Raw genomic sequence first — 52,861 nt, forward strand, 5'->3', positions numbered from 1 at the left:
TTATTGATAAATAGAATAAAGATTTGAAAATAATATAAAATATTTAGTTGAGGGCTGTTTTGATATTTTAGATAGTTTTGAGGGAGAAAGTGAGATAAGATAAGTAATTAAGAAAAGATATAAATAGGGAAGACCTAATATTCTTAGAAAACTATTGTACGTGAAAACTTTTGGAAAAAGGGAGAAAAAGCCAAGTCTAGAGGAATCAAGGTAGAGTGTTGCGATTTTCTTCATTCAAGGTAAGGGTGAGACTAATAATTCAATAGCATTGATTGTTGTAATTCTGATGATTAAATGACAAAGTTAGGATTGATTTAGAAAAGTTTGGAAATTAGGTCAAAACCTTAAAAATTGATGATCAAACGGTAAAACTTGTTTAGATTGATGAAAGAACCGTCCTTTAACCTTAGAACATGTTTAGGATGGATTATGGAATCAAAATTTGGCTTTGAACCATGTTGTATGTCGGATTTTTGAGAAAAACCCTAGTCTGCCCGTGCTTCTGTTCATCGCTCGCCACGGCGAGTGATGATCCTCGCCTCGCGAGTGATGATCTTCATCGCTCGCCACGCGAGCCCTTCCTTTTCGCCTCGCGAGTTGTTTGGTTCAACTCGCCATGGTGAGCAACCCCTCCTCGCCTCGCGAGCTTAGGCAGAGTGCATGTCATATTTTGTGTTTCGACCTTTTTAGTTGGACCTTGGATGCCTATGAGTGCCTGAACATACCTAGTATTGATTAGGAATGAATGTAGGATCAGAGGGAACCCAGAACAAGCTTAGTTTGGGAGTTGAGTGGTACTCGCCATGGCGAGTAAGTACTCTCGCCTCGCGAGTACAACCAGAATGTAGTTGCTTGAGTGTTTGTGCGATCTGTGTCGCACGTGTTGACCAAGAGTGAACCCCTAATTGGTATTGAGACCTAGTGGTGACGTTTAATGCAGCCTGTAGAGTTGTCTAAGTTATATTAATATTGATTGAATAAGAACTATTGTATTGTATATTCATGCAAAATAAGAAGATGTGATAATGATGCAAATTATGTGCTTTGATATAATGATATCATCTTGTTATGTGACCTGTTTATGCTGCTTCCGTTATTTAACTAAGTGCATAAGTATATGATGAAGTTTAGCTCCAAATTATTGGATGCATGTTGATAAGTCGATTACGTTGTTTTGTTCATGTGTGTCCATGCATAGCATATCATTGAGCTTAGTCCTCACCACGAAAATTAGGAGCTTTGTCCTCCGCATGTTTTATAGGAGCCTTGTCCTCCGCACGATTAAAGTATATTAATACTTATGATGACGATTGGTACCACATGCATGTAAGGAGTCTAAGAGCATTGTCACATTGTCATGATTAAGATGCCTTGTTGATAATGATTGGTTATGTGATTACGTGATATGTGTTTATTGATTATGTTATGTTATCCCTAATGATTGGATATATGATTATGTGATAACTGTTTAGCATTATGCAAAGTTAATAATGGGATGAATATGATGTTAATTTATGATTCTCAATTACATTGATTAATGTTATTTTATTATGAAATCTCACCCCTTCTGCTTGGAAATGTTGCCCTTCGTATGGGTAACTTGCAGGTGATCGTGCTTAGTGTGCAGTTGCCGTCGTGAGTGGCCTTGCCTTCACTATGTCGTCTAGGTCGCTCTGATACGTAACGGGATGGGGTTTATGTTTATGCATGCTTCATTCTCTTACGTGACTAATATGTTATTTTTATAATGTTATGGATTATGATTATGAACTTTTGATGGGGCCTGCGTGCCAAAACGTTTTATGATTTTCCGCTGCAATGTTTAAGATATTGGTTAAATTATTATTTGACTGTTTTGGATTATGTCTTATGTGATATCCCGTTGTTTATGATGCTTACTCTGATAAATGTTTTTAAGAATTTTTATGTTGGGAAAACGGGGTGTTACACATTACTCGGAAACATGCATGATTGAAGGAATGTCGATGGCATCCCAATCTCTCGCAATGCCTCCTGGTATAACAAACACAGGCCTAGTACCAAATCCAGTTGCCTCTTCAGTAATTGCATTGACAAACCCAGCACTATGGAAAGTTCATGTGGAGACACCTGATGTTGGGGAAAACCCGAGACCTTCTTTGTGCTTATTCTCGCGGAGTTGTATTAACTTGCCCCAGCCGGCAGCCTGTCCTTCTTGGACAGCCTTCTGAGCGTCTTTTAAAGAAGCCACAGCAGCCCCAGCCTTCTTAGGCTCTGTACCTTCAATAGTCAAACCTTGAAAGGCAGTTCCTTCAGCAGATCCAGCTTCAATGCAAGAGAAAGATGACAGCTGGCTAACCAAATATGCCTCTTATCCATGGACTATAACAAGCTTCCCATTCTTTACAAACTTCAATTTCTGGTGCAGGGTAGAGGTTACTGCGCCAGCATCATGTATCCATGGTCTTCCCAGGATACAGCTATAAGAAGCATTGATGTCCATGACCTAGAATGTGATCATAAAATTTTCAGGACCGATAGTCATTGGCAGATCTATCTCCCCAAGAACATTCTTACGGGATCCGTCAACGGCTTTTACCAGAAAAGTACTTCTTCTCAGAGGAGTCTCTCGATAGCTTAACTGATCCAGAGTCGATTTAGGCATCACATTCAAGGATGAGCCAGTGTCCACCAACACGTTTGATAGCATGTCAGACTTGCAATTCACCGAGATATGTAAAGCCAGATTGTGATATTTTCCTGCTTCAGGCAGCTCATCCGCACTGAACCACAAGTTATTGCAAGCAGTAATGTTCCCTACTATGTCGCCGAATCGATCCACGGTGACCTCATGATCAACATAAGCTTGTTCCAACACTTTTAACAGAGTATTCCTATGGGCTTCGGAACTTAGGAGTAGTGACAGGACGGATATCTTTGACGGGGTTTGCAGCAGCTGATCTACAATCTTGTAGTCACTTTTCTTGATTATCCTCAAGATCTCATCCAGATTGGAATCCCCTATAGACTGGCTTGGTCGGCTCACATCCTTAGTAACAGGAGAAACATCGGTCAGAGTTGCTTTGTCAATGGGTGGGGTGGTAGGTGTAGCTGCTTTCTTTTGGAACAACAGTGGACGAACCCTTCCGCTTCTCAGCGCTGCTGTAATTCCTTCGGCGATGTTGCTCACCATGGCCAAGGATGCCAGAGGCACCTCTACTCCTCTCTTTCGAAAGCATGCTCTTAACGGGCGGATCATGAAAGACCAGCACAATCACACAGACATCGCTGACAGTCAAATAATTGTTGTTCATCAAGCTCTGGATGTCGTTTTGAACAACGTAGCAACCCAAAGGATTATGGAAGCATTCCGGGCAACTGGCATGATCATGGTCAAACAAAGAGGCTTGGCATAGCTTGATGTGTAGTGGCACCAGAGGAGTTGCAACGTTACGAACGTCAAGTCTGGGAGCTTCCTCATATACCTCAATCATGTTCACAGCAGTGTGATTCGGAAGAGGATTGTCAAGGACATGAGGGACGTTATTCTCAAAGGTCAATTTTCCTTGGTCTATGAGCTTTTTTACAATGTACTTCAAAGCGTAGCATCCTTCAACATCATGACCCAGAGCACCTTGATGGAAATCACACTTGAGGTCAGAACGGAACCTGGGAGGCAACGGATCAGGTGGAGGCTTGCCCTGTCTGGTTGTGCAGTGCCCTCTAAGAAGTAGAGTAGGGAGTAACTCGACATATATCATTGGTATCGGAGGAAAGGTAGGTCTAGCTTGTTGCTGCTGTTGTTGTTGAGCTGGTGGCTGTTGTTGCATTTGCTGAACGATGGCATTAACGGGTACCGGAGGTTGACCCGATGGTAGAGGATACTGATGATAGAACGGTGGAAAGAAGGGATGCTGAGAGTATTGTGCATACGGGTACGACGGAGGTAACTGGGCAGCATTAATAGGGGCAACAGTAGCCATGGATTGACCGGCTCCGGCAGATACCATCCCTACTTCTGTTTCTTCTTCTTATGATGACCGTTACCGTACCTCTTTGATGCATTTGCGGAGGATTCAACTTTCTCGAATACAATAATGCCTTCTCTGATAGCTTCTTCTAGGCGAGTCCCCATGGTGACCATCTCAAAGAAGTTATCTAGAGCAGCAATGATCATTCTTTCGACATAATCCTTTTTCAGAGTTTTCAGGAATGTCTGAGTCATCTCCTCTTCGTCAAGAGCGGGAATGATGCGGGCAGCTGCCCCCCTCCATCTCTGTGCATACTCGCGGAAGCTTTCATCTTTCTTTTGGGAGAGAGATCTGAGAAATTCCCTGTTTGGTTTCAACCTGGTATTAAACCAATAGTGGTTTTTGAAAGCAGCAGCCAATTCATCAAAAGTGTGAATGTCGTCTCGGCTCAAGCTGGTGTACCATTCTGCAGCGTCTTCCATTAAGCTATCTTGGAAGCAGTGAATCATGAGCGAATCATTGTCTGAGTAGTTACCCATCTTTCGGACATACTTGATAATGTGGTTCTAGGGACAAGTCAGCCCATTGTATCGGTCGAACTCTGGGACCTTGAACTTCTTGGGGATGTCCACCTTTGGTACCAAGCAGAGATCATGAGTCTTAACAGGGTCCCCGTTCCCTCAGTTAGCTTTGATTTCACGACGGAGTTCTTTAGCAAGTTCCTCCATCCTTTCTTCCATGGTTCTAATCACGGGGATGCTTCCGCGATGCGCGTTGATGTTAACACCTTGAGATATGGCATGCACAATGGGCTCAGTGACAGTGGCCGTTGTCTGAGGCAAGGTGGTATTGATAGAGACAGGGTTCGTCCCAGGAATCGGGTCACTATTAGCAGTACCAGAAGTGCCTGCTGCAGTATTAGGAGTGAAAAATGGTGGAAGTCCATAAGGAAACCCAGTTGGCATAGCGAAGCGAGCATCAGTAGATGCAGTTGGGATCACACTTGTAGTTACAGGGATAGCTGTGGCTGATTGTTCCTGGGCGGCTAGCAGAGCAGTCATAGTGTCATTGGCCTTATCAATTCTTCCCTCAGAGAAGCTAACTCGGTATGGAGCTGAGCATTTTCCTCTTCCATAGCTACCTTATTCTTCTTTCTGTATGATCTAGTCTGATGGATTCTGTCAGGTTCGTAGACTTTTCGAGCACGAGCCACCTTTCAAACTGTGGCAGAAGAACCAGGAGGCAATGAGCGCTTGGAAACCTTTTGTGACTGATGAATGATGCATATGATGCATGATAGGTACAAATGCAGATGCAAAATAAGCTTTTTGTCATCGAAGGGTTTTTAGACAAATTAGGAACTTTGTAAACAATCAAAACTAAACGGAATTTTTATAAGGTGAATCCCTTTGAAGTACTAAGCCAAGGGAAAACTTTGAAATTTTAACAGAACAGACAAATGAAATCCTCAAGCATAGAAAGAGGTGGGATGGTCCTCGGACTCGGACTCTGAATCTGAACCGCAGTATCTAGTGTAGAAATCATGTCGTCCTCTAGCTCTCTTGGAGTCCCGCATAAGCAACTCATCTTTTTCTTCAAGTTCCCTCCGGACCTTAGCCAACTCCTTCTTCAACATCAGGTTTTCATGAGTTTTTTTTTTTGCTCATCCTTACCATCCAAAGTCATGATTAGATTCTCAGCTTCATTGTATCGGGCTTTCCACATCTGTTTCTCACGATTCTCCATGGCTAGATGCTCCTGATACATCCCCTGAGTTGTGAGAGGTAGAGGTAAAGGTATAGATGGAGCAGATGCAGACACATATCTCATAGCAGGGTAGGGCATACCAATCTCTTCAGCTCGATCTATTACCCACTGAGTATAGGCCTCATGAACAATACCGGATCTCACACCCAAATGTTTCACATTCTTCCTACGAACTTTGGACCAAGCGTCTATGAAAGCCTCCCTTTGTCCGATGGGGGCATTCTAATAGTAGAAGAATTCTGGAGATGTAGCGAGATTAATGGGCTTTGCCTTCATTGGGAACCCAAAACTGTCTCATAGCAAGTTCAGGATTGTAGTTGATTCCCCCACGGGTACCAAGAAGAGGTACATTGAGAAAATCCCCACAACCGGTAATAATTTCCTTAACATGAGCGGCGGGAGTGAGCCAGACCACCTCATTAGGAGTGAGGGCCATAATCCGCTGTGAGTAAGACCAATTCTCCGAGTTGTCATGGAAAGAACCCGGAAGGTGAGAAATAAACCACCTATATAGGAGAGGTACGCAGCAAAGGATATACCCACGACCTTTGAGAGTTCGGTCGTGGATAGCATGGTATGTGTCAGCTAGCAAAGTGGGAACCGGATTCTTGGAATGGAAGATCTCACTAGCATTCATATCCACAAAGTTGTCGAGATTCGGAAAGAGAATGAGCCCATAGATAAGTAATGCAAGAATAGCCTCGAGTGTGTCTTGACAAGTGGTTTTGAGATTAGCCCGCTCAAGTAGATACTTTGAAGTGAACCCTCGGATATGAGACTTGGTAGTAAGATGATTGGAGACATCGGAAGTCTTGAGATAGAGGTCTTTAGCAATAACCAAAGGAGTAAGAGACGTACCGGGACCGATGAAAGGCGTATTCTCAGCTATAGGTGAATCTAACAAGTAGGAATAAGCCTCAAGAGTAGGGACTAACTGGAAATCCGGGAAAGTGAAGCAACGGAAACTCGGGTCATAGAATTGCACTAGAGTGTGCACTAGCTTCTCTTCAACATTGGTCCGGAGAATAGTAAGCAAACCACCATATCGGAGTCGGAAACCTGTTTGATTCTTAACCTTGAGTGCCAACTCTCTCAAACTACCCAAATCAACCTCCTTGAACTTGTAGGATTTAGTCTTCTTCATACCTGTAATGTTTACAAAGTTTTTAATTTGCCTAGTCCTTCGATGAATGCATGAAAAAAAATTATGCATGATTGTTTTTCAATTATGGGGAAAACAAGGTGGGTTGAGATTCAAGATCAAGGAGCCACGGGTGGGCACGGTGCCCAGTGAAACTAGGGCTTAGGATAATAGTAACCAAGGTTCTAATGAAGTTCCCAAACTGCAACCTCTCTTACGTATATCATGGTGGCACAGGACAACGTCCGTTCCATGATTATTCGCTAGAAGGTCTAGCTTGAGTGTAGTATCGCATGACGACTAAAACTTGAGACAACACTCACTTTAGCCACCGCACTACGTCCTAAAAAGGCCAAGGATGGGTTTGGTAACTACGGTCCATATCGTCGTTGAACAATTGAAAGCAAAGTGCCTAAGCATGACAACACACGCCGACAATATCACCTTCAAAATGCCTCAGCTATGTGAGATTGATCGCATAACCCAATACACGAGGCAACCCTCGGATCGAATTGTCGATTATATCTCTACCTATTCATAAGTTCACTCAACCCGAGTATAGGACTTTTGATATTCTCACCCCACACGTTACACGAAAATAAGCAAATATTCACATATGTAAGCAATAAAACAAAGCGTAAACATAAACTTAGAAAACTAGGTGTGACCCGCTTAAAGCATCCCCAGTGAAGTCGCCATTTCTGTTATCTCGATTTTGGGGTATCAAGTCATTAATTAGGCTTGAACCTTTCAATCTTTGATATTCTCTATTTTTTCTTGGGAAGGGTAAAATTGAGAAAAAACCCTTAGAAATTCTAAGTTCGGGGGTCGTTTTCGTTACGGGAAGGTATTAGGCACCCGTAACGACTATAGTATTCTATAGGAACCGCTTTCCTAGCTTTATGTCTACGCTTTACTTTTATGCTTATTTATTGAAAAATAGAGTTTATTTAGGTTAAGAATGGAGGGAGGAAATGTTTGAGATTTTATTTTATTGGACTTGGAGAGGTTTTGACCTCTTGCCTACATACCCTTTTAAGGGATCAAAATTCCATGTAGTTCTCTTCCAAAAAGTATTTTTTTGTGTGTTTCAACTGATTTTAGTTTTTGAAAATGGTTTTGAAGAAGAGAAAGAGGCCGTAATGGCATGAGAGAAAAAGATAGTGAATTGTTGGTTCAATTATTAACGAAAAAATGTCTAAGTAGAAATTAAGATTCATTTGAATTTGATTAAGAAAAATAAAGGAAAATACAATGGAGTTTTGACTCCAAGGTTTATTAGGAAAGATTTGAGTGATGGAATTAACTTGCTTTCAAAAGTGATGGAATTAACACAAGCATATGATCAGTAGCATATTCATCACAAGATTGCATATTAATCTCTCATACCATGGATCAAGATATGATGAACAAAAAGTGGCAAGAAATTGCACAAAATTCCACTAAAAAGAAGAAAACAATCAAGAAAATACACATATATTTTTATCAATTTTATAACATGTAAAACATCACAAAAAAGTCAAAAATGTATCAAGGAGCACATAGAAATTTTTTAGGAATTTTTACGAGAAAATTAGAATGAACAGTGGTTCAAACAGCAAGAAAGCATGGTGTGAATAGCAAGAAAATAGCAAAAACGCAGCAAAACCAAAAGGAAAAAGCCCAAGCCCAAGCCTAAGAGGTCCGGACGCACAGGAACCACAGGATTGATCCAAGGGATCAAACCCTAGATCAAACGGCCAGGAATGAAGGGAATTGGACCGGTCTTGGACCGGTCCGGTTCACTGGCCTATAAAAGGAGGGGAGCACCGGTTTTTTTCATTTTCACTTGTTCTTTCTCTCTCTAACTCTCCTCTTCTCTCATCTCTCTCTAACTCTCCGCCGGATTCATGGATGAACGGCCGGGGAAGATGAAGATCTGGCCGGAATCTTCATCTTCTCCGGTGAGATCTCCAGTTTCCGGTCAACCTCTAACCTCACCAGAAATTCAAAAATTTTACGTTTTCTTACTCGCCTTTAAACCCTAAACACGAATCTGACACTGATTTTCACAAACAAGGCTTGAAACAACGTAGATCTAGAATTTTCATACGGCTTTGAAAATTATTTAGGTTTTTTCAATTTTTGAATGAAACCGTTTCAAACTCTTACAGATCTACATTGTTTCGTCTTTGTTGCTGTTCTTGAGAAAGAAAGATGAAGTTTGAGTTTTACCTGAGTTTTTAATCGGAGATTTCACGAGATTCTTCGGAAAAACTTGATTCTTGACTCTGTCTTTGTTGATTTTGCTTGGGAACCGAAAATAAATCGGTGTCTTCACCGGTTTGAAACTCTTTTCCTTTTCTTCTTTGTGATCGGTGCTGGAGTTTCTCACCTCCGGTGAGGAATTCGCGCCTTGAATTGCAGAAACTTCAATTCAATGATGAAGATTCATCCATGAATCTCTGAGAATTGATGCAATTTCTGATGAAATTTGGTTCTAGAAAGTTAGGGTTTGTGAATTGTTCTTGGTGGATTTTCTGTTTTGATCCTAACTGCCAAGAGAGAGAATCTTCTCACGTGTTTGTGAGTTGGCACTGATTGAATGGGTCTGTGTGGATTTCTCTGCACTGTGCACTATTTATAAGCTGCCACTTGTACTTGAGATCCAATGAAATCGTGACACCTAGACTTGTATGGCTCGGCCTTGGACTTGTTGTGACCTAGGGACCTTTCTGCAAAAAAGTAAAATTGAGGACTAAACTGCAATTAATAATAATGGACTAAAATGCAATTTTAAAAAGTTTTGGACTAAAGTGCAATTCTGGAAACTTGCTTGAGGGACCAGAATGCAATTAAAAATAAAATGGAATTAAAATTGGTAAATTGGAAAAAAAAAAAGTAAAGTGAAACCTAAAATAAAATCAACAAAAGGACTAAAATGAACCAATTATAAAAATGAGGTATTTTAAAATACCTTTCTGTCGAAATTTTGATGAGAAAAGACCAAAATGCCCCTAGGGTTTAAACTGACTCAGATAGACTCAGACGCAATTTTGAAATGGTTTTTTAGACAAAGACTCAACAGTTATTTGTAAAACAAGTTGAAAAGACTCAGAGACAAACACAGGGACTAATGTAACACCCCGTTTTCCCAATATACAAATTTCTTAAACAATTATCAGAGTAAAAACCATAAACGGGATATCACATAGAAACGTAATCCAAAACAGTTAAATAATGATTTAACCTTCACAAATATCTTTAACATAGCAGCGGAAAATCATAAACATAAATCATAAACGTTTTCGGCACGCAGGCCCAATAAGTATCTCAAAAGAGTTTATCAAAACATAAGCAGTTCACGTAAAAGAATGAAGCATGTTATAGCATTAAACCCCATCCCGTTACGTATCAGAGCGACCTAGACGACACAGTGAAGGCAAGGCCAACTCACGAAGCAACTGCACACTAAGCACGATCACCTGCAAGTTACCCATACGAAGGGCAACATTTTCAAGCAGAAGGGGTGAGATTTCATAATAAAATAACATTAATCAATGTAATTGTGAATCATAAATTAACATCAATCATTCCATTATTAACTTTGCATAAATGCTAAACAGTTATCACGTAATCACATATCCAATCATTATAAACAACATAACATAATCAAATAACACTTATCACATAATCACATATCCATTCATTATCAACAAGGCATCTTAATCATGACAATGTGACAATGCTCCTAGACTCCTTATATGCATGTGGTACCAATCGTCATCATAAGTATTAATATACTTTAATCGTGCGGAGGACAAAGCTCCTATAAAACGTGCGGAGGACAAAGCTCCTAATTTTCGTGGTGAGGACTAAGCTCAATGATATGCTATGCATGGACACATATGAACAAAACATCATAATCATCGTAATCATGTGCATTCAATAACTTGATGCAAAACGTCATCATTTTCCTTATATTCATATATAAACATTGCATACTCAGTTAAATAACAGCAGCAGCATAGTCAAGTCGCATAACAGCAAGGAGATATCAATATATCAACAACAATTTACTAGAATCATAATCATTTCAATTATATCTTACATATTGCATAATACCTTAATCATGCTCAAATAATATCAACTTAACTCAATAGCTTTACAGACTGCATTAAACGTTATCATAAGGTTTCATTACCAATTAGGGGTTCACTCTGGACTAAAAAGTGCGACACAGATCGCACAAACACATAATCAAGTTCATCCTGGTTGTACTCGCGAGGCGAGAGTACTTACTCGCCATGGCGAGCACCACTCAACTCACAAACTAAGCTTGTTCTAGGTTCCCTCTGATCCTACATTCATTCCTAATCAATACTAGGTAAGTTCAGGTACTCAAAGGCATACAAGATTCAACTAAAAAGGTCGAAACACGAAATATGACATGCACTCTGCCTAAGCTCGCGAGGCGAGGAAGGTTGCTCGCCATGGCGAGTTGCACCAAACAACTCGCGAGGCGAAGGAAAGGGGCTCGCGTGGCGAGCGATGAAGTTCACCACTCGCGAGGCGAGGATCATCACTCGCCGTGGCGAGCGATGAACAGAAGCACGGGCAGACTAGGGTTTTTCTCAAAAATCCATCACACAACATGGTTCAAAGCCTAATTTTGATTCCAGAATTCATCCTAAACATATTCTAAGGTTATAGGACGGTTCTTACATCAATCTAAACAAGTTTTACCGTTTGATCATCAATTTTTAGGGTTTTAACCTAATTCCAAAACTTTTCTAAATCAATCCTAACTTTGTCAATTAATCATCAGAATTACAACAATCAATGCTATTGAATTACTAGTCTCACCCTTACCTGGTTATGAAGAAATCGCAGCACTCTACCTTGGTTCCTCTAGACTTGGCTTTTTCTCCCTTTTCCAAAAGTTTTCACGTACAATGAGTTTCTAAAATATTAGGTCTTCTCCTATTTATACCTCTTTCTAATAACTTATCTTATCTCACTTTCTCCCCCAAAACTATCTAAAATATCAAAACAGCCCTCAACTAAATATTTTTCAAATCTTTATTCTATTTATCAATAAAATAAATCTCATATCACAATCAAATCCTCCAAAACTCATAACTTATCAAAATCATGCATATATTATATAATTATAATATAATTGCCTAAACTCGATTAAATAACGATTAAACGAAAGTGGGCGTTACAACTCTCCCCCACTTAAAGGATTTTCGTCCTCGAAAATTTACCTCAAGCAAACAACTCTGGATAAGACTCCAGCATCTTACTCTCAAGCTCCCACGTCAAGCTTTCACCAGTCGCTCCCGACCAAACGACTCTCACGAGAGGTATCTCCTTGCCTCTCAACGTCTTCACTTTACGATCATCAATCCTTACCGGTAAAGTCTCTACCGTAAGGTTGTCTCTAACTTGCACATCGTCGCTTTGGATTACATGAGATGGATCCGGAACATACTTTCGAAGTTGCGACACATGGAAAACGTTGTGCAAATTCGAAAGATGTGGCGGTAAACCCACTCGGTAAGCCACCGTTCCAACTCTTTCCAATATCTGATACGGACCAATGAACTTCGGGGTCAACTTCTTTGACTTCAAAGCACGTCCTACACCGGTCATAGGAGTGACTCTCAAAAACACGTGGTCTCCTTCTTGGAACTCAAGATCTTTTCTACGCTTATCATGATAACTCTTTTGTCGACTCTGCGACGCCTTCATTTTCTCTTGGATCATCTGAACTTTCTCAGTAGTTTGCTGAACAATCTCTGGTCCTAAGACCACTCTTTCTCCTGATTCAAACCAACACAACGGAGTTCTGCATCTCCGACCATACAAAGCTTCGAACGGTGCCATTCCAATACTAGAATGATAACTATTATTATATGTGAACTCGATCAACGGAAGATGACTATCCCAAGTTCCTCCTTGCTCAAGAACACAAATTCTCAACAAATCCTCTAGCGACTGAATTGTCCTCTCCGACTGACCATCTGTCTGTGGATGATACGCCGAACTCAATCTCAACTTCGAACCCAAGGCCTCTTGCAAACTTTTCCAAAATCTAGAAGTAAATCTTGGATCTCTATCTGATACAATGCTCGAAGGAACACCATGCAACTTCACAATCTCTTTGATGTAAATCTCTGCCAACTGGGCAACAGGGAAACTAATATTAATAGGCAGGAAATGAGCTGACTTCGTCAACCTATCAACAATAACCCAAATTGCGTCGCTCCCTCTCGGAGTATTCGGCAAACTCGTCACAAAATCCATCGATATACTATCCCATTTCCATTCTGGCACGTCTAAAGGTACCATCATTCCAGCAGGTTTCTGATGCTCAACTTTCGACTTCTGACAAACTAAACAGGAATACACAAACTGTGCCACATCTCGTTTCAAACCAGACCACCAGAAAATCTTCTTTAGATCATGATACATCTTCGTAGCTCCCGGATGAATACTCAAGCTACTTCTATGACTCTCTTCAAGAATCATCTTCTTAATCTCTTCATTGTCTGGGATACAAATTCTTCCTCGGAATCTCAACACACCTTGATCATCGATTTTAAAATCACTGTCTTCAGTCTGATCTCTAGCAATCAACAAGTCCACAAACTTTACATCAACTTTCTGTGCTTCCTTGATACCTTTCAGAAATTCACTATCAATCTTCAGCATACCCAGTTTCACACTCTGAGGTGACCATTCGCAAACCAAACTCATATCTCTAAACTGTTCAAGCAATTCGAACTCTCTGACCATCATGGCGGACATATGCAATGTCTTCCTACTCAAGGCATCTGCAACAACATTAGCTTTACCTGGATGATAATTCAAACCAAAGTCATAATCCTTCAACAATTCGAGCCATCTTCGCTGTCTCATATTCAATTCCTTCTGATCGAACAAATACTTCAAACTCTTGTGATCACTAAACACCTCAAATCTCGAACCATACAAGTAATGTCTCCATATCTTCAATACAAAGACTACAGCCGCCAACTCGAGATCATGCGTAGGATAATTCTTCTCATGAACTCTCAACTGTCTTGAAGCATAAGCTACCACTTTACCTTCTTGCATAAGTACACCTCCTAAACCCAACTTGGACGCATCACAATATACCACAAAAGGTTCATCCGACTTCGGCAAAATTAACACTGGAGCAGTCGTCAACCGTTTCTTCAATTCACCGAAACTTTTCTCACAATGAACGTCCCACACAAAAGTTTTACCTTTACAAGTCAACTGCGTTAGCGGAAGAGCTAACTTAGAAAACCCTTCAATAAACCTTCTATAGTAACCAGCTAAACCCAAGAAACTTCTAATCTCAGTAACGGACTTTGGAGTCTCCCACCGTGATACCGCTTCAACTTTAGACGGATCCACTGCAATACCATCACCAGAAATAACATGGCCTAGAAAACTCACTTCTTTCAACCAGAATTCACACTTAGACAATTTAGCATAAAGCTTCTTCTCTTTCAACACTTGTAAGACAATCTTCAGATGCTCAGCATGTTCTTCTTCAGTCTTGGAGTAGATCAAAATATCGTCGATAAACACAACTACGAACCGATCCAAAAATGCATGGAAGATGCGATTCATATACTCCATAAACACTCCAGGTGCATTGGTCACACCGAAGGGCATAACTTTATATTCATAGTGACCATAACGCGTTCTGAAAGCCGTCTTCTGCATATCTTCGTCTTTTACTTTAATCTGGTGATAGCCTGATCTCAAATCAATCTTGCTGAAAACTCGTGCACCCACTAGCTGATCCATCAAATCATCAATTCTCGGAAGTGGATACCTATTCTTGATAGTTACCTTGTTCAACTGCCGATAATCAATACACAACCGCATACTACCATCTTTCTTCTTTACTAGCAAAACCGGCGCTCCCCAAGGTGAAACACTTGGTCTAACAAACTTCTTCTCAAGCAAGTCTTCCAACTGTTTCTTCAACTCAGATAACTCAGAAGCAGACATACGATAAGGTGCCATCGAGACCGGCTTCGTTCCAGGAACAAGATCAATAGAAAACTCAACTTCTCTCTCTGGAGGCACATCAGGAATCTCATCTGGAAAAACTTCAGGAAATTCACACACCACCGGTAACCTGTCAATCACTGCTTGATTCTCAATAGATATAGTAGCCATTAACGAAAACATCAAGATACCGTCGCGTTCCAGTTGCTTCAGCTGCTTAGTAGATAAAAACTCTGCACCACTTTCCTCTTCGACGGAAGAGAAATGCACTGACTTGCTAAAACAATTAATAAGAACGTGGTTGTACTCTAACCAGTTCATACCCAAAATCACATCCATACCACTCAAAGGTAGACAAACTAAATCCATTTCAAAATCACGACCAAACATAGACAAAGGACATTTCAAACATACGAGAGAAGTAGTCACCGAACCCTTAGCTGGAGTTTCGACAACCATCTCTCCATTCATATCAGACAAAACAAGACCCAAAGCAGAAACACAATCAAAAGCAATAAAGCAATGCGTAGCACCAGTATCAATAATAGCAACTAAAGGAGTATTATTAATATAGCAAGTACCTCTGATCAAACGATCCTCATTTTCTGTCTGAGTCCCAGTCAAAGCAAAGACTCTACCAGTAGTCGGCGCCCTCTTAGGCTGAGTACACTGTGAACTAATGTGACCTTCTCCGTTGCAATTAAAGCACACAATGTCCGTACGATTGCAATCAGCTACAACATGACCTTTCTTGCCACACCGGGCACACTTCTTGATTTCTTCAGGGCAGACGTTGCTCTTGTGGCCTTTCTCACCACAATTGAAACACACAATCTCTGCAGCATCCTTCTTCTTAGGCCGCCTAACATCGACCATCTTCTGTTTCCCTTTGTCAGCGGGGGCACTGTACGGCTTAGGACGACTCTGCTGTCCCTTGCCCTTCCTCTCATTCACTACCTTGTAGTGAGCCTTGGTATCCTCCTCATAGATCCTGCAGCTATTAACCAAGTCCTGAAAAACTCTCAGCTGTTGGTATCCAATCGCCCTCTTGATGTCGGGCCTCAAACCGTTCTCGAACTTGATGCATCTCGAGAACTCAGCATTCTCTGCAGTATAGTGCGGATAGAACTTAGACAGCTCCACGAACTTGGCAGCATACTCTGTCACGGACATATTTCCTTGCTTCAGCTCAAGGAATTCGATCTCTTTCTTCCCGCGAACATCTTCCGGAAAGTATCTTCTCAGGAACTCTCTCCTGAAAACAGCCCAAGTCACAACAGCTCCTTCCTGCTCGAGGGTAGGCAGAATAGCAACCCACCAGTCATCAGCTTCATCGGCCAGCTGATGAGTACCAAACCGCACCTTCTGATCTTCAGTGCACTGCATAACTCGGAAAATCCTCTCAATCTCCTTAAGCCACGTCTGGGCTCCATCAGGGTCATAACGTCCTTTGAAAGTCGGAGGGTTCTTCTTCATGAACGTCTCCAACATCCTAGCTTCAGCATTTGCACCAGCATTCACGTTAGGTTGTTGTCCCACAGCTTGGGCAACAGCTTGTAGAGCAGCAGCTAACGCAGCATCATTCCTTCCAGCCATTTCGGATATTCTACAAAAGTAGCAACAATCAACATAAGATAGTAATATAAATATTACTAAGACTCGACACGACTCTCTAATTGACCGGACGGATCGACCTGCTCTGATACCAATTGTAACACCCCGTTTTCCCAATATACAAATTTCTTAAACAATTATCAGAGTAAAAACCATAAACGGGATATCACATAGAAACGTAATCCAAAACAGTTAAATAATGATTTAACCTTCACAAATATCTTTAACATAGCAGCGGAAAATCATAAACATAAATCATAAACGTTTTCGGCACGCAGGCCCAATAAGTATCTCAAAAGAGTTTATCAAAACATAAGCAGTTCACGTAAAAGAATGAAGCATGTTATAGCATTAAACCCCATCCCGTTACGTATCAGAGCGACCTAGACGACACAGTGAAGGCAAGGCCAACTCACGAAGCAACTGCACACTAAGCACGATCACCTGCAAGTTACCCATACGAAGGGCAACATTTTCAAGCAGAAGGGGTGAGATTTCATAATAAAATAACATTAATCAATGTAATTGTGAATCATAAATTAACATCAATCATTCCATTATTAACTTTGCATAAATGCTAAACAGTTATCACGTAATCACATATCCAATCATTATAAACAACATAACATAATCAAATAACACTTATCACATAATCACATATCCATTCATTATCAACAAGGCATCTTAATCATGACAATGTGACAATGCTCCTAGACTCCTTATATGCATGTGGTACCAATCGTCATCATAAGTATTAATATACTTTAATCGTGCGGAGGACAAAGCTCCTATAAAACGTGCGGAGGACAAAGCTCCTAATTTTCGTGGTGAGGACTAAGCTCAATGATATGCTATGCATGGACACATATGAACAAAACATCATAATCATCGTAATCATGTGCATTCAATAACTTGATGCAAAACGTCATCATTTTCCTTATATTCATATATAAACATTGCATACTCAGTTAAATAACAGCAGCAGCATAGTCAAGTCGCATAACAGCAAGGAGATATCAATATATCAACAACAATTTACTAGAATCATAATCATTTCAATTATATCTTACATATTGCATAATACCTTAATCATGCTCAAATAATATCAACTTAACTCAATAGCTTTACAGACTGCATTAAACGTTATCATAAGGTTTCATTACCAATTAGGGGTTCACTCTGGACTAAAAAGTGCGACACAGATCGCACAAACACATAATCAAGTTCATCCTGGTTGTACTCGCGAGGCGAGAGTACTTACTCGCCATGGCGAGCACCACTCAACTCACAAACTAAGCTTGTTCTAGGTTCCCTCTGATCCTACATTCATTCCTAATCAATACTAGGTAAGTTCAGGTACTCAAAGGCATACAAGATTCAACTAAAAAGGTCGAAACACGAAATATGACATGCACTCTGCCTAAGCTCGCGAGGCGAGGAAGGTTGCTCGCCATGGCGAGTTGCACCAAACAACTCGCGAGGCGAAGGAAAGGGGCTCGCGTGGCGAGCGATGAAGTTCACCACTCGCGAGGCGAGGATCATCACTCGCCGTGGCGAGCGATGAACAGAAGCACGGGCAGACTAGGGTTTTTCTCAAAAATCCATCACACAACATGGTTCAAAGCCTAATTTTGATTCCAGAATTCATCCTAAACATATTCTAAGGTTATAGGACGGTTCTTACATCAATCTAAACAAGTTTTACCGTTTGATCATCAATTTTTAGGGTTTTAACCTAATTCCAAAACTTTTCTAAATCAATCCTAACTTTGTCAATTAATCATCAGAATTACAACAATCAATGCTATTGAATTACTAGTCTCACCCTTACCTGGTTATGAAGAAATCGCAGCACTCTACCTTGGTTCCTCTAGACTTGGCTTTTTCTCCCTTTTCCAAAAGTTTTCACGTACAATGAGTTTCTAAAATATTAGGTCTTCTCCTATTTATACCTCTTTCTAATAACTTATCTTATCTCACTTTCTCCCCCAAAACTATCTAAAATATCAAAACAGCCCTCAACTAAATATTTTTCAAATCTTTATTCTATTTATCAATAAAATAAATCTCATATCACAATCAAATCCTCCAAAACTCATAACTTATCAAAATCATGCATATATTATATAATTATAATATAATTGCCTAAACTCGATTAAATAACGATTAAACGAAAGTGGGCGTTACAACTAAAATGGGTTCCACTGCAGGAAATGACCAAAATACCCTTTTTGTATGATTTTTGCAAATATTTGGATTAAAATGCAAGAAAACAAAGCAATGATTCAGAGAGTTTTCAAATGACTTGTAACACAAGAAAGGACACTTTGGATGGTTTTATGCAAGAAAATCACAAACAAAATCACAATTGAAAATACTTTGAGACAGGGACAGTAAAAGGTGCAGATGAAACAAAGTAAAGGTTCAGAGTAAAACAACAGTAGATTGACAATTATCAGTAGTAGAAAAGAAATTTGAACGAATATTTTTAGGTCCAAAATCAGGGTATAACACGGACTCTTCTATTATGCACGACATCAAGACAAACACATCATCATCATTCACATCATCATCATAAGTCAACATCGTCATTCTCATCATCAATGTATATTAGACACCATCATTCAAGTCATCATCATAATTATACGTCGTCATTCTCATAGTCAATATATATATATATATATATATATATATATATATTTACACACCACCCTCATCATCATCATAGATAAACATCATTACTCTTATCATCATACTAATATAGTTATCCTCATCCTGATCATCACTAACATATAAACATTATCATTTCTCATCGTATTTATTTAATTACATATATATAATATCTTCGTCATCACTCTTCGTCACATTATGGATTCCTCATTATTCATCTCTATCAACTGTTTATATCACCATTGTATCTCTTCACTAATCCAACCCTTACGCGTAATTCAATTCTACGTCAACTTCCCTATATTTTATTTTAGTATTCATTTTACGAACATACATTATTCTCTCATCTATTCTAGACTCTATAAACTTTATTCCTAATATCATACCATATTCCTCATTCTTGGTCTCAAGTTGTTTTCTTATTCGCTATCATTACATGCAAAGTCTCCGCTCTATATATCTAGGTTTTTCCTCACAATTGTTATTAACTCTTTCCTACTTATTCTCCTCAATAAAACGACTTTATATCTTATTACTTGTTCTCACGTTCGTCGTCATCTATACATCGTCCGTCCCCTAATCTTAACTTCATTTTAATTTTAATGTTATTATCTAACATAATACTTCATTATAATTCGAGGTTTCATTCTCTTGATACCGGTCGTTATTATATTCGTCACTCATTACAACTACTACCTCTTATCCTCTTTCCTATGCATCTTGCTCCTTGCTAATCGATCCTCTTCTTATTCATCGTTATCATCATTCTTGTTATGTTTTTAGTCCTTAATATACAACTCCTTACCTTCTCTTACATTTCGTCTTAACGATCTTCTCATCGTTTACAATCATATTCTTTATTCTTTCTTTTTTTTACACCTTAAATGTTACTGTCTAACACTCATCTTAAGTTCTTTAACTACTTTGGTTCATTCGCTCTTTTACAACATAACAATATTACTGAAAAGCACCAACAACTTAAACATCATACATTTTCCACATAAGGCATATAAATATTTCACATAACCAACAACAACAACTTAGACATCACATAAACATCTTGAGATATAACAACATCAAATGATAATCAACATCAACTTAAACATCCTATATAATTCACATAATGCATATACAAATATATTACATTACTATCAACATTAAATCATATTATAACAGCTTCACAGATCATCAGTAATGTTATCTTCAATCTCCATTCCTACCCCAAGGATCAACTCACAACATGGATTAAATACTCTTAAACACCTTAATTGAACTCATAGTACTTCTAGTTTTGAGTGTTGGAATTATTCCATAAGTTTTGGATTAACTTAGAAAAGGTTATACTGAATTTTCCTAAGATTTCACTAAGACCTCCTTGGACTATTTTCATCATATCTCAAAAACTATAAATCATTTTCAAGTCAAACCAAAGCCACTAGAAAGCTAACTCAATTGTCTACAACTTTCATGTTTGCACCGAAAGCAAATTCAAAACAGAAAAGGGTGAAAATTACGAATATTTTCCAGATTTGCCTGCCAGAAAATCGGTGGCCGATTTTGACAAATCAGTGGCCGATTTTCATTGAATCAAAGCTAGAAAATCAGCTCAGAAATCGGTGGCCGATTTTGGAAACTCGGGGGCCGATTTTGAGCTTCACAGCAGTTCAATCAGTTTAACAATGCGTTTTTCATTTAAGAATCACTCTTAATTCACTAGACTCAAACACAAACTCTCAAATTTGTTAGGAAGCTTAACCTATGATTATTCTACAACCTGAACATCAATTCTTAACACAATTATCATGGTTTCTACACTTTTCTAATCAAACTGAACAATGGAAAACCTAATTCCCAATTCTCAAACTAAACCTCCAACATGTTAAATCTAAGGGTTAATTAAGTTTTTGGTCCCTATAAATATCTGCAGTTTTGTTTTTAGTCCCTATAAAAATAAATCACACTTTTTAGTCCCTACAAAATTTTCTGTTAGGGTTTTTAGTCCCTGTTAAATTAAAATTTGTTTAATTATGCTTAAACTTCTAAATTTTTGAAAGATTTTTTAAATACATGTTCATAACATCGTAAGACACTCTTTTGTAAAAAAATTTAGTTTTTTAACATGTAATGAATTAAATATGAATTTTTCTAAAAGCCAAATTTTGAAGATTATATTAAAGAAAATTTGGACCCGAAAATAAAATTTTAAGTTACTTTTTTGCGGAGGAACTTTGTATTATATTCTAAGTAAGTATGTGAAAAATATGTTACAAATTTAAAAGTTTAAGCACAACTAAGCAAATTTTAATTTTACAAGGACTAAAAGTGTATGTTGATCCCTGTTAAATTGAAATTTGTTTAATTATACTTAAACTTTTATATTTTTAAATGATTTTTAACAGACATGTTAAGAACATTATTATAATCTCTTTTATAAGAAATTAGAATTTTTTAACATGTAATGAATTAAATATAATTTTTTTTAAACGCCAAAAATTCAAGATAAAACTAAGAAAATTTGGACCTAAAAATAAAATTTTGAGCTAATTTATTGTCGCGGAACCTTTTATAATGTTTTAAACAAGTATGTAAAAAATCATTAAAAAGTTTAAAATTTTAAGCATAATTAAACAAATTTTAATTTAACAGGGACTAAAAACACTAACGGAAAATTTTGTAGGGACTAAAAAATGTGATTTATTTTTATAGGGACTAAAAACAAAACTGCAGATATTTATAGGGACCAAAAACTTAATTAACCCTAAATCTAATTATCAGAAACACAGGCTTAAGAAGATTGAATGTTAGTCCCACCCTTACCTTAATTCTGACCAACGAAGCTCTACGATCTCTCCGGTTCTTCACTTGGCTCTTCTCCCTTTTTCTCCCCCAAAGGTTTGTTTTCACGTGAAATGTTTTTCTGACCAATGTTTCTCCTATTTATTTCCTCAACCCTCTTTATCTTATTTCCACTTATTCCACTAAACTCTTCTAAATTCCAAAACAGTCCCTCATCTTAATATTATTTTATCTTCAAATCTTATCCTATTAAATATTAAAATAAAATAACATCACTTAATAAATAACCACACACCACATAATCATTTTAATCACATAAATCATATAAATATACTCTAAACCTATTTAAACAATCAAATAAATCAAAAAAATTCAAAGAGGGCGTTACACCTTTCCCATGCCCTTGGGGGAGATGACTGTGACATTGGATGATGTCGCATGTCTGACGCATCTTCCGATTGAGGGGCGGATGTTGAGCCATGAGAAGAAGATGCCGAAACATGAGGGAGTGGCTCTACTTATGAGGCACCTGGGTGTGTCGCAGTAGGAGGCGGAAAAAATTTGTGGTCAGGAGTACGGTGGGTACATTAGCTACCCGAGGCTGAGGCACTTATATACGAGGTACCTCGGTAAGGCCAACTTATTGGCTGATACGGAGGATCCAGAGGAGCTTGAGGAGCTGGTGAGGGTTATGACTTATTGCGTGCGGTGTTACCTTCTCTACTTGGTCGGATGCTTGTTGTTCGGCGATAGAAACAACAAGCGCATCGAGTTGGTCTATCTGACGACCATGGAGGACGGCTACGCAGGGATGCGTAATTATTCCTGGGGAGGGATGACAATCGCGTACCTATACGGCGAATTAGCTGGGGGGTGTATGCCTGGAGACAGAGCTCTTGGAGGGAGCGTGGCACTGCTCACTGTAAGAAAACTTATATTTTATTTTTTTGTTTTTATTTTTTTGGTTATATTTTCCGTGCGTAATAATTTATAAATGTGATATGTTTGGTTTGTGCAGGCATGGTTTTTGGCGCATTTTCCTGGCTTTTACAGTGTTGATCCCAACACTGACTACATGGAAAACTATCTGGATGTAGCGAGGTGGAAGCTTCAGAAGGGTCACGGGGAGGGGGTCACGTATCGGTCACTGTTTGATCGTATACAGTTTGATGACGTATGCTGGAGGTCGTACGAAGAGCACAGGGAGATCCAGGACTTTGAGAAGGTATTCTGGTATTCTGGCTGATTATGTGCGGTGTTCGTAGGGTGTACCGTCACTTTCCCGATAGGGTTTTGAGGCAGTACGGATACATCCAGACCATCCCAAGACATCTGAAGTATGTTGTAGACCTGCCACCGCCTTACATTATGCAGGCGTTCGTCGACTTCCGCACTCACACGCTTAAGGCAGACGATTGGGGTGAGCACACATGGCGGATGGCGGATGACTATGTGCTATGGTAAACTAGGGTGTCTCACCCTTTGATTTTGCCACCTCTTCCAGGAGATCTTCCGAGACTTGCAAATGAAGAGCAGATCATTGCAGAGCAGTGGGAGCGGTATGAGGCGAGAAGCTCGCCTGACACCTATGACATGGTTTATGGTGTTGTTTCCTACACTGATGCGCAATTAGGCCAGGAGGAGGTCATGAGCATGACCCCTCAACAGTGGTTTCAGGCCATGAGCCATATGAGGGAGCAGATCGTGCCGATTTTGACCAGGAGGCGAGGCCAGAGGTCGAGGAGGAGGCACCATCAGCAGGACCAGTAGTAGTATTTTGATTTTTAGGACTTGTTTTTTAGTTTTGGTGTTTTCATGACATTGATTTGTATATTTGTACTTTGATGACATTACTTTTAATTTCATGGGATTTTTTACTTTGTTTAATGTATAAAAATGTTGGTTTAATTAAGTTGTGCATTTGTGCCAATATTTTTTTTGTTATTTGAACCGTTATGATGAATTTCAAACGTTTGTGTAATTTAAACCAAATGTCGGTTTGATTTAATTATGGACAATCGTAAAAGATATTATATTTATCTTTTTATGTCTGAGTTTCAATGTTGTATGAATTGTTTTGCCTTTCGAAATGCTCTGGTTTAATTACAGATAAAAATTGGCCGGAAAATGGCTTGGAAATGTTTTAGAATCATGCAGAGCTCACTGCCTGCATAATTAGATTTCCTCGGCAGTTAACTGCAGCCGGATTTCTAAAACATCGGCAGTTAACTGCCGAGGGGGCAAAAACGTCAAGTACTCGTGTGCCAGAACCTTATGCAATGTGGGAACAACAATTCTCATCAGTGTCAAAGAAATAACGATTAAGACGAAGGGCATAATGGTACTTTCACACCATAAGTATATAAGTGGATTTGGGCACAAAATCTTCTTATCTTCTTATCTTCTTATTCCTAAACAAAGCTTGGTTGCCCTAATTTTAACCTAATATTTTAACCCTATTATTTTAGCAATTTTTCCCTCCTTTAAAACCTAACCATATTTCCTAATTCTCCTCCTCCAAACCCTAACCTTCTAACTTCACTCCTCCTAAATCATATTTCCTAATTCCCCTCCTCCAAACCCTAACCAATATATTTTAATCCTTTCTCCTAAACCGAAATCTCTCTTTAAAACCATATATTTCTCTCCTCCAAACCCTCACCAATATATTTTTATCTTTTCTCCTAAACCGAAATCTCTTTTCAACATGGCTTCCAGAAACATTCAGACTTTACTGTCATACCACTGCCTCACTGGTAACCATATCTTCATTCCACTCTGGTTTAAACTAAATATATAGATTTTTGCTCTTATTCCTCACTGTTTTAAAGTATAAATAATTCTTTCAATCCCTTTCAATCTTTTGTAGGTCCGTTGGTGAAAAACCCTTTTTCCGATCTTGACAAAGCAATCAACAAGCTCAGACTGAAATACATATCATATATCGTTGAATATGACATTGATGCTGTATGTGTTTTTTGCGAAATATACCTATTCTCAATTATTTGCATTCTATTTTATCAACGTTTGTGATGTTTTTGTTTGTTATTTTTTTAGGGTGCAGTATGCTTGCCAAACATGTTTGGCGGTGATTTCGGAGATCAAATTGGGCGCTATGCAATATTGATTGATCCTAAGTCCAACAAGTTTGAATTATTGGTCGATAGAGTAAACGAAGCATTTTTTCTCACAAAGGGATGGAAAGCAATTCGTGACTTTTACGGAATCGATCTTGGTGCCTGACCTTGGTTTTTGTGGGTGACGGTGTGAAGATCAGAGGGGGTGCTCCGATGGTTGGGTCACATGATACCATCTACCTTGATGTTATTTACAATTAGTCCATGTTTAGATAAATTGTGCAAGACCTTTCCAATTTGAATTTTAAGTTTTAGTTTCTTAGAGTTTTGGAAGCATCTATTTTTTTTGTCTTTGAATTTAGCAAATGTCCCTTGAATTTCATAAATAATTTAGCCTTGCTTGCTTTGCTTTTTTATTTATATATTTGTGTTTGTTTTTGTGTTGCTGAATCAATTTAGTAGCATGACTGTGTTACTGAAGCATTTTAGTAACATTATTAGTAACAATTACTAGAATCAATTTAGTAGCATAGCGGTGTAACGTCTCCTCTTAACATTATTACTAACAATTACTAATCCTAATCTCTAAAATATGTTTTTGGTGGAAACAAACTAAAATCCTAATCCTAATTTCTCTCATTCAAGTAACTAAGAGATTTCATTCACATCTCTTAACTAAGTTTTTGGTGGAAACAAACTAAAATCCTTATTTCTCTCATTTAAATAATCAGGAGATTTCATCCACATCTTTAAAATATGTTTTGGGTGGAAACAAACTAAAAATCATAATTCCTCTCATTCAAGTAACTACTAAAGATTTCATCCACATCTCTAAAATATGTTTTGGGTGGAAACAAACTAAAATTCCTAATTCCTCTCATTCAAGTAACTACTAAAGATTTCATCCACATCTCTAAAATATGTTTTGGGTGGAAACAAACTTAAATCCTAATCCTTATTTCTCTCATTCAAGTAACTAAGAGATTTCATTCACATCTCTTAACTAAGTTTTTGGTGGAAACAAACTAAAATCCTTATTTCTCTCATTCAAATAATCAGGGGATTTTATCCACATCTTTAAAATATGTTTTGGGTGGAAACAAATTAAAAATCATAATTCCTCTCATTCAAGTAACTACTAAAGATTTCATCCACATCTCTAAAATATGTTTTGGGTGGAAACAAACTAAAAATCATAATTCCTCTTATTCAAGTAACTACTAAAGATTTCATCCACATCTCTAAAATATGTTTTGGGTGGAAACAAACTTAAATCCTAATCCTTATTTCTCTCATTCAAGTAACTAAGAGATTTCATCCACATCTTTAATCTAACTTTTTGGTGGAAACAAACTAAAATCCTAATTTCTCTCATTCAAATAAGTAGGGGATTTCATCCACATCTCTAAAATATGTTTTCGGTGGAAACAAACTAAAAATCCTAATTCTTCTCATTCAAGTAACTAAGAGATTTCATCCACATCTCTAAAGTAACTTTTTGGTGGAAACAAACTAAAATCCTTATTTCTCTCATTCAAATAAGTAGGGGATTTCATCCACATCTCTAAAATATGTTTTGGGTGGAAACAAACTAAAAATCCTAATTCCTCTCATTCAAGTAACTACTACACATTTCATCCACATCTCTAAAATATGTTTTGGCGAATCAACTATGGTAATTCTTAAGTACAAAAAAATGTCAATTCTTAAGTAAAATAAAGTGCCCCATCAACAATATTAATTTCATTTTATTCATATTAATCTTTATCCTAAAATGTTGGCCATTTCCTAATTTTGTTCCACTATTTTGTGCTTATCCTGATAACTAATACTCTTTATTGCTCAACCGACATATCCTACTCACACGTATTCCACCTTTTTCCTATAAATATATCATAACATATTAGCCAAACCATCTCAATCTAAATAAGCATCCTCTTTCTTGGAAAGGAAAAAACAAGCTAATGATGTCTTCCAAATACACTCCAATCTCAGCTGTTTCTGGAGGAAGAAAGAATCTCAAGATGTGTGTGCGAGTTGCTCACATTTGGTTGATGAAAAGGTTTCTACATGTTTGCACTCTTAGCTTTAAAATTAAACTAATGTCATTGTTGTTTTTTAGTTATCTAATTTAACCAGCTGTTTAATGTTGTTGTTGTCGTCAATAGGGTGGACGTATTCACGCCACAGGTAGAAAAGATTTGGTGGCAAAGTTCAGGTCCATGGTTCAAGAAGGGGGTACATTTCAGCTTGAAAATGCAATTGTAGGTTTTAATGAAAGTCCTTATAAGGTAACTTCACACAAACATAAGCTTAGTATGATGCACAATTCAACTTTTACCAAAGTACACTCGCCTGCTATCCCTATGAACGTTTTTTAGTTCAAGCCATTCAATGAAATTCTCTCTTCAACTGTCGAGGAAGTATCTACGGGTAAGACTTCAATTCTGAATGTGTGTTGTACATTATTTCTACCTATAAGCATTCGTTTAGGAATTTCATACATTTGTTTTTGCTTTTGTATACGTAATTTCAGATGTTATTGGTCATGTAATTGAAAGAGGTGATGTAAGGGAAACTGAAAAGGACGGAAGGAAAAGTAGGGTTACTGATCTCACTTTAGAAGATCTTGAGTAAGATTTGTCTCTTTCTTTGTACCTGGTTGTAATATAATTTTAATATACCTTATGTTCCTGAATTGATATTTTGGTAATATTTTATTACAGAAACAACCGCTTGCATTGCTCTCTTTGGGGTGAACATGTTGACAAAATTGTGACCTTTTTTGGCAACCATGATAACGACACACCTACTGTATTAATATTGCAGTTTTGCAAGACACGCATGTAGTTAGGTATGTCGTGTTTTAAGTTTGTGCTTTCTGCTGATATCAACAATGAAATGTGAAATTATGTTCACTTGCTGTTGATTTTTAAAAAAATTAGGTGCTATGGGAGTTGCTAATGCCTTTAATGGGACTAAGCTGATACTTAATGGCGATTTGCCTGATGTCGCTGCGTACATGACATGGTAACCATTTACATTTTTATATGCTTTAGAATAAAGGCAAGTTTTTTTGGTTGTAATTAAGTTGTCTGGAGGTCTCACCACTCTTCTATTAACATTGGTGCCCTTTTATTAGAATGAAAAATGCATCAATATAGTTCACCCGAAGTGTCAGCCAAATTTCAACGAACAGCCCCGCGTCTTTATCAGATGACTTGCTCAACACTAACCGAATGACAATTGAAAGCATGACTGAGTCAACTGAGGTAGCTATCTCTTTATTGAAATTTTTAGATGTCGTTTTGGATTCATCTTTGTTATTTTTCACATGGACAGTTGTACGTCGCAATATCACGGGTTACTTTGAGGGGTGGTTTAAAGATATTGATTAATGATGACGACGGTGATGATACCGATGTTGCATCAAGTGTGGTCTACAGAGAAGTTTTCCGTAATGTGTAGGACTTTTTTGTGTACTATTCATTTTCTTACTTATTGAAACTATTTGCATGTCAACGAACTTCAGTTTCCCTTTTAAAATTATATGTTATGTTAAAGTAACAGGTACTACGTACTAGAATTGTGGAACAATAACAAAGTCTATGGTAATTGACATTTTGCTTTGATTCACGACAATTTTTACATTCAAGCGACCTACAGTGTCTTATTTTTTCTATGAGTATTAATTTTTTAAATGACACGTGCGTTAGCACGGGTCAATGGTCTAGTATATTAAAGTTAACACTGAAGCATATTTTAGCCCTAATTTTAACCTAAACCTATTGCATAACTTTACTATTTTAACCCTGATGCTAAATTCCTTTGTTGAACCTTATTGAATTTTCCCCCTTCTTAATTTCCCGATACATCTTCTTATATATCTTCTTATATATTAAAGTTAACACTGAAGCATATTTTAGCCCTAATTTTAACCTAAACCTTTTGCATAAATTTACTATTTTAACCCTGATGCTAAATTCCTTTGTTTAACCTTATTGAATTTTCCCCCTTCTCAATTTCCCGATACATCTTCTTATATATCTTCTTATATATTAAAGTTAACACTGAAGCATATTTTAGCCCTAATTTTAACCTAAACATATTGCATAAATTTACTATTTTAACTCTGATGCTAAATTCCTTTGTTTAACCTTATTGAATTTTCCCCCTTCTCAATTTCCCGATACATCTTCTTATATATCTTCTTATATATTAAAGTTAACACTGAAGCATATTTTAGCCCTAATTTTAACCTAAACATATTGCATAAATTTACTATTTGAACCCTGATGCTGAATTCCTTTGTTTAACCTTATTAGAAACTCAAGAAATGAACTGATAGAAGTAGTCAAGGATTGTGTGTAGTGCTGCTAAATTTGAGAGTTTGTATGGCTAAAATATGTAGTTTATACCTTGAGAATAAGAAACAGAAAAATTGTACTTGATATAAATAAATTTAGTGAGGCTCAATCGTTTTTCTTTATCTTATGATCAATAATAGTCTTTTTTCTTAAATATCTTAGTAAGTATTTTGTTTGGTTGTAACTAAAGTATTTGTTTTGATTCAAATTATTATTATCATGTCATTGAACATGAGTTTTTATTATGTTGTTTATTGTTTATTCTTTACGTAATTTTCGCCTATAAATAATAATATTTGGTTTTTCGACTTCTTTTGTCATTTCATCATCTTATTCTATTCACAGAGATCTATAATAATGAGAGACAATATTATATAATGTAATGTTCATTTTTTTTAAATTGTTAACGAATGTTTTTCATCTCATAAAACCCGTGCGGCGCACGGGTTAGTAATATAGTCATCTTCATAAATTCTTATTATTTCTCTCTCTAGGGTTCAAGAATGGAATTCTCTCCTCCTTCTCTCTAACCCAACGCCCTCCCTCTCTTCTTCAATCCTTCCAAAAACTCATTCCAAATCAAGAAGTATGTTGTACAAGATTCCCTCAAGATTTATGGTACTTGGAAGCTTGGATTGGATAGATTTCACTACTCCTCCTCACAAAGAGAATTTCATCAAAAGCTAGGGTTTTGGGTGGTGAAAGTTTCGAGTTGGATGAGGAGCTTGAAGATTGTTTCATCACTAGGTTAGTTTTATAGATAGTTTTCCCCACCTTTCTCATTACATTGAATGAACCAATGTGTGATTGGTGCACATGATTTTTAGGAATGTGGTTATTGATAAAAGTATAAGCAAAATAAGTGACATTTGTGTAGTAAGAATGGTCATCATGAATAATTGTATGAATCAGGAGAAAAAAAATTATTATAATTCAAATAGGTATGTGATTGATAGAAAGAGTTGTTGGTAGCTTAATGACATACGTTAGGAAATTCCAGAGTGATTATATAAGATGTTCGCATAGGAAAAAACAGGGGAAGATAACAAAACTGAGTTTGGGGTGCGGTTATGGTGCATAAGGAAATTCTTATGCACCTGCATAAATCCAGAAATGGTTTTGAAGTACAACTCACAGAAACCATTTCCACAGCAAAATGGTTTTGGCATAATTGGACTGGAATCTATGCAGAGTGCTGGAATGGTTTTGGAGTACAACTCACAGAAACCATTTCTGGATTTATGCAGGGTGCATAAGAATTTCCTTATGCACCATAACCGCAGCCCTGAGTTTGGTAGGAAAATAAATATGTTAGCTTAATGAAAAAGGAAAATAGCTCCGAACAAGACTTTTGAAAAAGTAAAGAAGACTTACTTTTAGCAAAGAAGATTAGGGTTTTCAAGCATCTCTTTATGTTAATTTAAATTTCGAGATTGAACTTGTAACTATCCAAAATACTGTAGCAATTTCCGGTTCATCTTATACGACAATAATGGGATTTTCACATATTTAAGAGTTGCAAGAAGCAAAGTTTCTCCACAAATCATTTAACATTGACTGATATACTGTTAATGAATTGGAAAAAATTTCACAGATTAATGCATCAAATGTACCATGTGAAAAAATAGTAAGTAACATCGTCATATGGGTTAAAGCCTCTCTAGTGTGTTTTGTAAACTATTGTACATCAGTAATCAATATAGAAAGCAAGTGACAACTTTTAGGGACTTTAATGTTACTACTGGTTCTTTGAAGAGGCCATGAAGTTACTACTGGTGTGAATGATCTAATGTATAAAAAATGGAAAATGCTACTTCTCCCGAGAAATAATATCCCGAAAGTATCACGACCTTGCATTCAGTGGCGGAGCCACGTACCATTGAGAGGATGCACTTGCATCCCCTGACCTTTGAACCGCCTGGCATTTTTGCTCTGCACCTCCTGACCTACTCTCACAAGACTATTGCATTGCTTACCACATTCTCTCACTAGAGTTTGTACCTTTTTGACTCTTCTTTGTTCACTTTTTGACTCTTCTTGGTTCACTTTTTTTGCAAATTGTACATATCAAGTGATAAACTATAGTAAACATGGACATAGGCATGCTAGGCTCTCAAATCAATTTTACCTTTTAATTTTACCTTTAATAAGCATTTTCCTTTTACATTTACCTTTAATTTTGCTAAACTCCGGTTTAATAATTCATAATTATAAGAATATATATGTGTAGTGTGTGTAATTTTTATTAATAATCAAAGTTGAAGAGCTTGACGATCATTTAATTTATCAACTAGATGTGAACATTTTTAATGTTATTAGAGTTTTTCTATAACAACAAAAGAATCAATACCTTTAAAAAATGAAGAATCAATATATTCACGACTAAATTCACATGCAAGGATGAAGGACATGTGAGCAGTCCGCATCTAGTATATTATATGATTTTGGCAGGGTCGCCCTAAGTATGATTGAGAGAGGGAAATTATTGGTAGACATACCCTTTTCAATACCATTCTTGTACACCTGCCTATGTGGATGGCATCTCTGTAATTTTGTTAAAAAGAAAAGGGTAAAATTGGAATTTTGAATCTGTTTTTTCATTCTTTCTCAATCTCAGAGAACTCTGTTCTCGTTCTCTCTTTACCCTCTTCCTCCTCCAACCCCCTCTTGCTACCGCCGCCGCCGCCTCTCTCCTTGCTTGCATCCATCCTTTGATTTTGACTCTCCCTCTCTCTCTCTCTCTCTCTCTCTCTCTCTCTCTCTCTCTCTCTCTCTCTCTCTCTCTCTCTCTCTCTCTCTCTCTCTCTCTCTCTCTCTCTCTCCTGAAACCCCTTTCTCTCTACTCTCATACGGAGCTCTCTCTCTTCTTTCAGATCTGAAAAAGCGGTGGTGAGGAGGATGATGGTGTGGTCGTGTTGACAGAAAGAGAGAAGCGGCATCGAAGGTAGGAGATGAAACCGGTTTGAATTTTGGTGGCGGTGACCGGTGGCGGCTTGTGGAAGGGATTGAAGAAGAGAAACGGAACAAGTGTTTTTTTCTTAAAAAATATATTTTATTTTATTTTTTTCTTTTCTTAATTGGACATTTTTTTATTATTAAATTTTGCCACTGGACAGTGGTAGAAGGGTGTACAGACACGTAAGTGTGTCTACGTATAAGTGCTCTTGAGAGAGCAGCAACTTAAGACACCATTTTCTTAAAGACATCAAAATTATTATTTTTACTTAGTAATTAGTTTTATATAGAAATATTTTTTAAATTGCTTTGATTAATTATATTGACAAATATTTTTAGAGAATTTTGATTATGAATGAATATTTTGCAAGAAAAAGTACAAGAAAAAAACATTGGAATAGTTAAAAAGTTATTGATTAATAAGGACACAAAATCAACGAATCGACCTTAGATTTTGGCTGTAAACATTTAGCATTGTTTTTTTTTTTTTTTAAGAATTTAGCATTGTGTCTGTTATAGGTGTTAGTTTTGGCATAAGAATATTATATATATATATATATATATATATATATATTATAATTATTAATTAATTAAAAATTTAAAAGTTTGAACCCTCTGATCCCGGGTCCAGGCAACACCACTGCTTGCATTCCTTGTATTTTTCCACCTTATTATATTGCCAACTGCTCATGTATTGCGTAGAAGGCCTTAATCCGACAGTTCCAAATTATTCGGGATAACTTCTTGATGTTTTCTTTCCCACTGCTCATAAAAAAAAATGAAAATAAGAACTTGATATTGAAAATGTTATATGTAAGCGTATTACACCGGTAGACAATTCCTTCCAGGCATACTCACACTTGGAGGAATTGGATGACGCAAAACAACCATATGAAATATCAACATGTGTTGGGAGATGAAAGAACTTTGAAATTATGCAATGTAGTACTAAATACACATTAGAATAGTTATAATGTGATTGTTAAGAATCGAGGATATATTAGTGGTAATTATGCAATGGAGTATTTTATGGTTATAGTTATAATCTCATAGTTTAGTTTATGTTGACAGATGGGCCGCTGAACAAAGGTAAGGATAAGGCTATGTGAGGAGAAAGTTTCTTTTTTGATATTAAAATTTTCCTAGAAACACATGGAAATGATAAAATTACTCCAAAAGGTAGTTAACTATAGCTGAAAAAACCGGCAGCAGTTAACTACCATTGGCCCTAACAGTAGTTAACTACTGCTGAATTTCTTTCTTCAATTTACTAGATGCAACTCTCTTTTATCATGTAATTTTGTGAGTTTGTTCAGTTTTAATTTTGTTAATCTTTTTTTTAGTCCTTTTTTAATATGTTCTTTTACCCTTCTTTTCCAAGCTTATGCCAAATCTGTGTATTATTGTCCTTTAAACTGATTCTATGTTCTTTTATCCTATAAATGAGGTTACATGAGATAAGAAGATACTGGTAATAGATTAGAAGAGAGAGGAAGAAACATTATAAATTTTAAACCAGATAAACATGTTATTAATCAAGGATTCCATGTTAATTTATAGAGCTTAAATCGATTCATTTGGACAAACAATGATAAATTTATGAAGCACTTGTTGTGTTCCATTAGAGTTCTGGGTTTTTGCAGAAAGATGCAAGGAAAGAGGTTTAGGAAAGAATGAGTTGGTTATGAGAGAGAACAGAAATTGATTAGGTGTAACTGGGTCTACCATGCACTTGAGACTTTTTCATTCACAATCAAGACCACGACCTAGCCTTTCAAACCGTAAGTGGGTCTAACATTGCAGAAAGAAGGGTCCAGCAGTAGTTAACCGCAGTTAACCGCGGCCAGTTTTTTCAGCAGGAGTTTACTACCATTGGGGATGATTTCGTCATTTACATGTGTTTTTAGGAAACTTTTGATGTCAAAAAAGCAAAAGCAATTTTCATGTGAGGATGTGCTGAATTTGAACTATGTTATTTTATATCTTATTTTGAAATATGACAATATGTTTATAAGGGGAGACAATTCTCACATCACATTTTGTAAGAATGGGTAAGTTCGATGTGGAATTCTTAACAATCATATATGAAAAGTTTGTATTTTGAAACAAGTACAATAACTTGTGATGTATAATAGTAATTTATAGTCGCATAATTCACAAATTATGTTGGTACACGGTACAGGTTCACGGTGCATATGACAAAAATTCGATATTTAGAAGTATATAGCTTCGATACACGTCAGTTCGTAATAGTAATACTAGCCGATTAAGTAGAGTAAGCCATCAATAAATATTTACATCCCAATTTAAGTTTTTCCAAGTTTGTCAAGAAAATTTTGTGACTTTAAAAACGAAAATAATACTAACTTATGTTTTAATTTGGCTTGGATTTATAAATGCATGTGTATAACATGTTAAATATGAAAAAAAATAATTGAATAAGTGTGGCCAGGTTGGGCATGCCGATGATTAGGTAGAATATTGAAATTTATTGCCAGAACCGAACAAAACGGCATTTGAACGGTTTGAGTTGATTTTATGCCCAAGAAATAAAGTTCTCCAATCCATACACTTCAGACTAGGCGTCTCGCGGTGTGCATTACTCCTATAACGCTCGTACGACACGTGTCGGACAACTAAGATTGATGTTCTAAATAAAATTGTATTTTTTCTTTACTTTGACACTCCTAGATCGGTGTCTGACACCTATATAACACTCATACAAGCATTGTTGGACAACTCAAACAAATGTCTGAAACATTTTTATTTCTCTCTTGGTTCCACACTTCGTCGATACAAGAGTTACATATGTGTTGATAAATGTGTATCAATTATGGGGTTATAGAAATTAAAGTTGATTACAATGTTTTTGGCTTTTTTTTATAATAGATGAATAAATAAAGGTCAAATTTTATCGTATCTTGTTTTAGAACCTTTTTCAATTAAATAAATTGCAAGTTAAGTTCTTATTATGTATGTATTTTGATTTGCATTTTAGATTATCTAAATAAATTAGTATATATGTAGCGGTGTCAGTGTCCTATATTATTTACATTAGCGGTGTCGACATGTCCGTGTCCGTATCAGTGTCGTGTCAGGTGTCTGTGTCGAGTCTGTGCTTCATAGATTTTTTTTTTTTTGGTTATAATAGTGCTAACAGAAACAGAAGAACAAGAAAAGGAAAAAGAAAACAGAACCAGGAACAAAGAAAAACAAATAGCTAGCTTCTAACAAAATAAGTGCCTATCGCATCAGCTCTAAGCATAGGAAGGAGGTCAGCTGGGGGCGATTGGTGGACAACAAACTGAGCATCTGAAATGGCACCCAATTTAGCAAAATAATCTGCACATTGATTTCCCTCTCTTAAGGTGTGATGAAGAGAGATGTTCCGATCGACTAGCAAATCTTTAATGTTTTGAATAAGAACGGCATAGATGTGGAATCTCGGTGTATCATTCATGATGAGATTAACAGCAAGGAGAGAATCCGAGTAGCACATAAAATCATTCATGTTCAAGTCCATAGCCATATTCAGCCCTTGGTAGATAGCTGTTAGCTCTGCCAGCAGTATGTCCGTTGAGTGCGGAATGAAACCAGAGAAACTTGAGATGAACAGACCTGCGTTATTGCGGAAGACACCACCGTAACCAGCACGGGAAGGAGTTCCAATGCAGCTGCCATCAACATTGATGATGATGCCTTTGTGATTTCTGTCATTCCATTTCACGAAGCGGTCATTATGAATTGTAGTGTCCGCACTACGGAAGGCCGAAGTGATATCAAAAGCCGCTAAAGTGATGTTATTGCACAGCCGAAATAGAGACAAATTCTCATTATTAAGGCACATTAAGTTTCGATGTCTCCAAACCCACCAAAGACTAGCTAGAAAGATATTTGAACGAGTACCAAACAAACCAAACTTGATCCAATCATGAGCTGAAGCGGCTGTGGTGAACTCATTACAATAAAAGCCAAATGTTTGCCAGATACTTCTAGAAAAGCGACAATCCCTAACACAGTGCAGGAATGTTTCATCTTCTTCTCTACAACGACCGCAGGTGGGAGAAGGGGCTATGTTTCGGTGGTGAAGAAGGGAAAGAGTTGGTACTGCATTGTGACAGGCGAGCCAGATAAGGAACTTATATTTTTCCAGAACATTTAGTCTCCAAATCAAAGACCAAGAGAGATGAGAAGTGGGATCAGCTGTTGGTTCTCTAGTGGTGAGAAGCCAATTGAAGCCGCTTTTTGTAGTATATGTGCCATTTTTATTAAGAGTCCAGATTAAAGCATCCTCAATGTTGTCATTAAATTGGATTTCAAAGTTGTTGATGTGATTCTCGACAGCTGATGGAAGTGTAGTGTAGAGAGCCTGGGTGCGGTTACCTGAAGCTGAAAGGACATCTCTGATTGATAAATGAAGATCATGGATGTCAATAACAGGAACATGATTACCGATAGCGCCAAGAGAGTTCCAATTGCTGAACCAAAAGGATGATGAACCTGAACCAATACGGCAATTGTACCCTTCCTTGAGGATATTTTTAGCTCGGATAATTGAAGACCAAGTTGGGGAGCTATTGCTGCTGGCACTGGCGAGAAGCGTGTTTTGGCCACCTGTGTATTTGTTAGAAAGGAGAGACACCCATAGTTTATCAGTAGACTGAACCATGTCCCAGACAAGTTTTCCAAGGAGACTAGTGTTTGCTTCTCTAGCTGCTCGGATACCCAAACCACCAAGATTCTTGGGAAGAGAGATTTTCTTCCAGTTTACAAGATGGATTCCCTTATTAGTAGTGCCACGCCAGATGAAGTTTCTTGTGGTTTGGTCTATGCTATCACATATGCTTTTTGGCAGCCAATTAATTTGCATGAAGTATGAAGGGATGGAAGATAAAACAGAGTTAGCTAGAGTTAACCTCCCTGTTTTATTGAGAAGCCTATTCTTCCAAGAAGCCAGTCTGTTTTGCATTTTTTCTATGATGAAATGGAAATCGCTCCGCTTGGGCCGCCCTTTCAAGATTGGAAAGCCAAGATACTTATCAAGGGAAGTAGTACTTCGAATTCCGGATATAGCGGTGAGGCTATTGATTTTTCTTTGAGGAGTACCTGCCGAATAAAAAGCTCTAGACTTTGAAAGATTAATCTTCAATCCGGACGCCTTGCTAAACCTGTCAAATAGCTCAGTAACAAATCGAAGCTGAGAGTTTCTGGCTTTGATGAAGAGAAGGACGTCATCTGCAAAGAGAAGGTGGGATACTTGGGGCCCTGTACTTGTGATTTGGATCGGTTCCCATGCACCTTGAGACACAACATTGTTGATAGCAAGAGAAAGTTTCTCCATACAAAGAATAAAGAGATATGGCGAAAGAGGATCACCCTGTCAGAGACCATGAGAAGGCTTGAAGGGAGGCATTTTGTTTCCATTCCACAAAATAGAGAAGGTGGATGAGGAAACACAATGCATGATGAGCTTGATGGTGACGTCCGGGAAACCAAAATCCTGCAGACAAGAGTTAAGAAAATCCCAATTGACATTATCAAAGGCTTTCTCAAGGTCTAGCTTGAAAGCCACATAACCTTTTTTCTTCTTAGATCTTCTCATGTAATGAATGATTTCCTGCAAAACAATGGAGTTATCAGAAGTTCCCCTACCAGGCAGAAAGCTGCTTTGGTAAGGGCCAATAATATTATTAAGGATAGGTCTGAGCCGCTGAACCAAGACTTTAGTAATGATTTTGTAGACAATGTTACACAAACTAATTGGCCTAAAGTCTTTGTATGTGGTCGGAGGATCCACTTTAGGAATAAGTGCAATGAGCGTGTTTGAAATCTCTGGATCAAAGTGACCTGTAAGGAAGGCTGAGTGAACCAATCGGAAAATATCATCTCCAACTATGTGCCAGTACTGTTTGAAAAAGATACATTGAAAACCATCTGGACCGGGGGCTTTGTACGGCTTCATGGTGTTAAATGCCGCGAAGACTTCACTCTTAGTAATAGGTTTGGTGAGGGAAAGTTTGTCGAGGTCGTCAATGGTTGGTTGGTTGTCGTTAAGGAACGTGCGGTTATGATGAGGCTGAGTGGTGGCAAAAAGATTCATGAAATACCTTTGAGCCTCTTCTTGGAGAACGGTGCCATCAGTTGTCCAAATACCATTGGGGAGCTGAAGTCTATGGACTCTATTCTTCTTTCTTCTAATGATAGTTTGAGCATGAAAGAAAGAACTGTTCTTATCACCAAACTTTATCCATTTTTCTCTAGATTTTTGGTACCACAACATTTCTTCTTGAAAAAGGATATGATTGTACTCATTTTGCAATTCTTTCTCAAGAATATTATGTCTAATAGAATCAACTCTCTCAAGGTAATGTTGGATCCCCTTAAGCCTTTTTTCCACCTGTTTCTTCCTTTTGAAAATGTTTCCAAAAACTTCTTTATTGAAAGTAATATAATTTTCCATGACATTTTTCAAGGCAATAATAGTGTCATGATTGGAAGAAGTCCAAGATTGACTTACCAAATCTGCATAGTCTTTGTGGTCTATCCAGGCAGCTTCAAATATGAAAGGCCTAGGCCCTCTAGCAAGAGGGAGGCCGCCAAAACGGAGAAGGAGAGGATTATGGTCAGAGTGTAATCTACAAAGAACTTCAACGAAAGCTTCTGGGAAGGATATGTGCCAGTCCACATTAGCTATCCCTCTGTCAAGCTTCTTAGAAAGAATGCGGATACCATTATGATTACGATGCCAAGTAAAACGACCACCTGTGGTTGTAAGGTCAAGAAGATTGCAATTATTCATGAAGTTGTGGAAGAGGGAAGCTCTGTTGTGATTAAAGATTCCCCCCCTTTGGTCACTAGGAAGAAGAGTTTCATTGAAGTCAACAATTAGCATCCAAGGGTTGTTTATAGTGTGGCTGATGTTTGTGAGGTATGTCCAAAGTTTAGGTCGCATAGTGTAGTTTGGACTAGCATAGACACAAGTGCATGTAGTGGTAGCATCCCCACGATGGAGGGAGAAGGTTATAGAGTATTGGTTAATATGTAGGACAGAAGATGTAATGTTAGAGGCTGAATGTTTTAAAAGCCATAAACCTCCTGAATGGCCTAGTGCTTCTATAATATGTACAGGAGTGTAACCATTGGTGTGCCAAAAAGCAGAAAGTCTAGCAAAAGGAGTGTGAGTCTCAAGGATAGAAAGAAAGGTTGGGTTGAACCTTTGAATTAAGTCCTTCAAAAGTCTTTTAGCATTGCTGTTCTGTGCTCCTCTGATATTCCAACAAAGAATTGAAGTATCTTTGAAAGCTTCCATGACAAAAACTAAAAGAAACAAGTGTCTATGATATTAAAAAAAAAATACAGGTACAAGTTTATGGTAACATGCTAGATTTGTTGAAAAAAAACACTGAGAAATTAAAAAAAAAAATACAGAGAATCCTCATATCTAAAGAGAAGAGAAGAGAATCTAACCTTGGTGAGCTTGAGAAATCGATTGACAGACTTGAGAAGATGTTGGAAGAAATTGATTAAAGAGAAGGACACGAGAAGTTGATTGAAGAGCACACTGAGAAATTGATTTTTGAGGGTTTTAGGGTTATGAGAGAGGGAGATGAAATTTTAGGGTATGAGAGCAGAACACGGGAGGGAAATTTTGTGAGATAAGCGGGAGATGAAACTTTCCCAATTAAAACCCTCAAAAATATAAGCCGTCCGAAATCCGTCTCAATATTTCACACGGTTTTGGGACGGAATTGTTTTTTAAAAGAAATCCATGCGAAATTCGTGGGAAAAAACCCTGTTTGAACATGTCATGCAATTTTCACACGATTTTGGGACGGATTTGGGACGGAAATTTCGCTCCGTTAAAACCGTCCCAAATCCGTCCGAAAAATTCAGACAAAATTGTATCCGTCCGAAAACGCTGTTTTTTTAGTAGTCGATGAGACACTTTAAGTGACCATGTCTTCATCATTATGAGAGGGTGATTCATGAATTTCATTACTGATATTAATATCAATCTCAGTATCTCCATTCATATTTTGAGTTATAATGGATTCTTCATCAGTTTGGGTGATGTTGGCATCAGTTGCAGGGTCTTGAGTATGATTTTGATTAGTGGCTGAAAGCTTGGGGGCATTATCGTAATTGTCCTCATGGGTGGGGTTGAGGTTGACTTGAACTTCATGAGTGGGTGGGGTCGTGCCTTCAAGGGAGTTTTTCATAGATTAATTTCCTTCTAGTATTTATTTTTCCATCACAAATAGCTTTTTCTTTTTCCTGTTCAATTTCTTGTATATGGGTTTACCTGAAATACCTAATAACGTTGGATTTGTTCAAAAGTAAAGACTATACATTCGTGAAATATTTGCATATCTTTATTCTTTTTCAAACTAGATTAGTCATTTCAGATTAACATTATGAATCTCATCTCATGTACATTGTTCTTTTCTATCAGCACCAACAATTGTTATGGGAAAAGAACAATAAAAGCTTACTAGCATGTGGTAAATCACAGAACTATTCTAAACATTGTTTCATTTATATATTTACATTGCCAGAAAACGGTATTTGAATGATATTATGATAAAGAAATTGCATTCAAACAGACTTGTCATCTGAATTGATACTCAGTTTTCTGTTTTGTTATCTCTACACTTTGACTAGCCACGATTCGTAGAAGTTAATGAATTGAAAATTTTGTCATCATCATTGAAATGTGTTGGGTCATGAGAGGAGCCTAATGATCATCATATTAAGCTACGAAAAACTAAATAAGCGGAACTAAAGTGAGAATCTAATTGCTTAGTATCTTTTATGTTTTCCAAGATAATTTCAGCTTAGGAGACCAACTATAATCCATAGATTTCACAATCATTTCATAACAGTTTCGATGAACTCGACCGGAATATTTTAAGTTTAGAAGAACCAAACTAAATTGATTTTGAGATTTAATGCATTGCTGAATTGAAATTTAAGAACCTATGCGCTCTGCTCCCTGCCATTTTTTTCCAGCATATGTACTACTGTCTTTTATTTACCTTTCGGTTTGACTTCCTTCTATGATGTTAGCTATTTAAGATTCTAGTGTGATTATAAGATATTTGCTATTGGAAAAACATGAAAAAAGAAATAATTCAAAAGACGTTGGCTTGGAAAAAGCAATGGAAGACTTTGAATTTTGAAATCAGTGATATGAATGTTTGAACCTTATGTTTTCATATTTGTTAAAGTCCCTTTTTGATAGGAGATAGCCTGTTGCTAAGAATGTTCGACTTAAAGCCTCTGCTTGTGATACTGCTTTTCAAATTGACTTAATTGGTTTCCATTGATAATTGTGGAAATTGCAATCGCTCAGTAATTGATGTAATTTTTAAAGAATTGAATGCAATACTTTTATTTTTATCATCGGAGGTTTTTCTTTATCTTCAGCTACTTCTCTCAGTGCACCAGTTTGATGGTTTCAAAGTATTATAGGTGAAATTATGTGAGGCAAATGAATTGGTACGCAAGTACCAATTCACATTTCGTAGCATATCAAGAAAATCATGCAACTATGATAATTTCGTGGCATGTGATGTGTAATATGAAGATTTTTATACTAAATATTATCACCATAGAAACTTACTATATATGTGGAAATTTCCACATATATAGTAAGTTCTATGGTGATAATATTTAGTATCATTATTGGCCTTTTCAAGGATCTATTAATTATAAATATGTGAATGCAGACTTTTCCAGTTTATCTTATATAACATTATTGGCCTTTTCACACAATTAAGAGTTGTAAGAAGCAAAGTTCCTCCACAAAACCTATAACATTGACTGATATGCTGTTAAAATTTGCGGCTTGAAAATCAAATTTTGGATCGACAAATGGGTAAATTTGGAGCCATTCATGCACATTTTTCCCATATTATATTTGGTGGTGGCCAACAAGAACTTGACAGTGGCAGAAGTGGGTTTATGAAATGATGATGCATGGAACTGACAGCTACCTTGGTGATGATCATTATTTAGTTTGGAAGAAACTATCTATACATAATTGGTGATTATGTTGACTGTTATTTCTTTGAATGAGGAGAGAATGTGACAAGTAGGTGTGGAAATACGATGTGCTAGGTGGCCATACTGTTAAGATAGGTTATTCGATATTACACTAGAATGCGTACAGTTCCGAATACGATGATGAAGTTGGCAGGGTTATAATGTGAGTCTTGTACAGCCCTGTACCATCAAAGGTGAGGGTGTTCGCGTGGACAATGTTGCACGATAAGCTCCTCACTAGAGATGCACTGATTTGAAGAGGGCTCTACTCGGAGTTAACCGTGACAGCGGCAGCGTTTTCTGTTTTAGAGCAGCAGAATGCTGTCAAGTGTCAACATCTATTTTTCGAGTGCTCCTTCTCGTATTCGATTTGAAGCAGTATTTGGAATTGCTTGGGAGTTCAAGGACGAACTCATTGGAATAGATTCACAAATTTTACACAGTTTGGTTCGCTGTTTGGTAAGAAAAAATTTAATAAAGAAAGAAATATGGTATGGCTGGGGTCAATGCATGTGAACTGCCAAAACAGCAACAAACATACGCTGAGGTCAATGTGAACTGCCAATAGACCATAAGTAACAAGCATTACATATATTAATATTTTAATATAAACAATTTGAATTTTAATGTATGAAATGATTGATACTAATGTTCCACGAGATACTAATTTAAGGAAAATGTAAGTGAGGCATCACAAAATGAATATAAATAATTAAGTCGGGCTGAATTTTTTGCAAAGTATTCTAATGAAATCTATACAATCTTTGCAGGAACACTACAATTACCATTCTGTGAGAATTTACAAAATATTCAGTTGTTGAGATATGGTCAGCTACATCATCATCGCTTTTCGTCAGCATCATCTAAATGAATCATAAGGACAGAACAAACTGCACTTTCCGCAGCACATAGCCGTGCATGATGATCCATCTCTCTTTCCATATGACTTAAATTCAATTGGCCAACCTCAATAGAACCGGAGTCATTCATCTTCACTAACGGTGTTATATTGAATCATACCATTCTTCTAACCCTCACATTTCCCCTTATCCTTTTTCCATATGTTAAGGGGTGACTGATACTATCATTGGACTTACTTTCATCAACACCTTCATCTCCATCAACAATGTGCAACCGATGGTCCATCAGTTCAGTCACCTCTGATTCCATTTTCCCCGACAAATCAACTCTTCTACTCTTCCTCTCCTTGTAAGTGGGAGTATATGGTTCCCATCGAGCGACATTACTATATTTTGGTTTTTTAAATGTTCTTTAATCCGATCTAGGAGTTTTCAAGCTTCTCTTAATGCTTCTTTTAATTGAGAAATACTAATTATGGATGTATAGGTAACTGCAGTAGTTGTCATCTCTATTTGTTAATGTATGTGAAACAATATGTCCCACATCGACAATATCAAACACAGCGGTGAGGAAAGTGTGATATATAAAGAAAGGGTATGGTATTGGATTACATACTTACCTGGATGGGGTCAATGGGTGATCAAGAAGGCCCATGGCCTAGGAAGGTGACCTCCATTGCACATAGGAGGGGTGCCTTCCTAAGGTCTACCCAAGTGGTGGAGCCTACATCATAATTTGTTGCTGTGGGGGCCTGCGTTCGCGCGGCCCCCTCTAATCTTATTTTAAGTTTTGTGTTGCCGTGGCCTAGGCTCTTATTAATAGCCATTTGATAGTTTGAATCTCTTGGTGCTGGGTCTTGCACCGAGCTCCTCTAGGTTGAAGAGAGTCTCTCTCAACCAAGTGACTTTTGCAGAAAGTACAAGTTAACTACTTTGGCGGAGGCTTTGTCTAGCGGGCATCATCTTGTCAGATAGATCCAGCAGATCCAGCTTCATCCTCTCATCTATCATTAAGCCAATCTGATTGAACAGTCAGTACCTGCATTATCTTAGATGTGATATCTTCACATAACAATATTGGTTATTTCTTATAATTGCAAATCAATTCAGGTGACATCTTCACATAACATATTTTAGATTTCGAGGAAGCAAAATCTTGATTATAGTTCATATTTCCTAATAAGTGGACAGATGCAATTTATAGGGTAGCATAGCAAAGTGAGAGGAGCACAATCCAGTGTAGAATAGAAAAGAGTAACAGATACTTTATTGTCGAACATGTAGGCATGGTTGGCCGAACTCCGTAATATTGTAACACAATTTCTACACAAACGCTTATAAACAAATTGCATTCATGCAAGGCTGTCATCTGAATTGATATTCAGTTGATAAATTTGACTGTGATACGTCGTTTTCTTTGTTTCCCTAATCTTTCATTGGCCTCAATTCTTGAAAGTTAATGAATTGAAAACTTTATTGCTGAATTATTGTAGATAATAAATTATCTATGAGTGAACACCAAAAACACATAGCAAGTTCCTGATGTGAAAATATTAGGTTTTTCTTTTCTACTGCATATCAAAGTTTCTACACAAACTCTTATTCTACAACCATCTGCATAAACTGACATATTGAGAGATCATAAAAAGAAGTAATCCACTTTCTACACAAAACCAATTAAATTAATGACAAAGATGCATAGAACATTTGACAACATAAATGCATTAGTAAACAAAAACATTATAATAAGTGCAATAAAAAAAACATAAACATTACAACAAGTGACAGATGAACTCAACAACAATAGTGGTATAATCACATATGATCTTATATATCAAATAACTCCTAATTGTTGAGAATACAATATTGGCTCAGTTTGGAAAATTATATCCACGATTTGAATAACAGTGCAGGTTCTGCCACAAATATAATCACCTGATAAAATATGAAACAAATGATATAAGTTTTTCATATCATAAAAAAATAATACTCTATAGTCAGATCAATAATACTGAGGTATGTTTCACTAACCTTAACTAACAAGAACTCTATTTCTGCAAAAAGCTATTTAACTTTACAATTAAAGTAACATAGAGCTTGTCACCTACTCCATCAATAAACCAAAAGTATGCATGCCTCCATTTTCTAATAAGAAACAAAGAACCACAAATCCCCCAGAAACCTACTGCAAATCCAACTCCCATCCCTAGATACAATGATTCTTTGATAGAGTCATCATCTTCATTCTTTGTAGACAACTTTGAATTTTTAGGATTTTCTTCTTCTATGGTACAATTATTAAGAGGAGCTCCGCATAGATAATGATTCCCAATATAACTCGATGCATTAAAACTTTGAAGTTGAGTTCCTATTGGGATTTTTCCATCAAACTTGTTGTAAGATAAATTCAAATAACCCAAAAAGTGTAACGAAGACATGCTCTGAGGAATTTCACCAGAAAAATTATTGTTGGAGAGGTCGAGAGATTCCAAATTTTTCATGCCTCCAATTGTTTTCGGTATTGTTCCAATGAAATTATTGTGAGATAAGTTTAATGTTTGAACTTGAACAAGCCGAAATAATTCCGATGTTACTTCACCAGACAAGCTATTGGCTGAAAGGTCAATAGTTCGTCTTTCAGGACGGAGTCGATACTTGTAGTCTTGACCTTTTGTAAACAACTCAATTGTGATACCCAAAGAAGGAGTAAAATGATTAGTAACCATATCTGTCAAGTTGTAGACGCACTTTGGCATAGAACCTGAAAGTTTGTTATGTGCAAGGTCCAAGTGCAACAAAGAAGAGAGATTGAATAGTTGTGCAGGAATAGGCCCTTCAAAATGATTACCTCCCAATATGACCATTTCTAAGTGTTGTGACATCTCTACTGGTATGTTTCCAGAAAATTCATTTTCTCCCAAAATAATGTGTTGCAATTGTTTCAAATCAGAGAGGTGTCCTAGAACTTCACCAGACAGCCTATTACTCCATAGGTTTAGGAGTCCTAGTTCTCTCAAGTTCTTCCAACTATCTGGAATTGATCCTGAGAAGGAATTGTAAGACAAATCAACTGTTAAAGCCATTGGTGATAGGTTTGGGAGTCCTCCTGTGAAATTATTGTGATCCAACAATAAGTAGGAACAAATTAGTGTTAGGTTAGATATGTCTTCAACAATTGAATTGTTTGACAAAATAAGAAAACCGGGTATTCTCTCTATAAGTCTCGAAAACTTTTTTGTATCTACCAATGTAATTCCCGAGTTCGATAAGTCGAGATTTTGCAATGACTTTTGTGTATATATCCAAGATGGAAAGTTTGAGCCTGGATTTGTATGTGCCAAATAAAGGTTAGAGAGTTGAAAAGGAGGAACCCAATCCAAATCAAATTGGAATGCAAAATTTGAATTACTCAATTGTAGTGAATCTAAACTAGAGAGTTTGGAAAAAGTTAAATTTGAAATTTCACCAGAGAAATTATTAGAACCAATAGATAAGAAAATTAAAGATGAGAGGTTTCCTAGAGTTGAAGGAATTGATCCTTGTAGTTGGTTTTTAGAGAGATCGAGGTCTTGAATATGTGCAAGTTGGCCTATCCCATATGGAATTGGTCCCTGTAATTGGTTATGAGAGAGATCAAGGATTTGAATATTTGATAGATTGCATATTCCATCTGGAATTGATCCTCGTAGTTGGTTTTCAGAGAGATCGAGGTGTTGAATATGTACTAGTCTGCCTATATCATATGGAACTGACCCTTGTAGTTGGTTTTCAGAGAGACCAAGGTGTGTTAAATTTTGAAGGTTTACCAAGCTAGAAGGTATCTCACCATGTATATTGCTCTCGTGAAGGTCAACATAGGTGAGATCTTTGGTGAGATTAAAAAATCCACCAGGAAGTGAGAGGTGAAATCGTTGTTTGAAAGATAAAGAGTTACAATTGAAGACAAATTCAAATACTCAATAGATGGATTGATCAGGAAGTTGTTTAGGTTGCACCCACTCAACTGTAATTCTAACAGTGAAGGAAGTGTATTCAATACTTGAAGCCAATTTGTTTCCTTATGAAGATCAATTCCATTGAGGTTGAGATATTGTAAGGAAGAAAGTGGAGAAAGCCAATGAAGACTATCCATGTGCAGAGTTGGACCTTGATTTAAGGATAAGTCAGTGTACAAAAGGTTCGATGAACGTGTGATGTTGTGATGAATGGATGGAATTCTTATGGCATCAAATTTATTGAAGCTCAAATCCAAGTAACTAAGAAACTCAAGTTCAAGAATACAAAGATTCATCTCACCTTCCAAAACATTGAGTTGCCCATCTACATAATTAGGTTTGAGATCAAGTTCTGTAACTCTTCCAGTAATGTTGTCACAGTGGACACCTTCCCAAGCACAACAATTTTGTTGAGTTAACCACGATGATATCCGAACAGAGCTAGCATTGATGCCTTGTTTGAAAGTTAACAGTGTCTCAAGATCTTTCTCATTGCATCGAACCAATGTGTGATCATTGCTAGAAATGCTTTTTTAGAATGTGGTTATAGATAAGATTAGAAGCAAAAGAAGTGACATTTGTGTAGTAAAAATGGTCATGAGGAATGATTGCTTGGATCACAAGGAAAAATAGTTATAATTCAATCAGGTATGTGATTGCTAGAAGTAGTTGTTGGTAGTTTAATGACATATGATAGGGGATTCTAGTGTGATTATATATGATATTTGCTTATGGGAAAGCATAACTGAGTGAGTTTGGTAGGAAAATAAAATAATATTAGCTAATGGGAAAACATGAGAAAGTTTGGATTACTTTGAATTTCGGTTTGAACATCTTTAAAGAAGGGAACACTTTGGATTTTGAAGTCAATGATATGAATGTTGTCCTTCTAGTATTTAATTTTCTATTCCAATTGGCTTTTCTTTTTCCTGTTCAATTTCTTGTATACGGGTTTATCATTCAACTAGAGGGACCTGAAATACCTAATAACGTTGATCTTTCTTTTTTATTTTTAAAATCATTAATTCGTTGGACTTGTTCAAAAGTAAAGACTATACATTCGCGATTCCCGTGAGCTTAGCTCAATTGATTGGATATTGCATATTATATGCAGGGGTCGGGGTTCGAACCCTGGACACTCCACTTCTCCACAATTAAATTGTGTGAGCTCTAGCCACTAGACTACTTGACAAAAAAAAAAAAAAGACTATACATTCGTGACAACTTTGCATATCGTTATTCTTTTCAAGCTAGATCTATCGTTTCAGAACACCATTGTTATCTTCTTTTGTTTTTGTTTTTGGGGTTAGTTAAATAAATGGTTAATTAAAATCGCATCTTTTAGTTCATGTAACATTTTCCTTTCTAATTTTAGGGAGAAAAAATGTTGATAGAAAATAACTAGAGGGACTAAAAATTTACAGGGATCTGCTGACAAAAATATTTTCAAGGACTTAAAAATATGATTTATAGAGACAATTTACTTAATTAACCTTTATTTTCATGTAGCTTATTCTTTTCTATAACCACCAACAATTGCTTACTAGACTAGTATGTGCAGTACATGTTACTTTTACATTTTTTGAAACTTGAAATTTATACTTATATGTGGTTGAAAAGGACAGCAACCCGCCACCTCTCCCAAACAACCCAACATTAGCTTAAATAAAAAATCATAGTGATGAAGTTGCAAAAGAAGATAGTGCTCTTGCCATAATAAGCTTGGAACAAGCTGAAGGAGTAGTACCAAGGAAGTGAAAGAATAAACAAAAGGAAAGTGTTGAACTTGGAAGAGAGTTTAAAGCTCTATAAATGAAAGAAACTGAAACAGTTAGAGAGTTTACTGACAGAATATCTATAGTTGTTACACAAATCAGATTGTTGGGAGAAGATCTCAGTGATCAAAGAATTATGGAAAAAATATTGGTGTGTCTTCCAGAGATGTTTGAAGCAAAAATTTCATCTCTTGAAGAAAATAACAATTTTTATGAAACCACAGTTGCAGAGCTTGTTAATGATGGCGCACTAACTTCACAGTTGGACCAGGAGACAATGATGGCGATTCTTGAACGATGTGTCACGCGCCTCCCTCTGACATTAAAGCCTGTATTCATTCAAAATTGAATATTCAAATCGTTTTGATCAAAAAGGGGGCAACAACACACAATCATTCTTTCACCATCTCTATCTCATCCGCTTTCAATCCTTCCCACCAGCAATTCCTTGCCACAAAAACCCTAGGAATTAGAAGAATCAGATGGAGTCTTCATCTCTTCAAATGGTTGACAATGATGATGCAATCCCTAAATTTTGAAATAAACTGAAGACGACGAATATCAGGGAGGAAGAACATACGATACTATAATACATTTTCGACTTACATGGGATTCAATCAAATGGAATCGACCTAATAAGAATAATCAGTGGTCATCAATGGCATCACTTTATCAGTTTGTTGGATGGTCCAATATACTCAGAACTAGTAAAATACTTTTAGGTTAGAGCAGAAGTTTATGACAAAAAGGCCGCAGAAGAAGAACTCAGAAGAGAGAGAGAGAGAGAGAGAGAGAGAGAGAGAGAGTAAAGGATCCCAAAAACGAAAAGAAGTCGAGAAAGGAGCTTGGCCTAAAGAAATTCATTGAACATGGAGTTAGATCATCCATCTTAGGAGCAGATTTGATCATCACAAGGAGTCTAATTGTAAAGTTGATCAAGGTGAATGATTCTGGAAAATACTACAGAGATTACAAACAACAAGACAACATTTCTGGAGGCTATGAAGAAGAATCTGTATGGGTCAGAAAAAGAAATCAAGGAAAAAACTGAAAGTCTATACTACACCAAATCCATGAACTCGCTAGAAAAAATGGTTCTCAAACTCATTTCCAGATGCATTCAACCCAAAAAAAAAAAAAAAAAACAGAACAGTAAGTTGGGACCACAAACTCCTAGTTGTTAGGAAATAACAGGGTTGAAGAAGCAAAATAAACACAATCACAACACAAGAATATAACGTGGAAACTCCAAAACCGGAGGAAAAAACCACGACCGTTGTCTAAACCGACAACCAGAGAATTATTACTATGTGAAATTTTTTAGAACACATAGACTTCTCTCACTCTCACCCCCAATGCCCAGTACACTCACACTGTCACAAAGAAAATATTTAAACTAAGTCAGATATAAGCTTAAAGTGCTACTGACTGGTGCATCTAACAATAAAGAAACTAGGTTCAATATATAGCCTTGGCCTTCCCCTTGCTTCACTAAACTAAACTAAGCGATGTGCAACTTCTTTAAAACTCAAACTTTCCTTCCCATATACATCAAAATAGGTTTGAGATGAACATAAGAAGTTGGAAGGGACAAAATGAGCCTTAACGTTTTATCCTCATCATCAATCTTAACTTCAATAGATTCTAACTCAAAAACAATATTATTCAAAGTACTAAGATGATCAGATATTTTCTTACCCTCATCCATGCGCAAATTGTGGAATTGTTCCTTTAGCAATAACCGAATTGAGATGCCCTTTGCCTGATATAAACCTTCGAGCTTTTCCCAGAGTTCCTTGGCTGATGACAGATTATGCACATTCGCAAGAACATTCTTTGCCAAACACAGACAAATTGCACTTGCAGCTCTCAAATCTAGTTCCTCCCACTTATCTGCCTCCATCTTGGAAGTGTTTCCTTTCAACGCCTTGTGTAAACCTGATTGTATCAGCACATCCTTGACATGTACTTTCCACAAGCCAAAGTTGATTCTTATATTAAACTTCTCTATGTCAAACTTCATTGCGCTTGAATAAGAAATAGAAGCTGCGCAGTACCACCCTTCTTCAGCACCTTCACAGTATCACACTTCTTTTTTCTGATGTGGAAGATCAGACAATGCTGCAACCACAGAGCATACTAAGAATTGTGATATCTCACAGAACCGAAGCTCTAGATACCACTGTTGTGAAGTTTGGGGAGCCCTGGGAGCGGCAATGGGTCAAACGTTTAAGACCATAAGTGACTTGAACACCACACTCTTACTCAAAACCTTAAGGCAATGGGTTTATGGGTTCCCTTTCTTATATATCCTTTGTTTCCTCCATTCCTAGTCGATGTGGGACATAATCACTCACACTTGATTATCCAACAACCTCCCACTCAAGTGTGAATCATCCACATCACTAGCCTGATCCAACTAGGATCCCGCTCCCGCTCCCCACTGAGCCTAACCACGGCTCTGATACCACTGTTGGGGAGTTTGGGGAGCCCTAGGAGTGGCAATGGGCCAAATGTTCAGGACTATAATGTTGAGGCAAAATCCCTAATTAATTTTAAAGATAACAAATATTGATGATTAAGGAATTAATGGACTTTGTTTAATTTGTTGGTATTTAACTTGTGCTCTTGAGTGTTTAACTAAGACAGGAACAAGGTTTAATTCATACCAAGAAATAAGAAATCAAAGGACATAAAGACTTAAGAACTCAGTCAGAGTTCGGAAGGTTGTTCATGATGAACATCAAGAAGCAAGCCCAGAAATTCATGAACTAAATGAAGAACATGCAAGGTTCACGTGACTTAAATAAAAGCCGAGTAAATGATGAGATAAAACCGCAAGTGCACGGTCTTACCGAAGTAGTATGAAAAGAGTATCGTTCCGACAGGGAGTAGTTTAATTCAATTAACCTTTGGAAATGATTAGAGAAGAAAAGAATTGAAAGTTGGGGTTTTCAAGCATTTGAAAGATAATAATAAAAGGAGCCTTGGGATCGTTGGTTCATCTAAATGACAAGTCCTTCACAAACCAAACTAAAAGCTTATAACTTTATGTTAGACCTAATTTCTCAAGACAGTTTCTCTTATGTTCCTCTAGCAACCAAGCCTATTTCGCTGACTTGATTACTATTAGATTTTGGTTCCTCTAACAACCAAGACTATTTCGCTGACTTGATTATTATCAGTTCCCTTGAAGATCGAAACTATATGTCTCAAAGATTGCAAAGACTATTTCGCTGCCTTTGCAATCCTTGTCTAAATTCACTTGTTCAAATATCAAAGCTCCACTTTCGTTTTATGAATTGATATTTGGAATAATGGATAAACAATTATCAAACCCTCCACTTTCGTTTCCACAGTTTGATAATGGTTGATCCATGTTAAAGCGGTGAATTTAGATAAGAAATTAGGGTTACATAAGATTAAGGCTTAGAGCTTGGCTTGATTAGGATTATGTCATTTAGAATTATCCAACAATCCCAAGACAAGGAGAAGTCTACTCACTCATGTTCATCGTAGACATGGGGGAGAAGAGAGAAAGCATAAAAGTAAATGACAAGAAAATAAAGGAAAAGAAAAGAACTTTAATTAGAAAAGCAATTGTCACTTATTGAATTCCAAGCAAAGATGAAAGATTTGTGATGGATGGCTACTCTATTTATAGCATACATTCGACTTAAAATCTAAGCGATTACATTACTGGAATGTTCCACAAGAAACTGCGGGCTAAAATAGAGTAGCTTAAAATCTAAGCAAAAGCAGCAAAAGTAACTCTCGAGGGAGGCACGGCCGTGCCAATGCTAGCACGGGTCGTGCCAAGCTTCTGACTTTGGG

At 37.1% G+C, this 52,861-nt stretch overlaps 2 protein-coding genes and 1 non-coding gene across 3 annotated transcripts; 2 read left to right on the forward strand and 1 right to left on the reverse strand.

The window, feature by feature from the left end:
* Window positions 1-26,998: 26,998 nt before the first annotated feature.
* On the forward strand, window positions 26,999-28,065 carry LOC120579552 (uncharacterized). The gene is made up of 6 exons (XM_039831977.1): window positions 26,999-27,103; window positions 27,200-27,322; window positions 27,413-27,464; window positions 27,568-27,664; window positions 27,758-27,873; window positions 27,977-28,065. The coding sequence occupies exons 1-6, from the start codon at window positions 26,999-27,001 to the stop codon at window positions 28,063-28,065; spliced, it is 582 nt and encodes a 193-aa protein (XP_039687911.1).
* Window positions 28,066-43,869: 15,804 nt separating this feature from the next.
* LOC112420576 (U1 spliceosomal RNA) lies at window positions 43,870-44,030 on the forward strand. The gene has a single exon (XR_003010757.1). It is a non-coding gene; the product is annotated as a U1 spliceosomal RNA (small nuclear RNA).
* A 1,265-nt stretch (window positions 44,031-45,295) lies between these two features.
* Window positions 45,296-46,340, reverse strand: LOC25490606 (receptor-like protein EIX2). Its single transcript, XM_024778779.1, has one exon. It carries the CDS (start codon window positions 46,338-46,340, stop codon window positions 45,306-45,308), a length of 1,035 nt encoding a protein of 344 aa, XP_024634547.1. The 3' UTR covers window positions 45,296-45,305.
* Between the last annotated feature and the right edge of the window lie 6,521 nt (window positions 46,341-52,861).

The sequence above is a fragment of the Medicago truncatula genome, chromosome 3 (assembly GCF_003473485.1).
Source record: "Medicago truncatula cultivar Jemalong A17 chromosome 3, MtrunA17r5.0-ANR, whole genome shotgun sequence".
Taxonomy (NCBI): Eukaryota; Viridiplantae; Streptophyta; class Magnoliopsida; order Fabales; family Fabaceae; genus Medicago; species Medicago truncatula.

Coding starts and splice junctions, on each gene's coding strand:
- LOC120579552 (XM_039831977.1), top strand. CDS start 26,999: ATGTCTTCCAAATACACTCCAATCTCAGCTGTTTCTGGAGGAAGAAAG. Junction 27,104..27,199: donor TGATGAAAAGGTTTCTACAT/GTTTGCACTCTT, acceptor TGTCGTCAATAG/GGTGGACGTATTCACGCCAC. Junction 27,665..27,757: donor CTCACTTTAGAAGATCTTGA/GTAAGATTTGTC, acceptor ATTTTATTACAG/AAACAACCGCTTGCATTGCT.
- LOC25490606 (XM_024778779.1), bottom strand. CDS start 46,340: ATGGCTTTAACAGTTGATTTGTCTTACAATTCCTTCTCAGGATCAATT.